Below are 72,089 nucleotides of genomic sequence, written 5' to 3'. Positions count from 1 at the left end.
TTCCTGACTGATACTGCTGCTTGCTGTGCTCCCTGCCCCCTCCTGTTTTTCCCTGTTGATGGAGTTAGGGCTGGTGGCTATCATTCCTTCCAGCAGCATCTTGAAATCAACCTGATGGATATCCTTGTTACCACAGGACTACATACACTTAGAGGTTGTTCCATAGGGCAGTTCTATCTAGACACTGATTCCACAACTGCTTTAATATCTGGCCACACTGCAAATACCTTGCTCCATGGCTTGGGCTGAAACATTTCATGACTTCAGAACAGAGATTCTTCTGCAGTGACATCCCCTTTCTACCTACCTTTAGCTTCTCTTAATTGCTCATGATGAGTGATCACTCAGTTGTGTTTATTTAGGCCACTTTTAAGGAAAATGTCCACTGATTTTGTGTGCCTCAAGGGTTGGTAGACAACTTTCCATCAACACTTTTTTTTCTTAATGGAGAATTGGGGTTTTGACCAAATGAAATTTTCGGCAGAATGTGTCCGTTTCCTCAAAATTTTTATTTTTTTGATCAGGAAGGATGAAATCTGAAAATTGTTGGTTTTCAGAGTTTTTTTTATTGAAAAATCAAAAATTTCTGCTGAAAATTTCAAAGAACGCAATTTTTTTCATGTTTGTTGATATTTTCCATGGGAAAAATGTTTTCCAGCCAGCAGTAGTACTTGCCATAGTCTGATTTTCAGAAGTACAGAAAACACCAGCTTCCCATTGACTTCAGCTGGATTTGTGAATGTTCAACACCTTTAACAATCAGGCCATAGGTACATGAAGTTAGATACCTAAAAATCATGCACCTGAATCAGATGCCACTTTCCAAATCTGGGCCTTTGTTCGTTTTAAAAATGGTTTTTCTCAAATTCCTATTCTCTTCCTGTCTCTGACACCCTCTTTTCCAAACACACAAACCCAGTAAAAGTAGGATATGTGGGTGAGCACTTGTAGTGCAAATATACTAATTCATGCATGTAAATACTTGTTCACAGACAAATAAAGTTTTTTTCAGCAAGCAACTGTGAGAACAAAATCTTGTCACATGACTCTCAGCTGGGTTGCAAGGTATGAAGCCAAAGGCTGAGTGCCATTAAGTGCTAGAGATGTGCAGGCATCCAGTACAGGTGTCTCTGTTACTGCTTTTATAAAACATTATACAAGTTAAAGAAAGACACAGCTGGGTTTTTTTGTAAGTTTTTTAAAGAACACTTTTAAAAATAGTTTCCTTTAAAATATGTTTTCATTTTTTTTTAAACAAAAGGTTAACTAAAGGCCTTTTGCACTTCCAAGTGGGCTCAGGTTGCTTCTCTTTCAACAGCTGATGGTCTCCTACCCACTGAGGTATTATAGGGATGCATTTCTTGTACTTCCAACTATTCCAGACAATGTTAAGAGATACTACCAACTTTAGAGGAGAAACCAATAACTGTACTCTCAGCCCTTGGCAGCTAAGTGAAGGAGGACCTGATTTTTTAACATAGAAAGCCAAATTTTCAGCCAGCGTAAATCTTCATAGTTCCAATGGAGATATACTGATTTATACTAGCTGAATTTCTGGTCTTTTAGTTTTAAGTATATTTAAATTTCATCTCTTCACTTGCAGCTAATTAATCACCAAGAGTTATTTGTTGAAAAGAATTTCCCCAGTCACGTTTTACATTTTTCTCTTTCCCCAGTCCCCCAGTTTAAAGTGAGGTAGGCTGTAAAAATCAATAATTTAAAATTCTTACCTTATTTTCAGCAAGCTGATGGAACAGACCACCTGAAGATTTGTTCAGGGTTGTGAGTATATTTGAATGCTTCTTCTCTGCTTGGCTTTTACATAATGCTCTTCTATTGTCTTCTCTAAAATAAATCTAGGTGTTTTTTGATTTCACTTTTTGTCTCCATGTCACTTGTCTTTCCTGTCAACTACCCATTTCAAATGTGTGTTTGTTATCCTTTCTGTGAAATACCTATCCCTAAATATTCTTATATATTTTCATTCCGTACATTGTTTTAGACTCAGTACCTTAGTTTTTGAACTACATACCAGCGGGCAGGGGAGGCGGAAATGAACTCTGTAAGCCTTGAAATCTCTTATTACATCAACTTCAAGTTTCTCTTTTCCCAAAGAGAACAAGCCCAGTTCCTTTAACCTTTCCTTATAAACCAGTTTCTTCAGGCTTGGCTGTCACTGTCCGCAAGGCAGTGATCTTTCCCTCATTGCTGCACAAGGTATTTCAGATGTGTCTAACAAATAGCTAAAGTGGCATCACCTCTTTTGTTTTGTATTCCATTCCTCTGCTAGTGCCGCATTATAATAGTCTAATGTCTGTCTAGAAACTACGTATGCATGTACATGGGCAATAAACAATAACAAGGTGTGTATTGGACATACGGCTTTGAAGTGTTCCCCAGAATAACCCAAGTGAGCTTCACAGTGTTAGTTACCCATATCAGAGGCATGAGAGCAGCACAGTGTCTGACTTCCCCTGGGAGTTGCAGTAGGGACGCTCACAGTAAGAACAGGTGAAGGAATCAGCAGAGATGGAGAGATTCAAAAGTCACAATAAGAGTCACGGTATGTTGAATTGTATAGTGGTGTGAATAGGCAATGCTGGGACAGCTCACAATCTGATCAATAAATAACACGCTGAGAAGAAGAAAAAAGGGGAAAAAAAAAGAAAAAAAAAGGGAAAAATTCAATTGCAGATGATCCTGACTCAAGAATCTTCTGAGAGAACTGACATTTCCCACTTCCTGTGACAGGTAATGTACCACATGGATTCACTTTTAAGCACGAAAAAAGATTGATGACATTTAAAAAAAAACAAAACCATCCAACACATGAATATTTTATAGGGAAGATGTAGGTTTTAAAAATGTTAAGTCATTTGCTTCTTTAGAATTTATAATCCTCAATAATTCTTTATATATATAAAATAAAAATCCTTTTGCTAGGATTCTAAATCTCTCTCTCTTTCTCTCTCATTCAATTATTAGAATACAGACATTTTGAAAGGGAATAATTGGCCAATGAGTTTTGACCCAAAGGGTCAAATTATCAGATTGTTTTTTTCATTCCAAATTATGTTATAAATATCAGTGAGGAGTTCTGTTTTGAGTTCTCCAGAATTTAGTTCTGGATCTGGGTTCCAATTCTGAGATTCCATATTTTACCCAAAAGCTCAGGGATGTTAAGTCTACTTCTGATTTGATTTTATATATGTTATTTATATAGGCAGCTGTGAAATTTGATGCCACATACAATGAGAGTCAAGCTGGACCATCTTCTATAGTTACCAGTACAAATAAGAGATGGAATTATAGACTTTTTTTTACTGTATAAATTATGTTAGGTAATCTTAATATATGTTCCAGCTCCATATCCTGCACACACACTCAAGCAATACTTCTATCTCCGTCTGCTCACCAGTGCATCCTTTCTCTTTCAAACTCAACAGCTTCTACACCATTTCTGTCTTGGTCACTTGATAGTCTGTTTATTTCTTCCTCAACACCTCTGGCTGTGCATCTGTTCATCCAGCTTCTTTTTTCCTGAACTCCTTGACAGCTTCCCTGTTGCTCCCCCTGTGCTGATTCATTACTGCTTTCAAGGCCACTAAAGTAGCTTTGCCAACCAACACTCAAATGTATTGCTGGATTGGCTGTTCCTGCTACTCTTATCAGCCTGAGTTGAGTTGGGCATATGGGCTGAAATGTATTCAACATTTCATACTGCAATCTGTGTGTGTGTATGTATAAATATTATATAAAGTGCATATGTATTTGTTGGACATTTGGTTGTTAAATAATTTATCTGACAAATTTAACCACTTTTGTTTATAGTATCAGCAAACACATTGGTATATTCTCAAATGTAGTCACTTTGTGAAAGCATTTGACTGATTTTTTTTGAACACTATTTATAACTGTCCATAGATTGATTGTGAACAGTGCTCTGTAAATATTTGGCATTTGTTATTCCTAGATTGTTCATTTGTGATAGGTCAGATAAGTCACATGGTATTGCTTCTGTTCCCTGGTTGGACAGTGTTCAAATACTTCTGGCACAAATCTTTATATGTATACATTTAAAATTTTGATTCTATGCAAACTCACTGATGCAACTTTGAAATTTGCTTTCTGGGAACATTTGTGCCTGCTCAACTCAGACACAAAGTGTAGTGCACTTGGCCAAAGAGAACATTTATGGAATACTTTGCATACCTTTATGCTACAAGGTTATATACACATAGGATATGACAAATGGCAAGATAGCTCTTTAGCTATACAACTCTTTATCTCCTTTAGGGGTAAACTTTAAACTGGACCTATACCACCACCTGTGTGTGTGTGTGTGTGTGTAAAATTTCTTATGCATCTGTACTTCCCACACACAAACACCTGCTACAAAGGGAACACTTGTGCACGAGCTTGTTGTCTAACACCAGCAAGTATTCATATTTTCACTAACAAAATAAACCCAGTTCTTTCTAATGAGTCAAATGCTAACACTTGCACGTCCTTAAATGGTGAGTGCAAATGTTAGCACACAGGAGTTTCTATGTGCACAGGAAATTTACGCCTTGTTTATGTGTGCAAGTTACTGCAATTGCTCATGCAAATCAGGTAATTGCATAAGTGACTAAATATGCTAATCTGTAGTTAAAACTATCTGATTTGCATGCCCTAACATAGGAATTGCACATGAAATGTGGACATGTCATTTTTGCACAACTGCACACCTCACTTATTTAAAAATCAGATCCAATGTGCCTACCTCCTAAAGATATGACTATAGGCAGGAATGTGTGTTTCAGGAATAATATATTAGTACATTTAAAAAAGGTATTATTAGTCAGTTACATGCATGGAGAATTAGTCACACAGCTCTTGGTAACGTCGGGAGATACACATTAGCACTGTACTAAAATTTTGTTCCTTGAGTTCTTGAAAGATGATGTAGCCTCTCTTACATTAGATTAGCAATCAGAAAATCAATGGTTTTTTTTGTTACAGCCAGAATTTATGCTATCGATGCTTAAAAATCTAGATTGTAAAATAATTTGATAAAGAATTATTGAAATGGACTAGAGCAGCAATGGTAACTAAGTTGACAATCTACCTCTGAATTTGACATTTGTCTTCCAGACTCACAATCTCCATTTAAATTAAAGTGTCCAAGAGCAAAACTCCGGCAGTCAAACCCTCTGCAACTCCCAGACTTCCTGCTTCTCATTGTGTCTTAGGCTTGTGTCTGGCTCGTTTGCTCTTTTGAGTGGACATATTTTTCAGCTGATTGCTGCACCCAGATGTGACATAGCAACTGCTGCTAACACACTTGTCACTCAGTGTAATTGTTTACTTCAGTTCTGAAGCAGTCGGTCCAAATGGACCTCAAGGAATGACAATCAGCTCAGGGAAAGCACGGAGGGAAGCTGGCTTCTGGCTTTCCAGTATTGGTGGGAGGCTCTGAGTGGGAAAAGGAGGGAAGGTGAATAAAGGTGGTAATTACTGGGCAGATTTGAAAAAGAACTCAGCGGCTTCCCTGGTCATTTCATCTAGATGTGTAAATGGGAACTGGGCCCTCTGAAAATCTGGCCACATACATTAAATGACAATGCTTTACAAATCAATGACTGGCCTGTGTGTGTGAGAGAGGGAAGAAAGACATGCACAGGAAGAATTCACAGCTGTGAATGGACAGGGATCTGCCTTGATGTCCTCTGTGTTATCAAATGTCAGGAGGAGTGTATCTCTCAGATCTGGGGATGTTGGTAAGGAAGATTTTAAGAGCAGTCTTTTTGGCAATAATGGTGGAACCATTGTTCAGGCCATCAAGATAATGCTGCATTTTGAGCCACTCAAACAAATTGCAGCTATCTCCAGATTTTAATTTTAAATAATTGGTTAAAATCACGGTTGGGCTGGAATTCTGCTGCAGGAATTGGCTAAGGCAAAGGAATAATATTATTGTTTATATTTAAAGGGCTAATCCTATGAACATGGAGGGACCTGCCTGCTGTGGAGTTGTCTTTGTTCCATTGTACCAAGTAATGGGGACCCTGCGTAGAGAGTGAATGTCCCAGTGCTGCTGTTGGGCTATGTGCTGTGGGGGCCTCTTATAGGTAGGGCCTGAAATTCATGGTCCATTTTGGGCAATTTTGTGGTTATAGGATTTTAAAAATAATAAATTTCAGGATTTCAGCTATTTCAATCTGAAATTTCACAGTGTTGTGACTGTAGAGGTCCTGACCCGAAAAGGAGTTGCAGGGGGGGTCACAAGGTTAATTTAGGGGGGTTGCAGTACTGCTACCCTGACTTCTGTGCTGCTGCTGGTGACAGCGCTGCCTTCAGAGATAGGCAGCCGGAGAGCAGCAGCTGCTGGCCAGGAACCCAGCTCTGAAGGCAGCTCAGAAGTAAGGGTGGCAATACCACAACCCCCCTAAATTAACCTTGTGACCCCCCCTTAACTCCCTTTTGGGTCTGAACCCTCAAACTTGAGAAACACTGGTCTCCCCCCATGAAATCTGTATAGTATAGGGTAAAAGCACAGAAAAGGCCAGATTTCTTGGGGGGAGACCAGATTTCATGGCCGTGAATTTGGTAGGGCCCTACTTATAGCATGAAAAGGCCAATGGAGGAAAAGTGTGTGTGTGTGTGTGAGAGAGAGAGAGAGAGAGAGAGAGAGATTTGCTAATTCTGCTGTTAATGTGCAGACTTGTGGGAAGATTCCTTCTCCACCTGGCCCTCGTGGAGAACCTAGTGCACAGCTTTAAGATTTGGCCCGATAAATCAGTTTCTTAATTAGGGGACAGAATATGATTCTGCAGCAGTTTGGGAGCACAGGAAGCAGAGAGCGTGCGCGCGAGAGAGAGACATTTTATTTTAGGCATTGGCTGTACATTGAGATTTGTTATACAATTTTTTCCCTCAATTAATACAAAAATAGTAACCAAAAATCACCTGAAATTTTGCAAGACATTAATTTACCACATGGATTAAGACCTGTGAATATCTTGGAGCTGGAAAATTCAAAATGACCTAGAATTTTTTGTATCTGTTTCCCCCCCCAAACAAATGGTTGTGAAGATTTTTAGAAGGCAGACTATCAGAGACAAATTCAAGTTTAACAAATATGTGCCTCCCAAAAGGCCACACAATATATGCTTGCAAATGAATCATCATTATGCACCCATCCTTTATGTAGCAACAGCTAGAAGCATGACTAAACTATGTAGGGCTATGTGTGTGTGTGCACGCCTAGGTGCCACGGCTGGATAAGGGGGAATATCTGCAAAAATATGTGAGCCATGCCCCGTGATTCAGCGTAAGCAGTCAGGAGCGCCTCTCTGCATCTGCAAGTAGGCAAGGCTTGCCGAGCAGCCTCTACCATGGCTCTAGCAAGGATAGGATCAGAAGAGTTCTGCCCTGCGGTGAATGAATTTCATGGGTGGGTTCCTATACGCAATGCTCTGCCAGAATTTAAACCTAAGGCCCCAATCCTGCTATCCGAGTCAGGAAGGTCGACCCCTGTGCCGGTGCAGTGCCCCAGTGGGACAAGGGTCCATCTGTGTGTGGGTGAATGCAGGATCAGGGCCCATACGTACACCTATGGTAAGTGGATTAGTTGTTTGTTTCCTGCTGATGCTACCAGTCTGCTTCACCAAAGACATATTGGGTAGTCAGTTTTCATGACTGGAATTGAAATGAATAGATACTGTTCCTAATTTAATAACATTCAAAGGTAGATAACTTTATCACTAGAAATATTTATTAGCAAATTTAAGTATTTATAAAAAGAAAAGGGGGAAAAATACATCTTGTTTGGAGATAATAGTATCATTTGATACTTAGTGCATTAAGTATTGATATCTAAGTAATACTATACAGGAAATATTTGGGGACAAATCCTCTCCACTATGCAAAGTCTTGAAAAAAGTGGGGAGTGGGTTTATCGTTGGGGTCCTGCAACAGTCACTAATGCAAGGAGCACAGCTTACACTTTCCCCAGTGTGTACCTCAATCTGGTCTCCAAAATCTATCCACACTAGAATAGCTGTAGCCTTTCCGTTAAGCACAGGGAGCCTGGACTCTTTATCCATGCCCTCTGCTTCCAGTCTCCACATCCCCATGAAGTAGAACTGTATACAAGGCCTACTGTGGGAGGATTTGGCCCATAGTAATTTTATCTACTTTCAAACTTTAAGAAACAGGAAACCATGTATCTGTTAACATTTGAAAGCTAGAAATAACTAGAGTGTTTCCTTTTGTAGAACTCAGCCTTAACAGAGGGCTTTGCTTCTCTATTGTTTAAGGATGTGGGCATCATTCTTAACACGGACTATCAGGTTGTGACATTGCTTTAACTTTTATTTTTTTTAAACGAATGAAATCAAATTTTTGGTTGGGGTAGGATGTGGCAACTGGCAGGAAGGAGAAGACTGAATCCAGAACAGCATTTAAAAAGACAAACAGTCACTTTACAGCCTGCCACTTCTTCATCCATTTTGTCTGAATTCAGCCCTGGATCAGGAAGGCTCTCAGATCTGAAGAAAATGCTGGTATGTTTCATAGACATATCAAGCTGCTTCAGTGATGCACTCTCCCTTTAGGCTCATAAAACTGACCTCACTGAGCTTCTTTGTTTTTGGAAAAGGAGCTGTTCCTTGCCAGATAGGTTTTTCTCAGCTTTCACAGTTCTAATTTTAATCCAACTAGAAAATTCTCTGATAAAGCTTTGGGCAGAAAATTCTGCCATGGCCAATTTCTGTTTACAGTGAAGTTATTCCAGATTTTCCAGTTTTTCTCTCTCAGTGTTTTCGCAGAATGGAATACTTGTAAACTGAAAATGAACTCATGTTAAGCCACCATAGGGAATAATCTTGCAAGAAAGACTAGACTGAACTTGATGGTCATATGCATTTTGGTTTTTCTTTTCTTTTCTTTCTTTTTTTTTTAAGATGCTTGTCCATTATTAGAAATTTGCTCTGAACAATAAGGTATTAAATGGAAATTTTAATGTTTGTAATTTATGTTCTGAATAGAAGGGTAATCATATTTATACCTGTTTAAAATAAAAAGTCAGAATAATAGCTTTATCTGAGGATAATAAAATATCTCATTTAACTTTCAGTCAGTGCCTGACAGAAACCCAGTATTAGACACTGACTGAACCTTTTTTTTTTTTTTTTCCCCCAGAAAAGGGATCTTCTGTACTGCAGTTAAAAACACAGTGAAACCCATGGCAAGGGATCACTCAGGGGTGTGACAAAAACTGGTTGCCTAAACTAAGATGGCCTTCTAAAACAGGGTGATACCACTTTGCCTCAACATCCTCCCTCCAGCAGATTTTGGGACAAAAGAGTAGGTGTTCTAACTCTTTTTTGCCTTCTTTCTTGGAGATATCAAAATGTCCCACTTTACTCAGATTTAATGAGAGACCTATGAAGCTACAAGCATCTCTTCCCTCAGGAGCACTTAAAGACAGTCCCAGCTATTCATTTAACTTAAATGTAAAGAAGTTTATAATAGTGTGTGTTGGTAAATCTACTGATAGTTACACTAGCTTTTAAACTTCAATAAATAGGTATTTATCTATCTGTTGAACAGTTCTAATGCAGGGTAATTAAGTGTTGTTTGAATGACAATAATGACTGTCACATAAAATTTGAAATAAATATTCATCTGGGGACCTAATTTAAAGACTTACTCACATCAAGCTCAGAAACAGATATGAAACATTGGACCTTTCAAAGGACTCTCAAAGTTCAGCTCACAAAAAGCAACAGTGTGCTTAGAGTTCTGTGGAAAAAAATGACAGTGGAAGTGAAACAGGTAGACAAGAATCACACTTTAGAGTAGACAATGACAGGAAAACTCTTGAATTTTTACCAAAACAAAGCTGATTTTCTGTGTTCCCAAATCTCTTCCCATCCCCCATCTGGCTGGAAACTATAGACCAAGGCTTGAGCCTAAAGAACATATCAAAAACAAACAAAACAAAAACCTCAAACAACAGGTCCTTAAGGAGGCTATCAAGCGCGCCTCAAAGTACCTTTCCACCCATCCCCAGGTTCTGTTGTCTTTCTACAGGTCTGACAACGTCTGACAGTTTTTCTGCCGAGAATGAAGTTGCATTAGAGCTTCCAGTTGCTCTTAGATAGTCATCAAACTTTGCTTCATGGTAAAAGGTCTGAATTTTTGGCTAAGCAAAAAGTTGTAAGAAATATCTCTTTGAAAATTAAAATTCACAAAATGGAAACTGAGGATTTCATACAGGTCTAATGGGAGCCATTTTGAATTCGTGCTAAAGCATGGTACTAGGCAGTGATGGGCAAACCACCAATTCATTACAATGGATGCACTAATCATTGTGTAACACATGCAGCCTCCTGAAACTAAAGCACCCTGGTTAGCCCAAGCCACACAGCACCTGAAAACATCAGTTTGAGTTCCACAACCCATGATTTAAGTGAACAATTTCCCAGTTATTGAAATACTTTCAAGTACTTTTACTTTCTGGACAGATGTTAACAGAGAATAGTCACTCAAACATCTCACACAAAAGCCAGCTGCATGTTACTGGTTTTAGTTGACTAATTTAGACTGCTCTAGCAAAACCAAGTCAGTTGATCTATGTTCCCAGAAGGGGGTCTGACTGGTTGGTATAAAACCGCACAACAGTGTCCTGTGGTTCTTAAGTGGGGGTGGGGATGAGGATGCTTCTTTATCCACATTACTCCACATCACGGATGCTGACATAATTATTAATTTAGAACAGAATGCTCCAAAAAGATTCAGATATGTAAAAAAAAAAAAAATGTGGTGTTTTCAATAGGCCCCTTTGATACAGGTTCTTTGGGGAGACAGTTAAACATGATACCGTTAGTGTGGTCCTACCTTTGAACTGTAATATATAACTCTCATTGTGGTCTGCTGTCTCCTGGAAGAGCCCATAACTGTAAAGGCTATTGCTTTACAGCTACTCTAGGAAGATTGAGGGATTAAGTTATACATTATGTAAAACTATCCATTAATCCTCTTAGTGTGCATTACGAGTGAATGGCCTGAAAGAGACTCTTATTAAAGGAGCCCTAACATTCACTTTTCCTTGGTGACATTAGGTATTTGAGGCTTGTTTCATGGATTTTGGTGCTGAAGTATTCAGTACACCATCTTTTATCTGCTGTTAGAGCCAGTGGCATATGTTAGTACAGTACTAACAAAACTACAGTTGGTAAAGCAGATCCCTTGTTTAACTAGTAGCAAGTCATTCATAAAATAGAATTGTACATCTTCTACCATACCAGAGTCACTGACATTTTTTGTTTTTGTTTTTTTAAAAAGGAACAGCTACAAAAACCATGACTTTAAAAATGTTCTTGGGGATGAATTACATTTTAAAATAACTGTATTTTTAGAAAAGAAAATGATTTGTAACACAAATTTGTTCTGAAAGTGTCTGGTTGCTGCATACAGCCTTCTTCCCTAGTTAAATTTGCTTTCTGTTATACAAACTTGCACGACTGTTTTCATTCGAGGAAAAGAGAAAAGAAAAGTTCAATGTGATGGCTAAGACCTATCAGAGCTGACTCATTGAGCTGAATTATTGCTGTGCAGAAAGTTTGTAAAGCCTTTACCTCCGGATGAACACTGAGCGTTACTTCAGCCTTGACAGTTGACCTTTCAATTTGATTGGGCTCAGCAATAATAATAGCTGTATCTGCAGTATAGAGATGGCAGAACAGTTCTTAGTAACCGATCTTCCCTTATTAGATCTTACGTCAAGGGACTAAAATTCACACTCTTTGTGTGTGTGTATAAATTCTTTCACTAATAATACCTTTGTTATGGAGGCCAATTAATGTACAATTTCCCTTCCCCCCCCACCATTTTGGCTATTCTTGGTTTTAGTTTAGGAAAAGAAAAATCAAAAATCCAATATTTAGTCAATAATGATCTCTTTTCTCTCAATAAGACCTACTGTGAAAAGACAACAAACAAGCAAGTCAAACTGTTGTAATTTGGTCAACCACTCGGGTACTATCCATATCCACCATTTCGACACACTCTATTTCCTCACGGTTTTCAGGATTCTTCTTCTCTTTCCTTTTTTTCTTGGATGGTGGCACAAAAGTCAGTATCACAGGTAAAATGGCAAAGCAGTGAAAGAAGGTGACTAATGCTATTAAAAACAAGCACCTGAACAGTGTACGGGTCAGATTTGAAGGCACAGCTGCAAGAGGAATCAGACCAACAATATAGCAGAGGTAGCTCTGTAAAATAGCTACCCCGTGCACTTCTAGGGCATTTTTTACCCATTTAGTTCTTGTGAAATCTTTGCCCAGGATAAAGGTTGATAACAGTGGTGCACAGTTGTCAATTGTATAATTAATCCCATAAATTAAGCACAACACAGAAATACAGTCCAGTTCCACTTTCCACAAGGTCATGAAACCTATGACTCCAAATTCGACTGAGGCAACAGTTAGAGTGAGCCAGACATTGATTAGAGAGTCTGCCACCAGGAATGCCGAGAAGAAGAGCAGAAATAAAGCACTGATGCAGGAGTTTTGTAAGGGGGCTCCCACTGAGGAGGCATAACGATCCATGTACACAAATGATGGATTGAAAACGATGAATTTCACCTTGGATGTGAGAGAGAGTTTCCTCAAGGTTTCCAGGAGATCATAAAGTTCTTCTCTCTTGGTTTCCATTGTCTTAGCCACCAAGAACATCCTAGAAGCCACTACATCAACTTCATTGTTGTACTTCTTTGAAAAGATGATATCCTCTGAAAAATGGGCATACTGGGGGGCTTTCAGGAATGAGTTCCTCAACATGTCAGTAAAATTCTTTTTGGGCAATCCAGTAGATATGTTGAGTTTCCTTAGATAATTTAAATAGCTCTCAAACCAAGATATCCTCACAAACCCTTTCGTATACTCTAGCACATCTTCTTGAACGCTTGTGTTCCAATATTCTATTGACTCATAGATATAAAACCCAATGACTGGGCTGTAGTTACTGAAATACTTTTGCTGGGCAGTAGTGTATTCAATGGTTCGTGTCGCGGTTGCTACGATGTTACTAAGGTCTGACCCTTCATTGACCTGCAGGTAGCCCATTAAGGCAAAGGAAATATAAACAAGGTAAAAGAGAACTACAAAAGGCTTGACATAAGTGTTTGTTATCCAGTCACAGTAATAGCGTTTGAGGAAACACACCAAAAGATGACTTTCGTAAGTATTTGGTTCCTCTGAATCGGTTGTGTCCTCGCTGAATTTGGCTGTCAGAAGAAACCTATACCACGCAGGCTTCTCTTGCAACACCTCTGGCTTTGGTACCTTTCTGCAGAAGATACTATGCTGGTAGTTGTTTTCTATGTAGCCAGTAAACACCAGGCTGGAACCATAAAAGGAGAGTACGTAGAGGTAGTTGAAGAAAATTGCAATACAGGAATTGCAGCAGAAAATCCTAGCTGCTTCAATGTTAGTGAAGGGACTGGCACCTATTCCAAAAGTGACCAGGTACATGGCAGTGGTGAGAGAAAAGGAGAGCATGGAGTCTGCAAACACAGCTGCAGTTCTCTCTTTAACATGTTGGTCTTCTCTAGTTTTCCTCCAGGAGGACAACATTTCAAAAGTCCCATATAACCCATGACCTAGAATAAAGAACAAAGCAAGTGTTTAAGGTCTGTATCTTTTTAGTCAGGAAGGGCAAAACAGCATGGAAAAATTTTAACATGGACATGCTAAAAGGCACAAAGGAGTTATAATTGGCCCCCAGTTATAATTTAAGTAGCAAAGGTCTTGTGGAATAAAAAATATTAAGATTTTGTAAATTGCAGAAGCACATTAATCATGAAAAAAGCCGTTAGCAAACCCAAGTATTTTCATCATGTATTTTTGGTAAGGATCAACATGTGGAAGCCTAATGTCTTTGTAAAGAATTCACTAGAGTTTCCACACATCTGTGTTACTGGGTTGGTGGTAACCAGGTAAAATACTTGTTTTTCTCAGACATTGGTTTTAGTTTTCAAGAGCGCCTGAGATGGAGGATGCTTTGAAATTCAATAAGTTTGTAATGTTTTAAGGTGGTGAGATCTGACTAGTGATTAGAACAAGTGATTAGGAACCGGATGAGCTTGGGCATTATTTGGTCTTCTTGCTGAAAAACTAGGAAAAAATAAAGTGAAGGAATGCTGTATCTGAGTTGAGTTTTGCTGGGTGAATCAATCACAGACTTTCCCAGTCCCTTGCCACATCCTCTGGCTAAAAAAAAGATAAATCATAGAAATGTAGCAAACAAAAAAGCATGAATAAATTTTACAAAAGCAGAATTAATGAGGATTATAACAAGCTTATATGTACAAAACTACATAATGCTTTATTTTCCTTACTTTAATGTGTATACTTACACAGTTTGCAAAACTAAATGCAGATCCATTTAATTTTTCAACAAACCCTAAATGTTGTAATTTATTTAATTACCTCTTAAAATAAATATAGTGTTCATGAAAGAGCTGAACTGAAAGACCTGGAGACTGAAATCCTCTGTTTAACCACAGAACAAATATAGGATTGGCAAAATGCATGGCTTTCCCTGTGTCTCTGGTTCTTTTGTCCTATATGCCCATTAAATCCTTGGTCTCTCTATTGTGACCTGCCAACAAAGGTACCAATTGTGATGATGGTTTTGGTGATGTGGACATCTACTCATTTGCAGCAGAACTAAACTGTGAACACAGATTCAGTTTACATACATCACCAAAGAGCTATCAGATGGGAACAGTTATGAGACACAACTAGACGTATTTTAGAGGAGAAAAGTTCTGTAAAAATAATGTTTAGAAATAAGTTGAAGTTTGTAAAATGCCAGCTGATGGATACCTAATCAACTCTAAAAATACACTCCTGGGAAGTATGTAAGTACTAAACTGATTTGATCTAGGAAAACTGAGATAGAGTGACTCCTGAAGGGGCGTCAGTGTTTAGACTCAGGATTTCTGGGATACTAGTTCTAGGCTTGGATGATTTGACAGTGTCTCTGCACCCCTTTAACAATTCATTGAGCCCTCCCCCAGGCTAAATTCTAAGCTAATTATGGGCCTGGGTGCATATTCTGGACTGTATACTTCTCGTAGTGGAATGCCCATTGGTTTCAGTTTGAAGTTTGCACAGAGATCAAATGAAAATATGGTTTTTATGTGGGAACTAAGGGTGGGATTTATTGTAGCAGTGGGACTGGGTCTCCCACTCCCCGGTGAGTCCTCTGACCACTAACCTGAAGAATCATGCTCACACTCTCTCACCCAATGACTCTTTAAGTGTTTATCCACAGTGGAACAGCTTCAACAGGAGAGATTCCCACATCAGAATATCCCATAGCTCAGTGGTTAGAGCCCCACCCTGAAAGGGTTAAGAGACCCCTGTTCAAATCATTTCTCCCCCTCAGCAGAGGGATGAACTGAACATGGGTCTCCCACATCACTGGTGAGTGCTCTAACCACTGAGCTAGAGGTTATAAGATGGGGTGGTGGTGACACCACCTTCTCTGGCTCTTTTGTGTGGCGTGGGGCAGGATCTAACTCATTCTCTCAGAAACTGACTTCGGTGCTAAGTCCAGACTGCAGAGAAGTGACTGTCTCACTGGTGAGCCACAAACTGGGATCCTCCTTCCTAGAGTCAGGAAACTTAGGTGCCTGACTCTGAGCGGGGTGGGGTTTAGTATACTCCCCTCTTGTCAGCATCTCCCACTGGCTAGCTTAGGTGACTCGTGCCTAACTCCCTTTGTGAATTTGGGCCTAAAAATTTAGTTAGTTATGATTTCTTCTTCTTGTTGCATTTGTCATTCAGTGATAAGACTTCCCCTTTGGGCCAGCCACTGTATCTCCCTTTTGTTTTTCTTCCTTTCCCTTCCTGCTTTCTTTGTGTTTCTCCCCCTCCCTGCCTTTGTGAGTCTACTCTGCTTTTTTCTCTGCATTTCCTTCTCTTCAGCAACGCCCAATTCCCAACCCAGTAGGCTTGCTTTGCTCTCATCTTCATCCTCATTCCTTCCCCTACCAATGTTCAGTGATTAAAACGTATTTAATGAGGGCATCGAAGTGTAAATTGGATTGTAATAATTGATTCAGGGTCCGAGGCATTCCATCTCTGCACTACTGTTTCATACTGTCTGCAAACTTGGGCAGACATCTTTGCATTGATTACATTTGGTTTACATTTGGAAGGTTATCTCTGCCACCATTAGCGCTGAAAATTTTCTTAAAAAATAAATCGATGCTTGAGCATGTGTGTGTCATGAAGGCCACATACATACATACCATTGGCTAGATCTGGCCTGTGGGCTGTATGTTTGACACCCCTGCCTAAGTAGTTCTTATAGTCAGCCCCCTTTACATAATCAGATTATCCACAAAACTGATAATAACAACCCTGGCCTTGTTGCAGGAATTAGCATATCTAAGTTTTGAGCTGATGGCATGGCTGTCCATTCTGGTAATAACGGAAAACAATGAAATCACTATTCACAGATACTTTTAAACAACAGAGAAATTTGAAATATGGAACTAAAATGAGTTAATGTAACTAGTGTCTTTTCTCTCCAGCGTCTCTTATTTACAGTAAGAGTGCTTGCCCTCATGCATATCAGATTAAAAAAAATCTACATCATGGCATAAAACATGAATATCCATTTTGTAACATTAGTCATATTTCCAATGAGGCATTTATCTTAATTTGTCCAAATATTGTTTTACAGCTGCTTCTGGAGGGCAGGTCAAGACTGTCAATTTGATAGCTAGTACAGTGCCCCCTATTAAAACTAATTGGGGATGCCAAAACTTCCCAGACATAGAAAAAGGAAAAAGTACAATCAGCGACTGACACCCCGTTGTTAATTATGTTTTAAATAGTTATGTTCTAGGTTCAGTAGGGAAAACTATTAAACTTGCTTTCACTGTGTTCTTTGTAAAGACAGATTGACCTTTATTTAAAAGTCACGGATCACTTGCCAAAGCAAGGAATGAGAGGTTTAATCTCTTTATGGTTCCCATAAGTCCTGCAGACAGGCATGTCTGACTATTCCACGCAGCATCGTATTACAAATTACTTTCACCATGAGCTTTAGTTTGAACACATTTTAAAAAAAAATGCTCCAGCAATAATAAGGTCTTGCATAACAATTTCAAACAGAAGCATTAATTTGGAAGGCTTTAGTCCTTACAATACACCAAAATTTAGATATAGTTAAAAATGATGCAAGGTCTGATTTTTGTTTGTATGTTTTGGATAATAGTAATGTCTGATGACTGACTTCTGATCAGTGGCGCTGGAACATTTTTAGTAGAGGGGGTGCTGAAAGCCAGCCCCCTTACTCCTGTCCGTGCTGCCACCCCCCCCGAGTTGAGGCTGGGAAGGACTGTGTCTCTGGGGGGACCAAGAGGATTAAGGGATTAAGGTGGCCGAGGCCACAGCTGGGGGCGAGTGTGGGGGCAGGAGTGGATCCCCAGGCAGGGGCCAGCAGCAGGGACCCCACGTGCAGGGCCAAGAGCAGAGCCCCGGCTGTGCGGGGCCCCAGGAATGGAGCCAGGTGCGTGGGGCCCCAGGAGCAGAGGCCTGAGAGTGGGGGGTGCGACCAGGCAGGCACAGGGCCAGTGGCCAGGGAGTGGGGCTGGTGGGTGGGGCCCTGGGCATGGGCCCCAGGTACAGGACCAGCAGCTGGGGAGTGGGGCCGGAGGCCAGGACCCGAGCCCAGATGAGGGGTTGGGGAGCGGAGTGCAGACAGAGGGCTGGGAGGAGGGCATAGGCATGGCAAGCACCCCCAGGTTTTATGTGTGGAGCCAGTGGCTGGGGAGCGGGGCATGGGGCTGAACCCAGGGACACAAGCCGGGGAGTGGAGCCCTGGGCATGGGGCCCGTGGCCACTCATAAAACCTGGGGATGCTGCAGCAACCCACATACCCCTCATTTCTGCGCCTATGCTTCTGATTGCCATTTACAACAAGGACAAATTTTAATAATAGAATACTTTAGGATACTTTTTCTACTTTGCTTTTACATAATTGTGGAGGATAACTTGAAAAGGAACTGGATTAATAAAATGATTAAAGTAAATGAGTGAGGCTCAAATGCGTAAAATCTAGAAAGCTAACTGAAAAAAATGATTGCCTCGCATATCATCCTATTTTATGGGTTACTTTTTTTGTCTTATATACATTCCGTACATTATGGATTGGTATTTTCGGTTTGAATTTTGTGTATTTCTCAACCATGCTCTGTAACATACAATATTTGTGAAGGGTAGTGAAGGCCTAATTTTCAAAATGGGAAGTCTGCGAAGTGTCCTTAATTGTCTAACCCAAAGTCACAGTTTTTACATGCAGTCACACGCAGGGCCTGATGCAGTGCCCACAGAAGTCCATGGAAAGGAGCAGGCCTTAATTTCATATGGTAATTAGGCACAGCATGTTAAAGATCAGCTCTTGTTGTCCAGTGTATGGAGGCATTTTGTACGAATTTGGCTTTCCTTCTATGGTTATGCTGATTTCATGTTCTCCATTTTTACCACCATCTGCCCATCTATTTTTGACTTCTATTGCTCCTCTCTCTCTCAATGTTATGATGTCTGTCCTATAAGCCATCAGCTAGAGGTGATCAAATCATTCCTTGCAAATAAATAATCCTGTTATTTTAAATCTTTTCCTGCTAATTAGTTATCCAATACATTATTTGTACTGATTTGTTTTTCACAATTGTGCAGTAAATAATGTGCGAACACATTTAGCCAATGGGTTATTAGCAAACTGTTCACTACAAACATTTACTTACTATTCATAGTTCACTGTGTGTACCCTCCACTTGGTCACCTAGATCAAAAGGTATTGATTTTGTTGCTTGGCTGGGTGACTTTAACTGTATCATCAGGCAGAGTCCCCTTTTCTGTTTATACCAGTTTGTTCACTATTCACAACTCTTTTTAACCAATCTTTTGTGTAAATAGCAATAATAAATGAGCCGTGAATACGCTCTCAAATATTTATTCACTCTGGGTGGAGAGGAAAAGTGAGACATGATGGTGCAGGACCTGGTGGCATTAGCTGGCACCAGTAATAGGAAGATGAGTAGAGATAGAGCCAAGACAGGGCTGTGGAGGCTGGAGAGTGTGATCTGAAGGGGAAAATGAGGTTGTTGGAGGAATGACAATGAGGTATTGGAAAAATGAGAGCGAGGGACTGTCTGTTCTGTGTTTCTACAAAACCTAGCACAATGGGGTCCTGGTCTGTGATTGGCGCTCTTAGGCACCACAATAATACAAATAACTAATAATAGCACTGGAGAAAGTCAGGCAAAAATCCTCTTGTTGCACTAAAGAGCCAGTCCTTTGGGACACAGGATTCCCCTTGTCATGTTTGCTGTTGCTCGAGATCCATCACAGCAATACTGATTAAAGCAGCTCAGAGAGTAGGCCCAGAGTCACAGAGAGTCACCCCTGATTTAGGTGCTACTGCAATCCACAAAACCCCTACACAGCTGCTGCCTAAACCTGTAGGTGCCTAAACTCACTCGGTGCGTAAATGTCTGCAGTATTTCTGCCTCAGGCAGGAATCCCAGAATACGTATCTCACACCTAAACTCCAGTTTGATCCTCAAATCAGGTTAAGACAGGTGTTGCCCCACCTTTCTCACCGAATGGGACGCCATCCAGTAGGTGTGGTCCAAGTATACCTAACTCCACACAAAATGGCTGAGGGAGGGAGCGTGTATGCATGTCTGTGTTGCAGTGCTTAAGCCCTTCTGTGAATTCAGGCTGTACACATTTCGACTGTACTTTCTGCAGCAGCCTGGGGTTTTTATCTCACTCATCTTTGTCTTTAGAAAATAAGGTAATAAATAATACCTCGCTCTTACACAGCACTTTTCATCAGGGTCTCAAAGTACTTTATCAAGGAGGTCAGTATCATTATCCTTATTTTACAACACGGAGACTGAGGCACAGGGAAGTGAAATGAATTGCCCCGTGGCAGGTCTCCTGAGTCCCAGTCCAGTGCTCTCTCCACTAGGCAACACTGCCAGCCTAAAATAACAGCTGCTGTTAGATTGTCTTTGTTTAAAGAATGCAATGTGCTCTCTTTAATTTTATACAAAAATTATGTGGGTTTTCTCACAGCCCCCATAAAAAGATTCAATGTATGTATTTAAAGGAAAGGAAAACAGGGAGAGAGACTGGGAATCAAATATTAGTTCCCTTTCACAAGGCTATGTCTGCACTACGAGCCTTACAGCGGCACAGCTGTACCCCTGCTCCTGTGCTTCTGCAAGGTCTCCCGTGTAGCCGCTCTATGCCAGCAGCAGAGAGCTCTCCTGCCGGCATAATTAAACCACCCCTAATGAGGAGTGGTAGCCATGTTGGTGGGAGAGTGTCTCCCGCTGACATAGCGCTGTCCACACCAGTGCTTTTGTCAGTAAAACATTTGTCAGGCGGGGGGTGCATGTGTTTTTTCACACCCCTGCCCGACAAAAGTTTTACCGACAAAAACGCGAGTATAGACATAACTTTAGTTTTACAGGCACATAGATAGAATATAGCAGTACGTTGTGGTGTGGAACTGCCCTGTGTTGGTTTCAAGTGTTTGTTTACTATCCTTGGAAAGTGCGACACCCGCTAAAGATGGAGGAGGATGTTCTACTCTTCCATGGCTGTCTGTTACACATGGTAGCATTTTATGCTTAGGTGTAGTTTGACTTCTATATTTTGGAGGGTGGCTCCAGTCAAGCCAACAGGGACGTGCATGGGTGGGGCGGGGCAGGGGGAGGGAAAAAAATTCTGTGCCACCACACAGGGACACCATTTCAGATTTTTTTGGGGGGAGGGCGGGAACTTTAACTGTGATTCCAGGGGCTACTTAGGCAACTGAAAACTCTCTCTCTCTCTCTTTTTTTTTTTTTGCAGATAATAACTTAGAAATTATCTGACAGGAGCACTATATTTAATTCCTATATCAAGAAAGAAAATTAAATAAATATTAGACCTACTCAGTTCTAATACTTACATGTTCTGACATCTTGTGGCAAGTCACTTATGGGACACTGGTTAGGTTTAAAATTGTAATGTATATTCTTTTTCAGATACTCTTACTAAAGTCAGAAGGGACCATCATGGTTATCTAGTCTGACCTCCTGCATGTTGCAGGCCACAGAACCTCACCCACCCATTCCTGTAATAGACCCCTAACCTCTGGCTGAGTTACTGAAGTCCTCACCTCCTTATTTAAAGACTTCAAGTTACAGAGAATTCACCATTTACACTAATTTAAACCTGCAAGTGACTCATGCCCCATGCTGCAGAGGAAGCGAAAAACCATCAGGGTTTCTGCCAGTCTGACCCAGGGGAATATTCCTTCCCAACCCCAAATATGGTGATCAGTTAGACCCTGAGCATGTGGGCAAGATCCACCAAGAAGATACCTGGAAAAGAATTATCTGTAGTAACTCAGAAACCACCCCATCTAGTGTCCCATCTACAGACATTGGGCTTTTTGCTACAGGATTTTTGCTACAGTTGCTGATGGGCCACACACCATTGTAGGCAGTCCTGTCATACCACCCCCTCCATAAACTTATCAAGCTCAGTCTTGAAGCCAGTTAGGTTTTTTGCCCCCACTGCTCCCCTTGGGAGGCTGCTCCAGAATTTCACTCCTTTGATGGTTAGAAACCTTCACCTAATTTCAAGGCTAAAACTTGTTGATGGCCAGTTTATATCCATTTGTTTTGAGGTCCACATTGGTGCTTAACTTAAATAATGCCTCTCCCTCCCTGGTATTTATCACTTTGATGTATTTATAGAGAGCAATCATATCTCTCCTCAGCCTTCTATTGGGTAGGCTAAACAAGCCAAGCTCTTTGAGTCTCTTCTCATGAGGTAGGTTTTCGATTCCTCAGATCATCTTAGTAGCCCTTCTCTGCACCTGTTCCAGTTTGAATTAATCTTTCTTAAACATGGGAGATGAGAATTGTACACAGTGCTCCAGATGAGGTCTCACCAGTGCCTTACACAATGGTACTAACACTTTCCTGTCTCTACTGGATATACCTGGCCTGATGCACCCCAGACCATGTTAGCCTTTTTCACGGCTGCATCACATTCACAGCTCATAGTCATCCTGTGATCAACAAGTACACCCACGTCTTTCTCCTCCTCTGTCACTTCAAACTGATAAGTCCCCAGCTTACAGCAAAAATTCTTGTTGTTAGTCCCTAAATGCATGACCTTGCCCTTTGCACTATTAAGAATCATCCCATTTCTACTACTCCAGTTTACAAGGTCATCCAGATCTTCTTCTATGATATTCTGGTCCTCCTCCACATTGGCAATACCTCCCAACTTTGTGTCATTCGCAAATTTTATTAGCACACTTCCACTTTTTGTGCCAAGGTCAGTAATAAAAATGTTAAATAAGATTGGTCCCAAGACTGATGAAGAACTCCACTAGTAACCTTCCTTTAGCCTGACAGTTCACCTTTCAGTATGACCCATTGGAGTCTCCCCTTCAACCAGTTCCTTATCCACCTTTCAGTTCTCATATTAGTCCCCATCTTCTCCAATTTAACTAATAAATTCTCACGTGGAACTGTATCAAATGCCTTACTAACTTCCAGGTAGATTATATCTACTGCATTTCCTTTGTCTAAAAAATCAGTTATCATCTAAAAAAAAATTAGTAACTTTGTTACTTGAATCCAACAACTGAAATAATTGTAGAAAAATCTACAATTACTTTCTATCATGTAGGCTACTTTCTTTTTGCAGTTCATCAAGCTTGGAACAGATCATTTAACTTTAGGAAACACCCTAACAGCCCTTTCTTATCTTAATTACCTGTTAATCACTCTGTTTATAAACAAGAAGGAGTCTGGTGGCACCTTAAAGACTAAGCTTTTGTGGGTAAAAAACCCACTTCTTCAGATGCATGGAGTGAAAATTACAGATACAGGTATAAATATATTGGTACATGAAGAGAAAGGAGTTACCTTACAAGTGGAGACCCAGTGTTGACAAGGCCAATTCAGTCAGGGTGGATGTGGTGCACTCCCAATAATTGATGAGGAGGTGTCAATACCAAGAGAGGGAAAACTGCTTCTGTAGTGAGCCAGCCACTCCCAGCCCCTATTCAAGCCCAAATTAATGGTGTTAAATTTGCAAATGAATTGTAGCTCTGTAGTTTCTCTCTGCAGTCTGTTTTTTAGTTTTGTTGTTGTTCAAGGATGTTTACTTTTAAATCTGTTATTGAATGTCCAGGGAGATTGAAGTGTTCTCCTACTGGCTATACCAGAAACCTACTGACCCTATACTGGAAACCAACTGACCACTATACTTACCTACATGCCTCCAGCTTCCACCCAGGACACATCACACAATCCATTGTCTACAGCCAATAAGATACAACTGTATTTGCTCCCATCCCTCAGATAGAGACAAACACCTACAAGATCTTTATCAAGCATTCTTAAACTACAATACCCACCTGGGAAAGTGAGGAAACAGATTGACAGAGCGAGAGGGGTACCCAGAAGTCACCTACTACGGGACAGGCCCAACAAGGAAAACAACAGAACACCCCTGGTCATCATGTACAGCCCCCAGCTAAAACCTCTCCAGCACATTATCAACGACCTACAACCTATCCTGGAAAACGATCTCTCACTCTCCCAGACCTTGAGAGGCAGGCCAGTCCTCGCTTACAGACAGCCCCCCAACCTGAAGCAAATACTCACCAGCAAACACACACCACACCGCAGAAACACTAACCCAGGAACCAATCCCTATAACAAACCCCGTTGCCTACTCTGTCCCCATATCTACTCTAGCAACACCACCATAGGACCCAACCACATCAGCCACACCATCAGAGGCTCATTCACCTGCACATCTACCAATGTGCTATAAGCCATCATGTGCCAGCAATGCCCCTCTGCCATGTACATAGGCCAAACCGGACAGTCTCTACATAAAAGAATAAATGGACACAAATCGGACATCAGGAATGGCAACATACAAAAGCCAGTAGGAGAACACTTCAATTTCCCTGGACACTCAATAACAGATTTAAAAGTACACATCCTTCAACAAAAAAAATTAAAAGCAGACTGCAAAGAGAAACTGCTGAGCTACAATTCATTTGCAAACTTTACACCGTTAATTTGGGCTTGAATAGGGACTGGGAGTGGCTGGCTCACTACAAGGGCAATTTTCCCTCTCTTGGTATTGACACCTCCTCATCAATTATTGGGAGTGGACCACATCCACCCTGACTGAATTGGCCCTGTCAACACTGGGTCTCCACTTGTAAGGTAACTCCCTTCTCTTCTTGTGCTAATATATTTATGCCTGTATCTGTAATTTTCACTCCCTGCACCTGAAGAAGTGGGGTTTTTACCCATGAAAGATTATGTCCAAATAAATCTGTTAGCCTTTAAGGGGCCACCAGACTCCTCATTGTTTTTGTGGATACAGACTAACACAGCTACCCCTCTGATACTGTTTATAAACAAAATTCTGACTCCCTGCCTCACAGGGGCCCAAGCTGGGAGAAGTCTCCTGTCTCCTCTGCAGAACTCATTGCACACTCAGGCTGCCTGCCTGATGCTTGCAGTTTTGGGGGTGCAATGCCCCACCCTGCCCCCCAAACTCCACCCATGATTTTATGAATAATTAGTTTTATTTGCCCCATCTTAGCACACTTGTACACAAAACATTAATAATGATTGACCTCTGCATTAAAGACTAAGAATAATAATGAGCTAATCTGGGCTACTGTCTTCCTGGGATAATCAGTCACAGGGACTAGATATGGATGTTGATGCAAGGTTTATGCATGTGTGGGAAACTGCTGCACATGGATTCAGGTGGCCTGATTCTGATCTCACTTACATCCGTGTAAATCCAAAATAATTCCACTGAAGTCAAAAGAGCTAACCTAGGTAAGGGATATCAGAATCAGGCCCAGGGAATTTTCTTTTACAAAACTAGAAAGGTAATAGTATATGATATAATGAAGACACACTAGATTCCACTAGCTGATAGAATAAAAAATAAAACTGTGCTCTGCTCAGCTACGTGACTGCATTCCAGAATTAGACAAAGAGCCTGGGATGATTCGCTCCATAATTTTTCCAGCAGGATCAGACAGCTCACCTAAAACCCAGCTCCACCGTCTGTGAAGCTAAGTGAAAAGGCCACTGCTGGCCTTCCTGATCACCAGGGTTAAGAACAGCCAATCAAAGACAAAGTAAAAATCTTATCTGACTTGCCAGGTGTGACCTCTCCCTTCAAATATGGTTGGAACTTAAAACACACCAGTGAATAGCAGTCTCAAAATGTTCATGAACATGCACATAGAGCAAAAGAGTGAGCACACAGTTTAGATAAAATCTTCCTGACGAGAAAAATAAAATTCAAAGAAGCTGATTGAACTAGAACCACAGTTAATTTACACTATCATTTTTTACTGAGTTTGTAACTGTTTACTGGCCTGGGTAGCACTCTACAACATTTATGTCCACACTGCAGATGGCAGCAAACCATATACTACCTTATCTGCTGTCCAAGTCTGAAACATGGCTGCCTTCCTGACAGAAGCTCATAACTCTACTCTTTTATCATTATCATAGTCACAAACCCAGGTATGCCCATATCCATCCCAGTTTAGGGTTCATTCATTGGTTTATTCTATGGATCAAAAATTAGAGTGCATTGGCCAGATTTTCATTTACATGAACTAAGAATCTGGCTCCTTGTTTCCAGATACATTGTCTGTCTGAGTCCTATATGGGATCCATTTGGGAGAAAAGGAATAGAGATTGAAATGTTTAACAATGTCCACCTGTGTAGCGATTGTGTTGACTATGTTGCAGCATTTACACACAGTTAATTAGTTGCACTGAGAGAGGAACACTGGTGAGAGGTAAAAGTTGTCATGTACAAACATGATCAATGCATGCTGATAAGGAAAACTATAGCAAATGTACAATAGCTTGCTCTTCTTAGAGGACAACATTCTTCTGGGTCTGTGGACCTCAAGGAAGAATATAATAAAATCATAGACATGTAGGGCTGGCAGGGACCAAAAGAAGGCATCAAGTCCAGCACTGAGGCAGGATCAAATAAATCTAGACCATCCCTGACAGGTGTTTGTCTAATCTGTTCTTAAAAACCTCCAATGATGGGGATTCCACAACCTACTTTGGAAGCTTATTCCAGAGGTTAATTACCCTTATAGTTAGAAAGTTTGTCCTAATACCTAACCTAAATCTCCTTACTGCAGATTAAGCCCATTACTTCTTGTCCTACCTTCAGTGGACAAGGAGAACAACTGACCACTCTTCTTTTTATATCAGCCTTTAACATATTGGAGACTGTTATCAGGTCCCCCCTCAGTTGTCTTTTCTCAGGACTAAACTGTCCAGTTTTTTGTAGCCTTTGCTCTAGCTCAGGTTTTCTGAACCTTTTAATCATTTTTGTTGCTCTCCTCAGAACTCTCTCCAGTTTGTCCACATGTTTCCTAAAGTGTGCACACAGAACCGGACACAGTACTCCAGCTGAGGCTTCACTGGTACTGAGTAGAGTGGGATAACTCCTGTTAATGCACCCCAGAATATTAGCCTTTTTCGCAATTGCATCACACTGTTGACTCATATTCAGTTTTGCTCCATTATAGCCCCCCCTCCCTTTTAGCAGTACTACCGCTATCCAGTTATTCTCCATTTTGTAGTTGTGCATTTGATTTTTTTCCTTCCTAAGTGCAGTACTTTGCACTTATCTTTATCTTGTTGATTTCAGACCAATTCTCCAGTTTAAGGTCATTTTTAATTCTAATCCTGTCCTCCAAAGTGCTTGCAACCCCTGCAAGCTTGGCATCATCTACAATTTTTTATAAACCTACTCTCCATTCCATTATCCAAGTCATAAATGAAAATATTGAATAGTACCGGACCCAGGACTGAGCCATGTGCAGCCCCACTAGATATACCCTCCCAGTATGACAGTGAGAGATAACTACTCTTTGAGAATGGTCTTTCAACCAGTTGTGCACTCACCTTATAGTATTTGGATCTTTGGAACAGACATGCATGTGCCATTAGTCAAACTGCTTGATACACTACTTTATCTTGCACATTCACGGTGAAATTCACTAGCACAAGCCTTATGTATCACTTAGGACCCACACAAGCCCTCAAAATACTTGATATGGCATTTAGGTGGTGAATAGGACTTGTGTGGGCCCTCTGCCCGGGGTGAATTTCATCCTCGGTCATTTGGGTGTTCCACAGTAGACACAGAATATTTCACCCATCCTACGTTGCTGAAGAATGCACCTTTTTGGAAAGGCGGCATAGGGCCAACTATCTGTTCTGGGATGGAACACTTAATATTGGTCAGGCCATACCCTTTTTGATTTCTACTCTCCCAAACTTGCACAAAGAGGGCTCTAGCAAATGCAACTCTTCCCCAATATTTCCTATCACAGAATAATAAACCAGGGTGAGTGGTGTCAGTTTTCTAAAGCTAAAAATGAAAATATTTATATAAATTACTATAATATAAATAATAGTATTTTATCATGACAGACAAATAACAATGGACATACACTTTAGGAATGGCTATAAAAAGAACAAACTATGTTATCTGTAGTACCATTCAAACCAGAATTACTGTCTAGATGTAAGTCCTTAGTATGTACAAACACATGCACATAAGATATGTATACTTCATCTCCATTGTCTCTCTACCCTGATCTATATAACAGATAGAGGAATATGGAAAAGGAGAAGTACGTGTAAAGTACTGGAGTGAAATAAGAATAGCCATCCTGGGTCAGACCGTTGGTCCATCTAGCTCAGTATCCAGTCTCCAGCGGCCAGTACCACAGCTTCAGGGGGAGAGTAGAAAACTGGGCAACTTTGGCGAGACTCACCCTATCTTCCCCTCCTGGTTTCTGGCAGTCAGAGGTGTAGGGTCATCTGAGCGTGGGATTACATCCCTGACCATCTTGGCTAATAGCCATCGATGGAACAATCCTCCATGAATTTAACTAGTTCTTTTTTTTTCAATGATCTAGTCACAATCTCTCTTCCTAGTTTTAATATGATCATGAGCAATAACACTAGAAACCTATAATCTGATAGATTCTATTTTATGTTTTAATCATTAAACTTTGAACACAACATATTTTAATCATGTCCACTTTCAAAAAAATCTCTATCCATATATTATGTTTCCCAATCAGCGTATGATGCAGCATACCAAATCCAATTAAAATAAATGGACAAAAGCTCTACATGTGGAGCTTGTATAGGAATTATGACCCGATCCAGCAAAGACATTTGCACATGGCTAACTTTATGCCCTTTGTGTAGTCCCATTGACTTTAATGGAGTCAAGAGACCTGGTTGGGTAGACTGGGAGTTCAGAGGATGATATTTTTAATGTGGGTTGGAACTGTTTCTTTTGCAGCGTTCATTTTTGGATACTGATCCAATGCAATGTTTGTGTTTGTTATTGTGACAGCAAAATGTCAGCACATTTTATAAATAGAAAAACATCTAAGAGACAAGTTTATTTTGAGAAGCAGAGATAAGCAAGGCAAAATATGGTTCAAAATCTGTTTTTATTTAAATTGAATATTTAATCTGGTAGCAGAAAACCGTTTGAGAAAACCACTTTTTCCTACAGTTCAAATATTTGTCTTAAGAAAATAATCCAATACGCTTCCATGTCAAAGGCTTGTTTTGGTGTTTAAACGTCAGAATGTCAATTCTATTTCAACTTGTGGATTACTCCACTCACTCTGAGAGAGAACTGGCTGAGGCTGAAATGTCAGATCATATGTTTCTTTTAGCACATTGAAAAAGATTTGTGCTGCTCTTTAGCTATGTGCTTTTAGCTGGCTGGTTATTTATTTATGTATGACGATCCAAACTTTTTATATGCTTCTCTGAACTGAATCTGTTCTTAAAGTTTTTTGGAGATTTGCTGATCACTAATAAATACTGGTCTACACTTCAAAACAAACTTTTGGATTGTTAAAGGGGAGATCTTCAAGGACACAAAAGACAGCCAGGGGTCTAACTCATGTTGATATTCAATGGGAGCTGGGGGCCTAACTGCCATTTGTGCCCTCAAAAATCTGCCACTGGGTGGTCTTTCACATTGAAATGTGTGAAAAATGCGCAAACCCCCTCCAACACACAGTACTGTGGCTGAGTTCTTAGCTGTGGAGAGAGCATGAAAGGAACAGAAAGAGAAACATTCTGTTTGGTTAACCACACACCTGTTATGGATACAGAGAAGAAGAGGGGAGTATACTGTGGCTGCAGAGGATGGAGGATGGTGCAGAGGTTTGGACCACAGAATATCTAGGGATACTTTACCTTGCATGAGGAATGGGGTGAGTTGCATAGAATGTGAGAGACTTCAATCATGCTGCTAGGAAACATAAGGGGACACTGGTACTGCAGACACACAGCAAAAGCAAACAGAGAAAGTTTCCCTAGCATTCAGGTGCGCCAAACCACGTTTAATCAAGAGAGAAGAGCTTTCAGCATGAATGCCAGCAGCTGGCGTAGGGCAGCAGGCACAAAGTAAGACAGACCTCCCAGACAGATTCCCATTGCTGTCATGTCACCATATGCAAAGTACTACCGATTCGTCCTTTTATTCTATCCACTGATATTCAAAGTACTTGAGATTAGCAAATGAAAGTTAAATAAAATAACTGTTAGGCAAGAGCAGAAGGTACTGTGAGCTGACCTTCTCAACAGAGAATAAAATGAGTTTTCTTGACAGACCTTACATGAAATATATAAAATTGAAGCAACAGCAATCAAAAAGAAAACTGAGGCCGTGTCAACCTGCCCATGTAAAAATAATTTTTGTGTGTAACACAACAGCCAAATACCACTGTTTGGGTATGGTACACAGGAATACTACCAAAGGATGGAATGAGGCTGGGTGTATTTTAGTTTGGGCAAAATCTTAGGTTTTGGATCTGAATTCAGAAGCCAAAGCATCTTTGATTCTGGGTTATGTTTTTTCTTTTTTGCATCCATGGTCTACTGGAATATGGAGTAGTTTAAACGCTTCCAATTTCCCCATCTGCCTAATAAAACTGAAACCAATATAATTCAATAATGCACTAATTTTATCCCTTTAAATACTTTTTGCCCTGCATCCAGGATAATGAATAGAACAGATTAACATAGAAAACCATACAGTAAACTGCCCATAACATTGAAAAACTTCATAAAAATAGGAGACAGAGTAAATTTAGTGATGGGGAAATCTCAGGTTTAGAGATTATCTTGGATACTTAGTTGAAATGTCCAAATTTATAGGCAACTCCCCGAACCTGCCATGGACCTCTGTCCCTACACTGTCACCCTTGCCCCAACAGGCCTAGTCACAGATTCTCTTCCTTTGTCCCTCCCAGCACCCTGTCCGATTGCCCAAAGATGACAGGCCTACACATACCTCACAGTTGTCTCTCATTTTGAGAAATGTCATTCACTTTAGGTCCAAAATGAGTTATATTCCATACAAATTTGGTGTCTCATTTTATTTTTGAAAAAAGAAAAGGAGTACTTGTGGCATCTTAGAGACTAACCAATTTATTTGAGCATAAGCTTTCGTGAGCTACAGTGTACACTAAGTGAGCTGTAGCTCACGAAAGCTTATGCTCAAATAAATTGGTTAGTCTCTAAGGTGCCACAAGTACTCCTTTTCTTTTTGCAAATACAGACTAACACGGCTGTTATGCTGAAAACTGACATTTTATTTTTGAAAATTATTTACAACAGGATCATGAAACTGATGTTATGACTGAAGTTATTTACACTAAAGGAAGGAACCCCACAGCATTTATGCATGTTTCCTAAATAAATAATTTTCTATGCTTCTCCTTTTGGGCCTTTGTCATATACTGCATCCTTGGACTACATCAGGTTGAGAGAGAGATGGGCCTGCTCCCCGCTCTGGTATTTCAGGGATACATCCGCTGTCCTCCACAAGACTGTTATGACACATGGGATTCTCTCTCTCACACACACACACACACCCTCCCCCCCCCCCCGAGAAAAAGAGTCAAATTGGTTTCTGCTCACCCTCTTGAGTATCTGAGACAGGCTCAGCCAATCAGCAAACATAAATATATGCCATGTAACTTCCCTTTCTGCCCAGGGACCAGCCCAGCTCAAAATTCAAAATGCATCACAAAACTTCCTCAAAATGTTCAGATTCTAGAAAGTTATTTTTAAAACAAAGTTTCATGCCCAAATTTGATTAAATTTTTTCATGGTCATGGAACATTTTTTCATGAAACATGGGAAAAACACCAGGAGATCAAAACCAGGTAGATTCTGACAATGTTTAATTTTGCTTCAAAGGTTGTATTCCTAAATTGATGCCTATACCCGTGCTAAAATTTCACATGTTCTAGACCTTTAACTGCCATGTGAACTACCTTCTCCTCTGAGCCTAAGGAAGTTTGAGAAGTTGCATATTTTGAAGATTGCTGCTGGCTCAGCAGAGATTCCTCAATTTGCTGAGACTGCAAAGAATGTTTTGACAAAGGAAAGAGGCTTGTAGAGGACTGTGAGTGTTGGCACTGCACATATCTGTATTTTATCAAACTTAGCAAAATGTTTGATCAGTTTATGGATGGCTGAAAGTTTAGGCCATTTTTATTTCTGATGAACTGTTTTTTCCATGCCTATTTTAATGCATTACATGCACTTTTAAATCAGAAGCTAAATATAAGCCAGTGGAACATTTACTGCATCTTTCCCCATATTTGGCAGTCTGACATCCCACAATTATTTTACATGGATGCTTCTTTCAGTGAATGTGGCTAGTTAAAAGAGCTGAATCTTCTTGAACAAACTGTACAGTTTTTCTAAAGGAATAACAGACTGCCTTTTTAAAATGGAAAGATTAACACTGAAATTTTCATTTCAGTTGTCTAAGATCAATGTGTAATTATAGCTATATGAAATAACATGTAGACTGTCTCATGAGCACAGCTTATTTTTAAATGGTTTGATATGTAACACACAGTGCTTTTGAGGAAGTGGATATACTTTTAAGGATCAGGAATCATTAAATGACACTTACTAGATATGGTGATCCATGGTATTTTGATACATCACTTTGGCCTGGGCCCAGATAACAAACACCCCAAAACTTTGGTTGGGGAGGCTATGGTAAATCAAAATCTGGATCTCTGCTTTGCAGTTCATGCCCACCTATATAATTTGTTTAATATAATTATGAAGAATTTGATTTGTCATTACATACTTCTGGAGGCTAAAAGTATATAGGCCCTGATTTAGCAAAGTATTATTCAAGTATCTAACTTCAAGCATTTAAATAATTATATTCCTGTTTATCAAAGCATTTATGCCCATGCTTAAGTGTGCTGATGATTTGGGGCCATAATGTTTAAATTATTCAGCCATATTCTGCTCCCACTTACATTCAGGCAAGTCATAGAAGCTGCTGGGGTTGCACAGATGTAACAGATCAGAATTTGGTTCATTGATTTTTTTAAAAAGAATTTTTTTTTGCAAGGAACACCTTTAAGAACATAAGAATGGCCACACTGGGTCAGACCAAAGGTCCATCTAGCCCAGTATCCTGTCTCCCAACAGTGGCCAATGCCAGGTGCCCCAGAGGGAATGAACAGAACAGGTAATCATCAAGTGATCCATCCCCTGTGACTCATTCCCAGCTTCTGGCAAACGGAGGTTGTATTCCTAAATTGATTCCTATACCCATGCTGAACCATCTCTGATATGTTTCACTTGGGACAAGGATATGTATCTGAGTACAACATACTTTTGCTTCCTGACCTTTTATAGGGGAAAACACAGTTCTTGCTGCACTAATATTTGCCGTGGATCTCACCCCAGTTTGTAAGCTATGTATTTTCTTTGCACTTGAAGAGAGCTGGGAGAACATGGCATAAAATGTTTGGGAACTATTTGTATTTTTAAATACATTTTTTTCAAATGTTAATGCCTCCTTTGCTTTCCTCAATGGACTGGAGGCAGAATGGAGGGAGGGAGAGCAGCAGTTGTTTGGGGAAGAAGGGTGATCAATTGCCAGTGGGTTTGGGGGTAGAGGATGAATTTGTTTGGAGATCTGTGGGGACAAAGTATAGGTTGAGATCGGGGGAACGGGGGGACAGGCATGGCTGTGGGGGGGATTTATGCTCATATAATCAAAGGACTAGAAACATTGCTCCAGGACTGATGGGGTGGGACTGCGGAAGATGGATTGGAAGTCTGAAAATTTGTTAAAGTGAGTGAGGGGAAAAGGATGGATTGGGAAGAGGAATATGATTGGGGTAGGTAGGGAATCAATTGATTAGGGAGCAGGGAGATGAGAGAAGCAGAAAAATCAATTGGAGACAGAATGCAGTTGGATCAGATTGGATTGGAAGAGCAAAGGAGGGACTGAGGGGTTCAGAGGATGGATTGATGAAGAACAGAATGGACTTTTGTGGGCAGAAAATGCATTGGGGATAAGCAGGGGTGGGATGGGCGGAGGACAGGCTGGGGAACTGATCAGGGGTCTGAGGAGGCAGATATTGTATTCAGAGATGAAGTGGGGGCAGAAGATGGATCAGGGCAAAGAACTGTTCAGGGCCAGAGCGTTCACTGGAGAGACGAGGGGAAAGGGTACGGATTGTGGGCAAAGTAGCAATTTTAGAAGTTTAGGAGGCAGAGGATGGATTGTTTAGGCTGGGGTTTGTTGAAGTTAGACTGGGGGCAGATGACTGAGCTGGTGGAGAATGGGAAAGAAATGGAAGATGAAGTCAAGAAAGAGATGGGAGCCTAAGCAAAGGCAGAGAAAAATAGCAAAAATGATGAGGGAAGCTTAGGGAGAGAAATCAGAATATAGGGTTGAAGTGGGAGCTGGAAGACACAACATGGAGAGACAGTAAACAGGATACAGAGAGCAGAGTGGAAGCAAGGGAAAACAAACCTCGGCAGGGTAAAGGGATGTGGGAGTGAAGACTGTGGGAAAGTGAGAACAGGAATGAATGAGATGGAAGGGGAAGAGGTGGAGGGACAGAAACTTGGGGAGACACACATTTAGAGGGGAGATAAAGTTCTCCTTAGGAGAAAAAGACATGGAAGAGAGACAGGCTGATAGAGAAGGAAAGAAAGCTGAGTGAAAAGAATAAAAACAAGGGAGACACATAAGCTTCTCATTTTTATTAATTTATGACAAAGATTGGTGGCAAAATACTCTACAAAGTCAAACATTTGTGTGTATTGTACCTTTAAATGTGGAATGAAGGAAATTTGGGAGCGCTGTTCAGGAACTTAGTATGGGACACTAATGTTTCTGTATGTGAAATTAATGTTGACACAGGGTTTTAAAAGAATATATGAATATTTTTTGTGTCTGATGAAGAATATGATGAGTGCTTTTAGAGCCCGGGATATTTTTGAGCATGGTTACATTTTAACAGAATGCAGTTCACCACTAGTAGTTTACTTCAGAGTTCCAGAGAAATGGCAGGTAGACTACCTGTTTGTTCAAATCTTGGTCTAAAATCTTCCAAAGTGCAGGAAATTGCACTTGGTATTTCAAACTATGCTAGGAAGGGCCACCTGAACCTCCACTGCTCTTCACATTTTCATGGTTTTGTTTAGTTACACACAAGCTTGAACATCTTTAGACCTTTAGAGTTCCTTTCATTTCCATTTTTCACTTTCACATTCTGCCCTTGTCCCTCTCTCCCTCAAACACAGCCAATTCCTACCCTGCTTTTTTAATTTCCCTTCTCCTGCTCACAATGCTCACGTCAATCTGGTCATCAACTTAATTCCCCATTTTCCTTCTCTTGACTTCATATAGCCCCTTGTCCCATCTCGATCTGCTTCTTCCAGATGTCAGTGAGCCCACAGACTTTCCAACTCCCTCTCTTCTAGTCCAAACCTTACCTGGCTGATATTCAAGAAAAGGGTCTCTGGTCTGACATTTTGTTTTATGGGTTCTGTCTGGTCACTCTGCTAGGGACACCGTCTCTGCCCATCCTGGCTAATATCCACTGATAGATCTATCCTCCATGAATTTATCTAGTTCTTTTTGAACCCCTGTTATAGTCTTGGCCTTCACAACATCCTCTGGCAAGGAGTTCCACAGGTTGACTGTGCGTTGTGTGCAAAAATATTTCATTTTATTTGTTTTAAACCTGCTGCCTATTAATTTCATTTGGTGGGCCCCAGTTCTTGTGTTATGAGAAGAGTAAGTAACACTTCCTGATTTACTTTCTCCATACCAGTCATGATTTTATAGACCTCTTATCTATACCCACTTAGTCGTCTCTTTTCCAAGCTAAAAAGTCCCAATTTTATTAATCTCTCCTCATAGAGTGGCCATTCCATACCTCTAATAATTTTTTTGCCCTTTTTTGAACCTTTTCTAATTCTAATATATCTTTTTTGAGATGGGGCGACCACATTTGCACGCAGTATTTAAGATGTGGGCATACCATGGGTTTATATAGAAGCAATATGACATTTTGTGTCTTATTATCTATCCCTTTCTTAATGATTCCCAACATTCTGTTCGCTTTTTTGACTGCTGCTGCACATTGAGTGGATGTTTTCAGAGAACTATCCACAGTGACTCCAAGATCTCTTTCTTGAATAGTAACAGCTAATTTAGACCCCATCATTTTATATGTATAGTTGGGATTATATTTTCCAATGTGCATTACTTTCCATTTATCAACATTGAATTTCATTTGCCATTTTGTTGTCCAGTCACCCAGTTTTGAGATCCTCTTGTAACTCTTCGCAGCCTGCCTGGGACTTAACTATCTTGAGTAGTTTTGTATCATCTGCAAATTTTGCCACCTCACTGTTTACCCCTTTTTCCAGATCATTCGTGAATATGTTAAATAGGACGGGGCACAGTACAGACCCCTGGGGGATACCACTATTTACCTCTCTCCATTTTGAAAACTGACTATTTATTTGTACCCTTTGTTTCCTATCTTTTAACCAGTTACCAATCAACGAGAGGACCATCCCTCTTATCCCATGACAGCTTACTTTGCTTAAGAGCCTTTGGAGAGGGACGGTATCAAAGGCTTTCTGAAATTCTAAGTATACTATATCCAGTGGATCCCCCTTGTCCACATGCTTGTGGACCCCCTCAAAGAATTCTAGTAGATTGGTGAGGCATGATTTCCCTTTACAAAAAACATGTTGACTCTTCCCCAACAAATTATGTTCATCTACGTGTCTGACAATTTTGTTCTTTACTATAGTTTCAACCAAACAGTTTGCCCGGTACTGAAGTCAGGTTACTGACCTGTAATTGCCAGGATCACCTCTGGAGCTCTTTTTAAAAATTAGCATTACATTAGCTATCCTCCAGTCATTTGGTACAGAAGCTGGGTTACAGACCACAGTTAGTAGTTCTGCAATTTCACATTTGAGTTCCTTCAGAACTCTTGGGTGAATACCATCTGGTCCTGGTGACTTATTACTGTTTAGTTTATCAATTTGTTCCAAAACCTCCTCTAATGACACCTCAATCTGGGACAGTTCCTCAGATTTGTCACCTAAAAAAAATGGCTCAGGTTTGGGAATCTCCCTCACATACTCAGCTGTGAAGACTGATGTAAAGAATTCATTTAGTTTCTCTGCAATGGCCTTATCGTCCTTGAGTGTTCCTTTAGCATCTCGATCGTCCAGTGGCTCCACTGGTTGTTTAGCAGGCTTCCTGCTTCTGGTGTACTTAAAAAATTTTTCCTATTACTTTTTGAGTCTTTGGCTAGCTGTACTTCAAATTCTTTTTTGTCCTTCCTAATTGTATTTTTACACCTCATTTGCCAGAGTTTATGCTCCTTTCTATTTTCCTCACTAGGATTTAACTTCCACATTTTAAAGGATGCCTCTGTGCCTCTCAGTACTTCTTTTACTTTGTTGTTTAGCCACAGTGGCTCTTTTTTGATTCTCTTACTATGTTTTTTAATTTAGGGTGTACATTTAAATTGAGCCTCTATTATGGTGTCTTTAAAAAGTTTCCATGCAGCTTGCAGGGATTTCACTTTTGACGCTGTACCTTTTAATTTCTGTTTAACTAACCTTCTCATTTTTGTGTAGTTCCCCTTTCTGAAATTAAATGCTACAGTGTTGAGCTACCGTGGTGTTTTCCCCACCACAGGGATGTTAAATTTAATTATATTATGGTCACTATTACCAAGCAGTCCAGCTATACTCACCTCTTGGACCTGATCCTGTGCTCCACTTAGGACTAAATCAAGAACTGCCTCTCCTCTTGTGGGTTCCAGGACTAGCTGCTCCAAGAAGCAGTTATTTAACCGAGAGCTGTGCAAAATGTTCACAGTGAAAACAAGATTGTTGCAAAAATTCCCATATTTAGCTCAATGGCTGAGACAGCACTTGTCAGAGCCATATAAGATTCCAATCTTTGCAGCTCTTCCTGTCCTCCCTGTGCCTAAAACCTCATTCGTATATGGTGAGAGTAGAATCTTGCCCTTTTGGGACCAGGTGGAGAGGCTCCTGTTGCACTTCTGACTAGTGCTGAAGCTCACTGAATAGCATATCTCAGAAGCCTGTTTGTTTCAACGACTTCATTTGATTTCTGCTTTGTTTTAATAAGCATTGATGAATCCTAATTGTGGTACAGAAGCCTGTCCACAACATAAAAGCCACCACAATCAAGACTTAGTGAGGCAAAGAATTCAATAAATACAGAAACTGAAGCTACCTTTTCTGCACTACAGATTGTTCACTGTTGGAGGGGTTGAGGCAGACACAAGGTAAATAATAGAAGGATTTGTCAATAAGCTATTAAAAATAGTACAAAATTAACTGAATACTTTGTTTTGCAAATATATTGCCTGAATTATCAGTAAAAACAATGAGGAATCCTTGTGGCACCTTAGAAGGCAACTCCCATCTTTTCATGTGCTGTATTTTTATACCTGCCTACTGTATTTTCCACTCCGTGCATCTGATGAAGTGAGCTGTAGCCCATGAAAGCTTATGCCCAAATAAATTTGTTAGTCTCTAAGGTGCCACAAGGATTCCTCATTGTTTTTTCTGATCCAGACTAACACGGCTACCCCTCTGAAACCTGAATTATCAGTCTGGCTGTATGTAACTGGGCAAATCATCTAAAAACATTCAGTGAATAACTGGACAAATATTGTGAAATGTTATGAATAAATTATTTGAGAAATATTATTTGACCAGCTGTAGTTGATCACAGTGGTGGCATAGTGGCATCTGTGTAAGGTCAGGATTTGTATCAGGAATAAGTTTTTTTTTTCGGTCAACTTTTTGCTTGTAGTCATGAGATCATGGATTCATAGATTCCAAGGCCAGAAGGGACCACTGTGATCATCTAGTCTGACCTCCTATATATGATGGGCCACAGAACTTCCCCAAAATAATTCTTAGGGTAGATCTTTTAGAAAAATATCCAATCTTGATTTAAAAACTGTCAGTGATGGAGAATATACCATGACCCATGGTAAATTGTTCCAATGGTTAATTCCCTCACTTTTAAAAAATTGCACCTTATTTCCAGTCTGAATTTCTCTAGCTTCAATTTCCAGTCATTGGATCATGTTACACCTTTCTCTCCTAGACTAAAGAGCCCATTATTAAATATTTGCTCTCCATGTAGCTACTTAGAGACTGTAATCAAGTCACCCCTTAGCCTTCTTTCTCTTTGTTAAACTAAATTGATTGAGCTCTATCACTGTAAGGCATGTTTTCTAATCCTTGAATCATTCTCGTGGCTCTCCAAAACCCTCTCTAATTTCCCAACATCTTTCTTGAATTGTGGGTACCAGGACTAGACACAGTATTCCACCAGTGCCAAATACAGAGGTAAAATAACTTCTCTGCTCCTATTTGAGATTCCCCTGTTTATGCATCCCAGGATCGCACTCACTCTTTAGGCCACTGTGTTACTCTGGGAGCCCATGTTCAGCTAGGAAAACATGGGTAAGTAGTAGCTACCACACTAAACCACAGATCAGAAATCTATATTCTCTGAAGGTTAGTAAATCTAGGGTCTGATCTAGTCCTTGCTGAAGTTAACTGAGAGTATCTCCACTGACTACAATCAATGTTAGATTGAACCTCTAGCCTTCAGTTACCTAAAGGGAGACTTTATATTTTAAATGTATATATGTGAAATATTTGTTGAAATCTGTTCAGAATCATTCTATGTCCTGCTTCACTTTGCTGTCAGAAGAAAAAAAATTGTGTTTCCAATTGTCCCCTTGATTAAACCAGTTCTCATTAAAAAAATGTATATCTGTCCTTCATGTCCATGTCTGATTTTTAGGAGTTTATATTAATCCATGCAAAGCATATGGAGGATTCAAGTGAAATGGGCTATTAGGTTCTGACAGTTATTTAGAGTTTAATTACTTGCTAGAAACTCACTCCTAAAAAAAGAGTAATACAATTGAATTAAAAAATAATGTTGGTCTATAGTGTTTGGCAATCAGAGGAGATCCGGAGTAAAACTGTATTAGCTCACCCACCTTATCTCTCAAATATCCTGTGACCAACGTGGCTAGAACAACACTGCATGCAAATTTACCATAGTTAACTTTTCACCCCTTCTACCCCCCCCAAGAAGTGCATATTGCAGCATATTCATTGCCAATGAATTAAAAATGTGAAAGGTTGTCTTCAAGCAGAGTGAGATTTGATCCCTTAATCTAGCTAACATTTCATATTTCAAAGTCACTCCATGCAAAATACTTTCATTTCTATGGATGGACTTTTAGATTTAATTTTTGCAGTGAATATTCTCTTTATAACACACACAGAAAAACAGGATATTTTGCATAATCTCCTTAGTTTGATCAAGGCGGTTTTACATTACATAAAGTCAAATATATGAAAACAGGGCAGATGGCTAGCCTCCCTGTGACTGAAAATTCCTGCAAGATATTTCTTTTTGATCATGTTACATTTTATTTTAATTTTTTGGATGTGATTTGAAAATCAGAATTACATGCTGCCTCTGATGTGACATTTGAGGGTCTGCTTTCTGTTTTTCACTACGTATATTCTGCACCTAAATGGCTGCTTTATAAAATGTAACATCCTTTCAATTAAACATGTCAGGAGCACAAGTATATTATATGAACATCATAGTAGGCCTAGTTTTGAATATAAAACAATCCTACTGAAACATGTAACATCACTACATGATGTGTCTTAATAATTGGAGATTCACTTGTGCTGAAAATGTGTAGTACTGCACACTGATTTTCAGCTGGGAAAACTATCAAATCAATGCATGAGGTATTCTTCACAAATTAATAATGTGGCGAACAAGGACACATCAGACACCTGCAGTGTACAAAGTGTTTACCATTCATGGACTAAATGCAAAAGCAAACAGAATGAGCTTTCCAGCTATCTTTTTTATGTCCACTAGTGAAGTCCTCTGCCTGCTCTGATTTAGTGCCAAGTTTCCTCAAAATGTGCCTAATCAAAAGACACTTGAAGTCAATAAAAGTCTTTCCACTGACTTCAGATCAGGTACAATCTGACTCTCCTAGTCTTGATACCCAAAAAATTATGGTGGGTGAGTGGAGTATAAAAATAGAGACAGACAGAAATCTCTGTTTTAACGCCTCCAGCCACCAGGTCTGCACAGGACAATCTTCATTGTCTGTCAATACTTTAATCATTTGCAGGGCTTGATGCTGAATGGTGTGAGCTGGCCTGGTCAGCAAGAGACAGTGCATATTGCTACTTAAAGTGCCTTGGCAAATTCACTTTTTTCAAGTGAAATGCCACAAAAAACTGCCTACTACTGCATTTATTCCCTAAACAGACTGATTAAAACATAAGCCCATGATAAAACAACAGTGTGTACTCAAGGGGATACAGTTATTGTTCTGTAAATGAAAAGTGCCCCTTTTATTTACCAAGGCAGCTGATATTTTAATTTCACAAAAGGGTCCTGTGCAAAGGTTTCCTTATAAAGCTGAGTACCAAAAAACATAATCAAATTTCCACAGAGAAGCTGCTGTTGGTTCCCCTCTCTTGCATAATATACTTCACTAGCACAAACTTGTCTCTATCTGCCACATGAGCAGAATGTCACACCAAATGGTGCTACAGAACAACCGAGTCCCTGTGGAGCCTTTTTTTTTAATGTCCATAAGCATTATTATTGCAAATACCAGATGAATTCATGATGAGGAGGAGTACACTGCAGTGTCACAGTGAATGGGTACTGGGATTCATGCAGTGATACTTGGCTTCTTTTCTGCTGCCCATGAAATATGTCAAAGAACCAGAAACCCCCACCAAAAAATAGAATGAGATAATTACCTAACATGATGAAGGGAATTCCCAGGAAGGTGGAATTGTATTTCCCACCAGTCAGATTGATGATTCCAGCTGCAGTCAGTGTGGCTAAGCTCACCGTTAACAATCCTAAAAGGCCAAGCCAAGGTTTGCTGCGGACACAATCCTGCATGGAACAGCAGAGTATGGCCAAAGTGACCACAAGGACCAGGCTTGTGGTCAGGTAACGTTCTGACACCCTGCTCGTCTTTTGGAAATCCTCCCTCAGCGAAGACGAAGTGAAGGGATACATTTTGACTTTCCTGTTGGATTTCTGGAAAAGTTCGACAGTGTCACGAAAGATGGATTCCCACTTTTCTGCTACCATGTCATTCAGAGAGTTGATCGCCTGCAAGTAGTAGGTGAGCTGGATGGCTTCTGCAGACTTCACCCGATCTTTGCTGTGCACGGTAACCCCGCCAAGCTGGTGCCCGTTATACACTTCCCTGCCATCCTTTAAGCGAGTGATTGGATATGTGATAACAAAATTAGTTCGATTAGAAGATCGAGCAGACTTTAGCTCCTCCAGTACATGCACTATGTCGTCCACTATGCAAGTCTTGTCATTATTCAGGATACATATATGGGCAAATGTGTAATTGAAACCAGGTCTTTGTACTTGGATCCTGGTCACAGCTGAGTGCAACTGTAAGGAGGAGAAAAATCACACACATTATTCATCAGTTAATTGTGCACCATAGCAGGCAGAATGACAGCAGCTTTGTCATCTCGGTCCATTTCCTATTTACTCTAGGCAAAAAAAATTTCTAATTGCTACAATATTAATAGTAAGCACATTATAAAAATGCAAAACATGCACTAAAGTACTGATATTTTCCCCCAATTTCCTTTACTCATAACTCAATTATGTTTTGACTTCTATAAATGCTAGGTGCATCTGCTGTTCACCCTCTCCCAAAACAAAACATCATTCCAATAAACTAGAATGCTTCATTTCCAAGTGAAGCAAAAGACACAGCTACAGACCAGCTACATTATGGCAATGTAATAATAATCAGGATTGCTAAATGACCACTGCATCAGACAACTATCAGGAATGCAGTACAGAAAAGCAACATGACAGGTCATTTCAATGTGCCACTAGGGTGAGTGTAGTAGACCCTGTTGACTGGTAGTGGGAGAGTTAACCCTCTCTCAGGACAAAGGAAAGATCACAGCTGCATGTCCTATGTGCCAGGATTGTCAGGATAGCAGGACCAAACTATCCGGCATTAATTAAATTGTAGTCCTATCCACCCAAACTACAGCAAAGAGTTGAGATGATGAGGGAGGCTAAAGTTAGACGTTAGAGCCTCCTGGAAGAACATATTAGCTGGCAAAACCTTTTATTTTAGGAGTTGCTGGTTGGGGCCTGCTACATTACAGTTGTATCCCAGCTCCTTTTCAGAGGTGCTTGTATTCTTCTGAAGCATACTGTTTAGGCTGAAATTTTCCATGGTTAATCTCTGACCAAAAGTGAATTGTTCTGGAAAATGTGAGCAAAAAAGGCTGTTATTTTTGAAAGAGGAAAAGAGTGGGAAAATTGCACTGTCCCCATGGGAAAAATAAAATAAAATCTTGTGACTTCTTTTGAATCAGCTTCCAGCTAAATCAGGTGGAGTTAGAAGGTTGAAATTTGGCAGGGGAATAGCCTTAAGTATAGTGAAGGCCCATTCAGTATTCTGGTGAAAAAATGTTTTAACTTGGCAGTGTTAGGAATCTTTGCAAACTATATTGTTTATTTTGCATATGGTACCCTGATAAACTTATAGAGGCAGATCCTCAGGACGAGTTAAGTCCTCTTTGTGCTCCTGTAGTGGTGCAAAGGGTACTTAAACCTGCCATAAGGAGGCAAGATTCCATGAAAAGCCACCCGTATGATAGCCACTCTTTACACAGGGTATGGGAGTGGCTTGGGCTAGAATGTCATGTACTCCGACCATCCTGGCTGATGGAGCAACCGCTTGAGGGCCATCATCAGCTGGTGCAAGTTAGAAAAGTGCTGAGGTTGCTCTAACTTGCACCAGGAGCTGGCTTGGTCTTTGGCAGCTCTCAAAATCAGGAAGGTAGGAAGGTGTCCTTCCCTTCCTCTCCTGGTGCACTGCTCTGGCTCACCTGGGGATCTAGCTCAAAGTGCTACACTCCATAGGCCCCTGAATTACTCTGAAATGATCAAGACTGCTGTGAAAATGCTTCAGGGAAACATGGAATCTGGTCAAAGGGACCCCTTGCCTTCTCAAAGTGTAGGGGAGTAAACATGGGGCTGGGAGCCAGAATATCCCAAATTCAATTTCCATCCCTTTATCTGACTGGTTTTAATAATTCAATGTACTCCCCAATCCCTTTTTTGTGAAGGCTCACAACACTCCTTGCAGAAGACCAACAATATCTTTGACATTTTTCAGATGGGTTAACTGAGGCACAAAGCTGACTTAACTTGCCCAGGATCACTTGGTGTGTGGCAGAGCTGTGAACAGAATCAGATTATAGACTCATGTCTCATTCACTTGAGCACAGTTCCTCTTAGAAAAAAAGGATCCAGTCTAAGTGCTTGTGTGTGTATAGCCTATAAAAGCTGTCTACTCATGTTTGCTTGACCACATTTGCTGTTTTTGAGATCTATAGATGGAAAAGCCCTCTGTAGGTGCAAAGTGTTCTCATTAGGTCAACTTTAAAGACAGGAAAACTGACATATGGAAAAGCTCAATGACTTGCTTGTAAAGTGCAGGGGTTTGCCAGTAAATCAAAAGATCTTGGTTCTCCTGATTCTTTGGTGTCAGGAAAGTCTCTTGTTTCCTCATCTGTAAAGCAGGGATATTAACACACATTTACTGATGAGTTGGGAGATTGAATTAGAAATGTCTCTAATTTTTTTTAAATGATGAGTAATTATAATCTGACCTGCTGCCTGGCAGGACAGAGAGCACTGTCCTAGGGAAGAAAAAAATCCTTTCCTCTTTATATTACATTTGCTGCCATCCACAGAATCCCGGGGGATTCTCAGTTTATACAGACAGTGAAGGGACTGAATTCAAGCAATATTTAGCACACATGTTTTCTGTAGAAGAAAACTGTGATTGAAAAAGAAAATGAGAGAAGGTACCCACAATAACAATGGAGCTTGCAGGCTCTGTTGGTGGAGATGGATTAGCTGTCTAAACACAGTGGGTTCAGTGTAGCCAGAATTTCACCATATTTGTAGAAAAACGTGCATACCATGTATTATTTATTTTACCAGTGATTCGATTATCTTGTAATTATCTTACATAGTCCACTATTGGGATAAATCTAGTTGAAATTGTCTCCAATTCTTATGATATAAACAATATGTGTAAGAAGAAACAAAATTCCTGCCCGTTGAACTTGTTTGTCTTGCAATTATGTGGCTTGTTTCACTTGTATTTGAGTAACTTTTATTTTCTGTAAAATTATAGCGCAATACTGACAACGTGAAGCTAGGTTGGGAAAAGGAAATGAAACAACAAACCTCTCCAGAGGATTGGAAGGATATAATGTTAACCAGAGTATGCAGGCTAAGTTCTCCCTCATGGAGAGATTACAAATAGGAATTTGTGATTAAAGATTTTTGCACAACAGTCCTGCAAAACAAAATAGAAGACTTCACAGGAAAATGCTGGAGGTAATGGGTCATCTTCCTGTCTTCTGAGACTGTCCCAAGTTGAAAGGCTTCTGTTCTGTTTGAAAACTAATGCAACAGTTATTTCAGAATATATCCTTCAACTTCATGGTGTTATGGAAGTGTCCTGAAATCAAATGTAGATATCTGTTTAGAGTTTTTGTGGTAGCAGCCAATAAATATATTTCATCAACTATATTTGTAAAAACAAATGCCATTTATAGAAGTGTAGCTGACAAGAATAAAATACTTTTTAAAATGGAATTATTTGCTGCCTGAATTAGATTAGCAACTGATCTCTTTGAGGAAGGATGCACAGAGTAGGATGCTGCAATTTAACCCCCCCCAAACAATGATATAACTTTTAAAAATAATATATATTATTTTAAAATCTATATTAAAATAATATATATTATATATAATTTAAAATATATATTATTTACTCTACTTACCTATTTTGCCTCAACTCTCTTGTATTTCCTTTTCTTGTGTGTCCGAAACCTTTTCTTATTTAGGTTAGAAAATAATTTGTATTGCCAACAATTCTGTTTATCTTTACTAAAAAGCTAGTAGCTAAACATGGTATTTGAAATACTCATTCTCCCTGGAGGCCATCATTTCTGATTCAGAGACCAGATCATATCATGTAGTGTGGTCTTTTTTCTGCGTACTGGCAGAGCAAATGGGCTATAATACTGGCTTAGCCAGACAGACGGGATATCTTCTGACCTAGGAGAAGACTCAAGTAACCTGGAGATGGCTATTGGGCTTCCCCACTCTGCCAGCATAGGGAACATTCCAGGGATGCATCAGGGAAGGAAGGGGAGCAACCAGAATGCACTGTGCTCTGCCAATCCCTGGATAGTATAACGGCCCTTGAAGGTTATTACAAGATGGTGCAATTTAGAGCAGCGCTGAGGCTGCTCTAAATTGTGCCGAGAGCCAAATTGACCCCTGGCCAAGAATCAGAGATGGGTGGAAAAGTGGTGTAAAACCACCTTTCCCTTCATATCCTCCCCACCCACTACATGCACTGAGCACTGTTTCAGCCATAAAGAAGGTTGACTCACACCTTCATCCTGGAAGCAGATACATTCAGTACCCTCCAGTTTACTATGTGCTGTTTTCAGACCAGATCTTAGAAACTAAACCACTCTTGCTTGTGTGTGAATACTAAGGAACACTCAGGAAGAATTTGGTTTGGTGCAACAGCATCATAGAATATCTACCTCTCCACGCTGATCCATCAGCCTGTGTGTCAGTTGGCTACTTCCCTCTTTCCCAGAGACAGCTGCAGTTCCATGGCTCTCCTTATATGAAGGCATTTTAGGAACTTGATTGTTAGATTGGCATTGAATTTTTCATTTAGAGCAGAAATCCAAACTCTTTGTTTTGTAGGATACAGAATATGTAAAATGCTTTGTGCTGAAAGGTGCTATGAAGTTAAATGATTACACTATATGCAACTTCATTTGAACAAGGTATATTATGACATCCCTTCGGGAAAGTGTTTAGTTTAGTGAATAGTTGTGACTACTGTTTAATTGGGACAGCATGAGGATACATTTAGACATTGCAAAGTAGTTTAATGGTGAGTAATAAGGATTTAAAAAGATGTGACATTCGAAGCTTGGAGTAAGGACGGGTCAGACAGTCTTATTTATTCCTAATCAGTTTTCCCATCCCTCATAGTCTTATACCTAGAAAGGGAGAATTGAAGTAATATGAATATAATCTGCACAAATATTTTTTATCCGAGATCCTCAAAGGGCAAGTGGTGCTGGTTCATCATGGCGTACAGGTTTCTCAGTTCACTAACGGTGTAACTTTAGAACCCAGCATATCGCTGGTGCAGCAAAGCACTGCACATGAGAATTCTGTAATATCACTTCAGCCATGATAGCATGCTGGTTTTGCTCTTGTACCTGAAAGTGCATCTGTCATGAATTAAATAATAATTGACAACCTTCAAGTTTTCTTGCTTAGAGGGGCATTGTCAACTAAAATTCACATTCCCAGTCCCCCCACTTTTCTGCTTCCCAAGACCTATAGGAGGTCAAAGGGAAATAGAATGTAAGGCTGCTATAACTTACATTAGGGCAGGGGTTGGGTTGGGCAGGGCACGAATTCATAGATTCCAAGGCCAGAAGGGACCACTGTGATCATCTAGATCCCTGCATAGCTCCAAATATGGGAAATGCAAAGGTAGTTTAAAGTAACGTTTGGCTCCCAGTCCCCCCATATCTGCCTCAAGTGCAGGAATGGAGAAACTGAGAATAAGGACCTTTCTCTACAGTCAGTTTCACTGTTCTGATGATGGTGAAGTCCTTCTCCAGGAACTGCTAGAGGGCATTAACCAGTAGCATCAGTAACAGCAACTCTGGAACTGAAAGCAAAGAGGCAGCAGTCAGGGGCATGCTCAGGACAAAGGAGACAGTTTGTTTTTGCCCTTATGCCTATTCAGAAGGCCCTTTTAAACTCAGAAAGGGGAAAAATCCTCCTCCCCTTTTAAAAAAGGAACTTTCTGATTTAGAAGTCTGCACATACTATGTAAATGGGGCTCTATCAAAAGACATATTATAAAAATTCAAGTTAGCAATGTCCCTTTAAAGTAAACAAATTATATTCCAGATGAAAGGGTTGAAACTGCTGATTCATTTGCAAAATGATGCATTCCAAGAAATCCTGTAAAACCATGCTATACAACATGGTACTGTGATCAAAGTCATGGCTGAACAGCACAGAGAAAGCAGCTGAAGAACCACATATAGTCCCATGTCTGTTACAGGTTTTAAGGCTCTGTGGTTAATGGTATAAATTTACTTCCAGGCAAATGAGTTACCAAAAATCAACTGGAATCTTATGGCCTAATTCAACTCCCATTAAAGAGACTCTGACTTTAATGGAGTCAGATTATTAAAACTAAGCATGTGTAAAACTAGCCAGACATAATTTGGATAGTGGTAATGCGTGAACTGTGCTTTACCTGATTCACACAATGTTTGCAGCTTGCTGTCTGGGTTTCAAAAATGTACTTGTTTTTGGTTTTGTTTTCAAATGATGTGGTATAATATTTTATGGGTGACAATACATAGCGTCACACTGGATTATGCTGTGTCACTTGACCTATCGTAGAGAAATAGCTAGCTAAATAAAATTAGTTAGATGGAAATATTTTCCTCCTAAAATGAGTAATTTGACAAAAATAGGGACATACGTTGTTATGAGAGTCTGAGCTTTGTGATGCCATATCATAAATATATTTTTACTGTAATTTGTTTAGTCTCTAAATTGCAGGATCAATGGGCATCTGATGGGTCAGTATTGGAGATGACTTTACATGTTGCCAACTCTTGCAATTGTATTGTGATTCTCACAGTATTTGGTGTTTCTTTTAAAGCCCCAGCTCCTGAAGTCATGTAGGTTATTTGATCATCTCAACTTTCATTAAAAGAAACAAAACCAAAAAACGTATACCTTCCTGGCTATCGAGCAAAGCTTAAAACCCAGAAGGCAAACAAAGAACTCCAAATGTATTATTGTTTACAATCTCATGATTTTCTGAATGCTTGCGGCTGGCAATGCTACTTAAGCCTATGGTTTCATTTTAAGTTAAAGTTGCCTTTGTCTAGTTTATTTTGTTGGTAATTTTTACGGGTAACTTGTGCCAATGGAAAGGAAAAAGAGGAAAAAACCTCTATTGAACTACTGTAAAGTTCTTCTGTTTTTCTATGATCTCCATCTATTTTTGCATAGTGCTTTTTGATTGAATATTTTCAGAAAATTGTCCCAGTAAAGAGGAATGCATCCATCTGAATTAAGTGAGAGAACATATTTACACAGCTCTCTTAATTTACAGGGGGAAATACTTTGCATATTGTACAAATGTGGACAGAAATGAGCCCTGAATCTTTAGCAATGTTTTAAATAAGGGTTCTTCATTATAAAAACATGAACACATGAAGGATGAAGGGGAAAGATGTGTAACTGTGCCATAAACATTTCATAATGGGCCAGATTCTACTCTCAGCCTCACTTTTGTGTGTCTACAGTAACAGTGTACACCAATGCGATGGAAAGCACTGTCTTGCACAAGAAGTTCCAGTATGCGTTTGTAACCTGCATGCAAAGCAGATGGATGAAACCAACAGACCATAACAGTTCATAAGTAAATATTAAAGACTAACGGCAATTCACCTGTAACTTGAGAATATGCAATAAACAAACAGTATGGGATACTGGACTTTTATATATATGTGTGTGTGTATATATATATATATGTTCACCCAGACTGTAAAGTCTGAATGAGACATTACAATTAATTAAATAAGTCATGTTTTCACCAGCACTATTTGTAATCTGCACAAAACATGAGGGGAACAGAACTACTAAACAATTTTCAATGTAATTAAAATCCTTCAGTGATTTTCAAAATACAGAAAGTTACTTAAGTTACTATATTATTTGCATTAACAATTGAGTATTACAGGAATGTGTGCTTTTCCAGTATACATATTTCCATCCATTTTCCTAGTGGCTCCAAATCCAAGGTTTCAGAGTAACAGCCGTGTCAGTCTGTATTCGCAAAAAGAAAAGGAGTACTTGTGGCACCTTAGAGACTAACCAATTTATTTGAGCATGAGCTTTCGTGAGCTACAGCTCACTTCATCGGATGCATCCGATGAAGTGAGCTGTAGCTCACGAAAGCTCATGCTCAAATAAATTGGTTAGTCTCTAAGGTGCCACAAGTACTCCTTTTCTTTTTCCAAATTCAAGGAGACTGTATGAATAATTTTCTTTTCTAATCTAGGGAAAAAAGCTTTTGTACCCAATATGATCTTCATTTCAACCAATGTCATGACAATTCAGGCTGAATGTGTGCTACATTGAGCTGAACACGATTCATTTGGCTACCCTGTTTCAGATGCTGTTGCTCCAACAGGCACATGGTGCACAGCCAAGGTAGATCCCTGTTTGGAGCATCTGAAAGAAGAACATTTGTGCTACAGCTAAGATAAAATGCTGCAGCTTTAACACTCAGATGGGAAGATTTAGGTCACCCCCCAATTTTTGTTCTAATTCTTGAGTCATTATTAAGGTAGGCTGGCAACTTGGTACGTGTCTTTATAGAGGGCAAATGTCCCAAATAAAACTCTCTTTCTGTTTGGGAAAGGAGTCTGTCACAAGCTGTAAAGTCATCAATGATCATTTTAGTTCAAACTTTGGTCCGTGTCATCTCCTCCACTGGAAGAGGAGCATTACTCAAAGTTCTGTGCCTTTGAAGCCACTCAGTTCCTGAGGCATCATGCTGTTGAGGTTGTGCCATGATCTTTGCCATCCCAGGGAAGGGATAGTGGCTGCTGTTGAAAATCATCAAAGGGCCAAAGGAGAAGTGCAGAGGGGACCTCTTTAAGGCAAAGAATAGCTGGAGGAGCTATTGTTAAATGGTGGCAGAAGGGGATACATGTGTGGGAGTAAATTAGAGGTCTTTGTGAATTAAAGGCAGCAGGGAACTTTATGGGTCCTGGTACAGACAGATCTGCTCCTGACAGCCTGTATCATCTCACACACAGAAGTCACTGTAACTTAATGCTGACATTGATGTTTCTGCACTTGTATTTCCTTGCTGTTCTTGCACCATGTTCCTATGTATTTTTCTTTCTCACCTGGCTGTACCCAGATCTTAACTGCATATCTTAATTCCACTTGGTTTTTGCATAAGGCACATTTTAGCCTCATGACATTGTGCTGTTAGGACAAATGTCTTGCACTTCCACTGCTTTCATACACTTTCCTCTTACATGAGGATTCTTTCCTTCTTTCTGCAGCCTTTTCCTAAAGGCATGATTTGGCCCTTTATTTTCAGCTCACTTCACAGTTTGGCCACAGTTAGAACTGTTTTTCAACTTTTGAGCAAAATAGTTAAAATTTGCTATATACATACCTATGCAGTGTCACGTAGCTATATTTCTTGTACATTTGTATGTGTGTTTGTATTAGTAAAACTAACTATAGCTAAGAGGTGGCCAAGATGTCAAAAATGGGTACCTAAAATTAGGCTCCAAAATCTTAGGTGTCCTTATTTTCAGAAGTGCTGAGCAGCCAGCAGCCCCCATTGACTTTTGAAAATGATTTTCTATACTTGCAGCATATCTATAAGATAATGATTATAGATAACGCAAACATTGGAGCGTAACTGAATTATTTTCCCCATGAGTTTCACCATCTGTAGAAACTATCCATCCGGAATATGAACGAGAAAATCGTAGAAAATATTATCTACCATATGCAGATGTGATATTTACTGACATATGAAATAATTAAATAACAACCTATTAAAGAAACAACAACCAAATAACAAGGGGGAGTACAATGGTACAAAACCCCTACAATTAACCTGTTTATTAATAAGTAGGAGCTATGAATTTCAGAAATAAATATTTTATCCTAATTTTTACCTCCACATATATCTAGATATTTACTTAAATATCTATCTCTCACTATGGCAGGCTATGTGAAAGAAGGGGCAAATAAACATTGCTGCTGAAAATGTGAGGTTAGTGTAGTTCTCAAAAACTCAGCATCTCTATATCTGTATATACACAACTGTGAATATAAAAATCCTTTTTTGCTCTCAGGCATATTACTCTTTTACCTTAACTTTAAGCCACTTTAAATTTAACAAAAATATTCTTATAGTGTTTCTTATCAATATAATAACAGAGGTAGAGTAGAAAAAAAGATTAATTTAAAATTAATGTGCAATACAGTGGGCTCACTGTGACTAGGGCTGAGCAAAGAGGCTCAAACAAAAGACCCAGATATTGACATCAAACTCCAGCTGAATCTAAATCAAACTTTTTTTTTAAAGTGCCTGACTAGTGTTTTTTGCAGATTTTGTGTGCCTTTAATTTTCCTGGTTTCCTCTGAAAGTGGAAATACCATACTAAAATAGAAGAAGCCCTTGCAGTATTGTCAGCTTCATTTCTAGATGAAAGAGAATGGGAGAAGTTTTGCATAAGATCTCTGAACGTTTTTGGATGATGACCTGGACCAAATATCCAAATATTTTTTTCTTCTTGCAGGTCTGTGTTGAGGTGCAGATGTGAAAACAATATATTTGGTTATATTTTTATTACATTTCTCTCTCCTCTCTACAAAATAGTGAATTTTGGACAGAAAAGGGGTCTGGATTGACAATGCAGGATGTCAGTGCCCTGTATTTAACTACTGAACAGGCACAGCATAGGCAATGGAATTATAAAATTCCTGTGCTGCCCTACTACCTTTATCTCTCTATCTCAATGTGATGTGAGAGGGATTAGACATTTCATGAATGTCACAGGCCCATAAAGCTATTTTGTTGCTACTTTGTAATTTCTGTGCTAGTTCGGGGAGGCAACAAGCAGTGTGTTTAGAACTGGTTTGTGGTGGTAGTTAGGAGAACAGTGGATGGAGGCTTCCTCTTAAATAGGAAAAGGGTAATCAGCATTGTGTCCATGCCAGGCTGTTATACAGGGCAAGATGGCCTGATTCTCTAGAATGCACTAGTTATCATCACAAAACTGCTAGGACATGTGTAGTAGCTTCTATACTCATCAGTACTTGGCTCTGAGGCGTGAGCACCTACACCACACTAACACTCAGTATGCCCACTGGGGGGAGAGGGCTGTGTCTCTAGGTTTGGCAGCATTGTCTGAACTGGTCCAGTGATAGGGTGATTCAGACTCCATTCTATTCTCCATTTCATACCTCATTTCCCAGACTGCCAACAAGGTGTCCTTCAGCGCCTGTTGTGAAGATAGTTTCTCCCTCCCCGCTTCACTGTGGACATCTGTCCATTGGGAACTGGACACAGACCACCAAACCATTTTAGATAGGCCACCAAAAAGCTGTTAGATGGTAAGTATTAGTGCTATCAACCTTATTCTGATTCCAACCAGACTAAATGTTTCATATCATTACCAGGGTGACTGTGTGGAAGCACACATTCTTCTGCTAAAAGCAGGGGGAGAGCTCTCCTTCTTCTCCTTCTGTGAGTGGGGGAATGCGAGCACTCCAAAGCTCTCCCCTTTCTCCTTGGCTGGTGAGGTGAAGGAGAAAGCAGGTAGGGGAATCTGGAGGAGATGCAGCAAAAGCAGCTGGTGCCTGGCTGGGGAGTTTCTGTGACTCCCAGTGCTTCAGCTAGTAGCTGGAACAGCAGCAACTGATGTGAGAAGACAGGGTGTCCCATCCTGAAGTCTCCCATCTGCCTCTTCTAAAGCAGTGGTTCTCAAACTTTCCAGAGTACTGTAACACTTTCAGGAGTCTGATGTGTTTTGCGGTACCCAAGTTTCATCTCACTTAAAAACTACTTGCTTACAAAATTAGACATAAAAATACAAAAGTGTCACAGCACACTATTACTGAAAAATTGCTTACTTTCTCATTTTGTCTGTATGAAAATTCTAGTTTGTGCTGACTTTACTATGGTTTTTTTATGTAATCTGTTATAAAACCAGGAAAATATCTAAATAAGTTGATGTACCCCCTGGAAGACCTCTGTGTACCCCTAGAGGTATGCGTACACCTGCTTGAGAACCACTGCTCTAAAGCTTGTTGTCCCTAGGCCAACTTCCCCTCCACTACAGAAGAAAAGACAAACAATGCACAATGATTTGTTCAAATTCTCTCTTTGAAATGTCTTAACCTTTTAAAATGCAGGATATTATTAAACACATTTTCTATCCTGATCATGTCTATGTGGCAGCGGTTATAAAACAGGTGGGGTAAGCACCTCGCCATCACCCACACTATATGTAGTCACAGTACTTTGTTTGGCTGGCTTTTGGACTGCATGGAAACATGAACTCCCCTCAGATTACATTTGTGCTCTTGTTCTTTTTGGTGCTCAGATATAGTGGTGATAGGTACAGCATAAAAACCTACATCTAGTTCTCATTCTCTTTCACTTGCTGCGCCCTGTCACCACAAGACGATGCAATGCCGCATGACCACATAAGAGCAAGAGCTGTGAGCTCCGCCTCCTATTTTGATCTGTTTAGACCCACTGCTCATAACCAATCTCCTGAGCCATCTACAGGGTTCTTTAGGCTGCTATCTGTGCCTGGGTCTGCCCACAAACAGACCAATAATTAGAACAAATGTATTTTGTATTTTCTGTAAAAATGTATTTTATATGCTTGATGATGTCAGATTAACAATAAGTAAATGGAGTCAAATGACAATAGCGTGGTTAATCATGATCTCAGTAAGTGAAAAATAATCATTTTGTGGGAACATTTCAGCTATAAAAAAAGAGGCAGCATTTAAAACTGATAGAACTTTCTAAATTATAGCTTTCTCCCTGATATGATAAATCGAATGCAGAAGTTTGCTTGTGGAAAGATTCAAAGTAACATTTATTTGTGTGTCACTATTCTATTGATTAAACTACAGATTTCTAGAGATAGCACTACAGAGGAAAAATCCATTATAACTTTTAATCTGTGACTGAATGAATATGCACATCCTGGATGCAAATGCAGTTCAGAAAAACTGGAAAATGAAGGAATGAAAATTGTCCTCTCTGGAGTTTTCTTATTTACCACTGAAATGTTACTAGACTTACTGAGACTACATTCATTAAGTCTATTTGCTGATTGCTGTTTGTTGATATGTCACCAACAAAAAGGAAAAATATTAAATACTTGGGTGGATCAGTGCAATAGTACTATAGCTGAAATAAGAAAAATTAATCCACTGAAACTCATTTAGTTTAGTGAAAAGAGTGAAATCTCCCAGAACTCTGTCAGAATATATTTTTTTTACTTCCCTTCTCATTTTAGGAGAGACACTCTCTACTGTTCACATTAACATTATCTTTTGCGTGTTTTGATGGTTTGACATTCAGCAAAGAGAAAAGTGTTGACAGTCTTTATACTTTCCACAGGGGAACAATGTTAACATGTACTCGTACAGTTTAATGCTAAAGTGTGTAGATTCTAAGAGCCACACCTTGAATATTTCCAAATGTTCCAGAGATTCTTCTTTCTTTCTGGAACTCGACCCTCTTGCAGCTCAATGTTTACATCCATCCCACTTTCCCTCCCTGCCCCCCAAAACCTACTCAACTATTGCAGTCTAGACCAGATAATGAAATTAAAGAAATTCATATTTCTGACACGTTAGGCTAAATTGTATTATGAAATGTCACATTACATCAGATTACATATTCCATGCAACATAAATTATATGACAAGATGCAACCTGATGTAACTTGATCCTCTACATCACAAACTGTACAATGCCTCAAATTTACAACCAGGCTGTTTTTTCTATAAAAAAAAAACAAAAACGCAAAAAAGGCTTGTGAGAATGAGTGTAGGAGGAAATACTACCAGTTAAAAATGATCAATCTGGTATGTAATTTGGTTCCAAGAGAAATGGAGGTTTCAAGCTATTCTGTACCCGAAAGTCACAGGCAGTCCATACCTGGCAATCCATACAGAGCAACCCCCCTCTCCCCCAAGCAGTTTACAGATTTGTACTCAAACTTCAAAAACAGTTACTGAATTCAGAGTGAACTTAACTCACAGGCATGACTGTAAGAATAATAAAGAATGCTGGAAGAATTGTTTAACAAACTGCCCTGACCTCCTTATTCACCAAAATACACAGTGTTGTCTAGGTTATTTCATCCACAAATAAGGGAGATTTCTGATTTTTAAAATAAGTAGTCATCCCAACTGTTGCTGGGATGTGACTTAGTAGCTGTGTTCACAAGACACACATTGTCTATGGAAGGTAGGGCATACCCCAAGAGGCATAAATGTGTATCTGGACAGTGTCTGTGTTATTATAACACACATTGGGAAGGTGGGGAAGGTTGGCTCAAAGAAGAGGGATGGGATGGAGAGAGAGATGAGGTGTGGAGGAGGCGAATAACTCGGAATACAGCAGAGGTTTACCTTTAAGATCAGATCAGTATGATGTTGGTCCAGCATGTTCGCCTTCCTGAAGGATGTGATGATGACCCTGCCGTACCTCCCAGGGGTCTGCAGGTCAGAGTAGAGCCGGTGTTTGGAGCGGTTCACCGGGAAAAGGCTGTTCACCAGGTTCCTCTCGATCTTGGCCAGGCTGTGTTTGGGGGCCAGGAGATACTCCACGCTCTCCTCGATCTGGTACCTGCTGAAGCTGGCGCCCAGCAAAATCGAGATCAGCACAGGTGCGGAGGCGAAGAACACCGGGTGACTGGCAATGAAGTGGCCGAGTCTGGAAAAAGACGTCCTCAGCCCCCTGTGCAAAACCTGCCGCAACATCCTAGTGCAGAGGGAGCTCAGGAGGGCGAGGTGCGATCTGAAGCTCTCCCGGAGCCGAGGCAAAATCATCGGGGGAGCCCAGGCAGACGGGAGCTGCCCCTCCGGCCTGAAATACACCCGGGCAAAAAAAAAAAAAAAAAAAAAATCCGGCCGAGCCGAGGCGCTCGGTGGGTGTGTGCGCTGGGGGGGGGCTGCTAAGGCTCGTTGCCTCCCGGAACGCGGCTGTGCCCTAGAGGAGTTTCCCAGCGCCTCATTGTCTGACTTCCACCCGCCAGCCGGCCCCAGGGAGCAGGCACCCAAGGGCAGCGGGGCTGGGGCGGCGAAGGGAAGCCCGGGCGAGCGCCAGAAGCCCCGAGCCCACCGCGGCTGTCGCCAGCGCACAGCCGAGTTTGTCGGGGAGGCGGGGGCTGGCCGCTGGTTGCCGCCTGGTCTCCAAGCCCGCGCAGGCAGCGAGGAGAGCGGAGCGCCCACTCCCCCTCATGGAGCGGCTAGGGGAGGCGTGCTCGCCACAACAACAACAACAACAACAACAATCCCCCTCATACACACACACGCACACACACACACAGACCCACACAGCACACAGCGGGGGGGGGGGAGGAGGGGGGCTGCGGCTGCTCGGTTGTAGATCCCCCGTGTGAGCCGGGCTGGGCTGAATGGATTGCGGGCGGCCAGTCCCCCGCCCCCTGCCACACACTCCGCGCCGTCTGGCTTTAAAGCAGCGCGCCGGTCGGAGGGGAATCGCCGCTTGCGAGGGAATCACACCAGCGCCCCGTGGCACCGAGGGGCTGGAGGTGGCCGCGCGTGGAGCGCAGGGCCAGTTGCCTTCCTGGCTTTTCCAGCACGAGTTGCTCAGCAGGCGGCCCCCACCCCCCGCCCCCTTCTGCCTCCCCACCTGCCGCCGCCCAGAAAACGATTAGTCAGTCCTCAGGGCAGCCGGCGGCTCGCCGCGGTGCCTCCTCGCCCCATCTTCAGCCGCGGCTCCTAGTGTCCTGCCCGCCGGAGCTGGCCGCCGGGGGAGCGGGTGGGTTGCGTTGCTGACCGCCTCCCGCAGCTGTCGGGCGGGGAACTTGGCTGGAAGAAGTCACAGCGGATCGGTTGCAAAGCAAAATGACTAAGAACGGAGTCGATCGAGGCAGAGGACTCTCGTCCCCCCCCCCCCCACCACACACACTTTGAAATAAGAGGACCTGATGATACCGCTTTATGTCAGCCCCATGACAGCGCCGCCGTGAGCCTCCAAGGGACAAGCTGCCAATCAGAAAATCACCAGGCGCTCAGGGAAGGAGGGAGCCAGGCATGTCACTGGTACATTCACGCTCCTCCGGAAAGTTTCCAGCCTCACCTCGCCAAAAATCCTCTTAGCAGCACGTTTTGGGGGCTGGGCCCCACGCCGGCGGCCGCGGGTCCCATTGTTCCCGGCACAGGATCAGCACAGAGATACAGTTTTGTGTATTTCATTGGGATCACGCGATCCTTTAGCTTGGCCAACACATGCAGCGGGGGAGTCGCTCGCTGGAGAAAGCAGGAGCCAGAAACGTCTAGGCGATTCCTCCGCCCGCCCTGTCTGGCCGCGTGTGAGTGCGAGCGTGGGTCTCCCCCTGTCTGGCTCTGCCGCTCTCTCAGGATGCGGCTTGTGCGAGGGCTTTGCCGGTGGAACAGCAGAATCCGCCCGGCCTCATGCGGCCCTAATGGGCATGTGCACAGTGTCTGCACATGCCCATTGCCAAAGTGAAGCCCCGCTGAAGCTGGTGCCCTTCCCCTGGCCTCTGCCCTGAGCGGCAGCAAAACCCCCCTTCCCCAAACGCACCCTTGGCGAGCCGCCGGCCGCGGGAAAGGGTCCGCGAGCGGCGTGTGAGAGGGCGAGCTGAGCAGCTGATCGGGAGGGGGGAGGAGGTTGGGTGTAGGCGATGCAGAGCCGAAGGAATGTTTAAATCGGAGCAGGGTATCGAATTCCCGTCGGGGTTTGCCATCGTGGGAGGGTGGGGCATACAAAGGCTGCAGGAGTGCCATAAAAAGTTGAAGCGGCACTGACACAGGCATCCCCATGTGCCTGGACATTCCCCCCACCCCTCTGATTAATTGGTAGGTGTGTAGTGATGTCACAGTGGGGTTCTCCCTTGGAGATGACATAGCGTGAGGTATGGGTAGTGAGCAGATGAGTCATTTAAGATTTATACTAGCGTCTCTCTTGAGTGACTCAAATTTTGGTTTTGATTCAGGTTTCCTTTCAGTATTTTTATGGCTGGATTTTAACTTGAGTTGGGTGTTTAAGGCTTATTTTTTCCCTTCTTTCACTAACAGATTTTCTGTTGCTTCTGTCAAAAATCTGCTGCCTGTTATAAATGTTAATGATTTTGTTGATGGGGCACCTTACCAATGCTTCTTTCTTTCTTTCTTTCTTTCTTTCTTTCTTTCTTTCTTTCTTTCTTTCTTTCTTTCTTTCTTTCTTTCTTTCTTTCTTTCTTTCTTTCTCTTCAAAAAAACAAAACAACTTTTTTCTAGTAATGTATAATATTATAACCTATTACATTTGTATACCTAGCTCCACCTACAGTCTAATCTGAATAAATGGTGTAACTATACCCATATAAAATCATTTTTAAAAAAATCAGAAATACATTAGCAGCTAGTTTAAAGCTTTCATATTTGGATACCCAGATATCCACATATGTGTATTTCTGTTACAGTTAAACCATCTTTCTTAGCTTCACCCCAGCCATCACTGCCCAAATCATAGAGACTTTATTGTTAATAAACCAATTACTATCTATCCCTGAAATATTAAAATGAGTGAAAAAGGAAACTTTTGGTGACTATTTAGTTTTGCACATATTGTTGAATCAAATAGTGGCACTTTCATGTCTTGGTTATTGTACAATAAGCTGGTATTCATGGCAATATCAGCTTTCAGTAGTGTGTGATCTACAATGATGATTAATGGTCTGTTGATGGACAGCTGGCATATGAAAAGTTTCATATCATCTCCATACAAACTTGAGTGCAGAGTTGGTTTCTGTGTTTCATGTGGATTAGACCTTGTCCCTGATGATTTCCAATGTGAAAACCATGGAAATGAGAGCTTGATTGAGCAGTATGGCACTACTAAGTTATTGCATGCCATGCTTTCATTAATTGTAATGCTTCACCAGAATTCATACTTTTTTTGTCTGTAGGTGTTTTTCAGTTGCAACAAATGTGATATCCAGTACCCTGCCATAATACAATTTCATATATGTTGTTGAATCTACTGATATGTTATTATTATTTGTTTGATGGTAGTGCCTAGAGGCCCCATTGTGCTAGACACTGTATAAACACATAGTAAGAGACAGTCCATGTACCAAAGAACTTAATCTAAAAGAGACAAGACAAACAAAGGGTCTGAAGGGAAACAGAAGAAGTGATTTGCTCAAGGTCACATAGCAGGTCAGTGGCAAAGATAGGGATAAAACTCACGCCTACTGACTCCTAGTCCAGTGCCTTATCAACTAGACTATGCCACCTCTCTGTAGCTATAGATGGCTTACAGTGTAGAATTGATTTGCATTACACGCCTTATGCTTTGCATGGTAATTTGTCATCAGCGTGGAACAGTGATCTTTGCTATTTTAACTGGGAATGTCACACACACACACACACACAGCTGGCCTTAGGGACCCTGGGTGAACTTGCATTTTGGTGCCCCTGGCCCCCATGGACATGGTGCTCCCCATTGCCCCTGGTCCCCCGTGGGCTCCTCACCCTCCCTCCCTTCCCCCCAACCCCTGCACTGTTCCCCCTTCAGCCCAACCCCTGTACCTCTCTTCTGCGCCCCTAACCTTCACTGTGCCCCCTTCACTCCTACCCCTGCACCTCCCTCCTGAGCCCCTAACCTCTGTATCCCCCTTCTGCATGCACGTGGGGAAACTGACACATCTGGCTGCACAAACCAGCTAGCATTGCTGCTTGCTCCCCCCTGGACTGCTGCTCCTCTGCCCTATGCACCCCCGGGGCTGCCTAAGGAGAGGGCAGGAGAGCAGCAGTTGCTGATGCCTCAGCACAGCCCAGGTGGGGAAGTGACCTGAATGCAAGGACCCCTGCTGTTGAGTGTGTTGCGGAGGGGGGGGAGGGGGAGAGAGAGAGAGAGAATGTGTGGGTGTGTGACAGAGTATGTGTGTTGTGTTGAGGGGAATGTGTGTGAGCCTGAGTGTATGAGTGTGCTGGCTCTTTAAGAAAGCACTCGGGGTCAGTAACCTGAAGGCTTGTGTTCAGACACAAGCAGCGGCCACAGCTCGGAACCCAGTGGGGCAGCAGCACACACACTGATCCCCCATGTCCCATCACCCCAGCTCAGTGGAAATCGGCTGCATGGGTGAGGGGACACCCCGACATCAGCCCCTCCTCCCCCAACAGACAGGAGGATGCTCCCAGTCCCAGTGGCCGGGCAGCTCTGGGCAGGAACATCAGCGGCTGCATATGTGGAGCAGGAGGAGTCATCTGTTCACCTGGCTTGGACGGCTGGTCGTCCAACTGTCCCCTGCAGCTTTGGTCTCTCCCCGCTCCCCCACTCCCAGTACTGCTGCTCGCCTGCCTGCCGCGTCCATCAGCCTAGCTGGCCCTCAGCCGGTCAGGTGGGACTCCAAACCCTGAGCACTTGGCCCTCTTTGGCGGCCCACCCCAAAGGCTGGCCCTGCACAGACACATAACAATGTTTTGGTATTAGCCTTTGTCAGGTTTTTTAATTAGTAGAGTAACAAAGTAATGTTGTGACTATGTGCTTCTGTATGATGTGGCTACATAATTGTATTGCTTATTAATATCAAACCGCTGATTCACAAATCTGGGTTTTACTTTGGGTAAGTAAATCTGGGGTCTTCCAGTAATGTGACTTTAAGGTCCAAATCCTCAACCCATTCCCAATCTAATTAGTTCCAGGGTCACTAATCCAGTCCCAAACTACAGCAGCCCCCCTCTGTTGCGGTTCAAATATAAGACAGAACAAGGCTTTAAGCAAGCAAACAGGCTGGTCTGCAGATGGGCTGGTCTGCCTGTCAGCTTTCCACCCTCTCTTTTATTTCTCTCCCTCTTCCTGCACATTACATATTCCAACAGATAAAAGGAATACACTGGCTTTGTTTAATATTGTTATTTACCAATTTCTATCTACCGCATTCCTTGCTCTCGGGCCTTGAGCCCAGTCCTGGGAGGCTTCCCACGGTTCATGTCATCTGGGCGAGTTTCCAAGGTTCATGCCCTTGAGAGGAGCCGGGTGTGCACTGCTCCTACACAACACTCAGGGTGTGCCCTGAATGTTGCCAAGCGCATGAACCCTGTAAGAATCCTACATCCCCTCCTTTTTTATTTGTGCTCGGCCAACTCATGGTAGCCATCAATTTGCTTTTGCAAGCCATTAACTCCCAGACAGACAAGGTCATAACTCGTGGAGCCTGCCAGGGCGGTTCTCGACAAAGCCTTAACAAAAAAGGAAATACATTGCACACAGCAACAGCAAGAAATAAGCCCAAGAAGGTAAAGTGTAGTTGGCTGGGCCCCAATTAGCCATGCTAGAGTACTGGGAAGAGAGGTTCGCATAAGCAGCGAGCATCATCTCATTCCCAATTTCCTCAGGGTGACAACATACTGGAATAAGGCACGTACCTAACAATTCTTCTGCTGCTACAAAATCAAATAAACAAAAGTGGGTAACATTTGCTATTGAGGCCAATCTTTCCCATAGGTTATATGTCATTCGGGCCCGTAACGGAGGAGGCGCTCCCGAGTCAACCTCTACAGGAAATAGCAGGCACATAAGGCACACAATCAATACAGAATTAGCAGTGATTTGGGTGAGAATGGCCACAGACAGAGTCTCAGGAGTCTCTGGCTGTTGGTTTGCTGCCAGTCTTTGTTGAGCCGTGGTGACCAATGCTTTCACTGCTCCTCATGTCACGGGCTGGCTTGGGACGCTACGTCTCCTCCTTCTCCGTCCCGCCATTGTCGACCCGGGAGGCACCGCGTTCTCCTCCAAGGTCAGCTAAAACTCCGGAATGGGGTTCGATAGTCCCTGGTGCCACGCCATGCTGTATCAGTGCCAGTCGCACACACCGGGCCGGAACCCACAACGGTCCTGCAGGGAGAGACACAGCAGCATATCCCCGACCCCAAGTGATTAAAGGTACTGGGCCCAACCATTGCGGATCAGGCAGCTGACGGTAATAGACACGCGGTCTTTCCAGTACCTTGGACTTATGAAAATGCCAATCCGCGGGGGTCTGCTGATCTGTATTCAGGGTTAAATTATTTAAAATAAACAAAAGGACATGCAATTGTTGCTGAATGTCTCCTAAGGTTCGGAGACGTAGCTCCCCTTGTTTTAATTGTTTGTCAAGCAAGGTTTTTAGCGTGCGATTTGCACGTTCAACAATAGCTTGGCCTGTGGAATTATAAGGGATCCCATGTTTGAGACGGACGTCCCATTGGGCACAAAAGGTGGAGAGGGCTGTGGAGCAATAGGCTGGGGCATTATCCGTTTTTATCTGGGTCGGGCGACCCCCCCACAGCAAAACAGGCTAGCAAATGGTGAATAACTTTGGGAGTGGCTTCCCCACGCTGTGGGGTCGCCCAGAGGAATCCCGAATAGGTATCAATGGAAACATGTAAAAACGAATAGGGGCGGAATTGTGGCACGTGAGTGACATCCATTTGCCACAGCTGATTCGCCGTGGTACCTCTGGGGTTAACGGCATAAGAAAAGGTAGGCGCAGCAGCGGCACAGTGGGGGCAGGAACGAACAATAGAACGTGCATGATCAGCAGGAATGTGAAACTGTCGGGCCAAAGCAGAGGCAGACTGATGAAAAAAGGAATGGCTTTCGATGGGGTCAGAAAAAAGGGAATTTACCTGACCATGTAATGCGCGATCAGTGCGCGCATTGCCCTCAGTGAGTAGCCCAGGCAGAGGGGTATGACTGCGAATATGAGCAACAAAATAAGGGAAATTACGAGTGGTGATAAGATACTGTAAGGACAAAAACAGGCGAAGAAGGTCCGCATCGACCTGAGGGGTAATGAGGGCAAGGGGTAAATGATCAATTACCTGATAAACATAATGGGTGTCCACAATTAAATTAAAGGGACAATCAGCAAAAAGTTGAAAGGCCAAAATTACAACAGCCAGTTCTGAGCGCTGCGCGGAATGCTGAGGCAGCGTAAAACGAGAATGCCAACGAGGGGGGGTCACCTAATTGATAGGTGACAACACCACGATGTGGAGAGCCATCAGTAAAAAGAGTGATAGCTGAAACAATAGGTCGAGAGCGGCTAAGACGATGTACGATTAGTGGCACCTTTTGTGTGATCACCAACTGAGGATCTTTTGGGGGGTTATAAGAAATCTCTCCCACATAATCACAAAGAGCAACCTGCCAGGCCAAGGAGGTGTGGTACAAGGAATCAAATTCACTACGTGATAAGGGGAAAACAATGGCAACTAAATCAGTGCCCGTGAGTTGCACTGCACGGTGGCGGGCTTTACGAACAAGGTCGGAGAGGGCGTCTAAATAAGGATAAATGTTCCGAGGAAGAGTGGATGACAAATATATCCACTCTATAATAGAGACGGCTGTGTCTGTACGAGGTACAAACAGAGCTGCAGTAGGCGTATGAGGGGTGGCAAGGAGAACTAACCGCAGGGGACGAACCTCATTGAGTCTATCCACAAACTGCTGACTCAACACTGCATTGATCTGTCGAATGCAGGCAATGTGCTCCTCAGTGATGGCAATAACTGTGCCCGGTGCCCGAGCTCCACATAGGAGCTCGAACAACGGCTGCAGCATCGATGTGGGGAGACAGAAGTAGGGTTGAATCCAATTTAAATAACCCAAAATTTGTTGTAATTTAACGAGGGTTAGGGGTTGGGGTAGGACCACTTCCGGGCGAACAGGGGCAGCATAGGTTTGTAAAACCTTATGCCTGAGATATTGGTAGGGATAAGAGCTTTGAATTTTTTCTGGTGCCACTAACAGGCCATTTTGGCCAAGAATCTGAGACAAATATTCAAGCTGTTGTGCCGTGACCTGGGGACCACTAAGCAAAATATCATCCATATAATGGTAGACCTTTAGTGTGGGGTATCAGGCACGAAAAGGGGCAAGGACCCGATCCACAAAAAATTGATACAAGGTTGGACTATTTTGCATTCCCTGGGGCAAGACCTTCCACTGATACCTTTGAGAGGGTCACTGATTATTATATTCTGGCACCGTAAACGTGAATTTTTTGCGATCTTGTGGGCAAAGGGGGATTATGAAAAAACAATCTTTTAAATCTAACACACAAAGCTGATCGGTTTGAGGAATTAAATTCGGGTTTGGCAACCCAAACTGCAAGGGGCCCATGGGTTGGATGCGTTTATTTATTTCCCTTAAATCTTGTAACAGCCGCCATGCACCCGATTTTTTCTTAATAACGAACACCGGGGTGTTCCAAGGACTAGTGGAGCTCTCCAAGCGCTGTGCATGCAAATGTTGCTGCACAAGTGAATGAAGCGCTTTTAGCTTCTCTAGAGGGAGGGGCCACTGGTCAATCCATACGGGCTCTAAGGATTGCCATACCAATGGTAATGTGGAAGGCAAGGTGGGTGGGGGAGGGTTTGGGGCCATTAGATATTAATATCGAGGGTGGTGTCCAGCTTTACAAATAAGTCACGGCCCCGAGATATTGAGGTGGACAGGGAGCACAAAAGGGCAGATTGTAGCAAGGGCATGGCCTCCCGGTTTAGAGACCGTGACCCAAGACAAACTTTGGCGCCCGGGTTTGCTACCCCCGATCCCCCACAACTCTTTAGAAGGAATTGTTGGCCAACTGACCGGCCAGTCCTGATCATGAATCACCGTAACGTCAGCTCCAGTGTCCACCAGCCCTGTAAAAGGAACATTATTTAAGAGAAGTGTTAAATGAGGTTTCGAGGGGCGGACCGACATTGTTAGAGCAACAAGTGGAGAGGACGTGTTGTGAGGCGGCGACTGAGACAGCGTCGATCCAAAGCCGCCTCCGCCCCGGGCTCGATCCTCTGTGGCTGGCACCTGATAGGGGACTAAAATCAATTGTGCAATTGACCGTCCACGTGGGAGCGACTGTGGAAGATGGGTCCACACCTGAACCTTAATAACACCGGTGTAATCAGCGTCAATGACCCCTGGGATGACAAAAAAACCCTGTTTCCCAGCGTGTGAGCGAGGGAGAACCAGACCCACAAATCCGGCAGGTAGAGGTCCCGTCACCTGTGTAGGTATGGCACAAACCTCCCCCGGCAACTGAAAATCAGCATCCTCCTGCATAATCAAATCAAGCCCTGCACTTCCGGCAGTCGCCACCCTCATAGAGTCTATGGATTTTAAGGCAGAGGAACAGTTGTCTGTGTGGGGAACACCCCCGTTTGGCCCTGAGTTCGGGGGGGACCCGTCGTGTGGTTTCCCGACCCACTACGACACTGATTAGCCCAGTGATAGCCCTTCCAACAATTGGGGCACTTCTTTGAGGGGCGGGCGGGGCGCTGTCGATGAGCGGCACTCCCGTTGAAAGTGACCCTCCTTACCACAGCGATAACAACGCTTCCCCTCCTTCCCGCTTTTCCGCAGGGCGGCGGCCAGAACCCCAGCATTATGTGCTTGTGTGCCGATGTTTTGGCAAGCCCGCAGCATGTCCGACAGCTCTAGAACGCCAGCGGCTTGTGTCGCCTGGAGAGCACGGTGGCAATCCTCGTTCGCATTTTCAACCGCCATTTTTAAAAGAATCTCCTGAGCTGCCGCAGGGTTATCTACCTGTCGGAGGATAGCCTCCTGCAATCTGTTGGTAAAATCCATAAAGGACTCAGATGCATCCTGACGAATACTGGCAAAGCTTTTGGTAGGCTTGCCAGAATCCGGGACCTTCCGGAAAGCATGCTGGGCGCAGGCAGAAATAATGGGGAAGACGGCCTGAGGGAGTTGAGACTGCATCTGAACGGTAGCAAACGGGCCCTCCCCTGCTAACTGCTCATAAGTGACACCTTGCGCTATATATACCTGGGCTTGGCGTTCCGCCATCTGCTGATACTCACTAAGCCAAATAACATACTGACTGGGCGTCAGCATCATGCGCAACAGCGCCTTCCAATCTTCAGGGATCAGGGTGTACACAGTACCTAGCCCTTCAAGGAGACCACGTACATATGTGCTAGTGAGGCCGAACTCGCGAATCGCTTTCTTTACCTCTCAGATCACCGAGTAAGGCAAACTGACCCAGTTTGCAAGCTGATTGCCCTGGCCATCATCCTGCTAGGTCACCGGGCAAACTGAGACCAGATCAGCTAATTCCTCTGTTGTAAGATCTGGGCGAGTCTTCGCTGCGTGAACCATTTGTTGCACCAGCGAAAGCCCCTGAGCAGATGTGGATGACCCCCCGGGGGGCCCCGGAGCATGGAGCCCCACGGGGGGATGGTGACCACTCACTGGCTCCAGAGGGGAAGACAAAGGAGGCAGCAGTAATTGAGGCACTGGGGGCAAAGCAGGAGGAGGGATGGCTGCAGGAGCGGACGGGGGTGGCGAGATCGGCAGCCCCTCTATTGGCGTGGGAGAGGGTCTTTCCGAGGCGACACGCTGTGTCGCATCGCCAGGCGGGGGGATGGCTGCAGGAGCGGACGGGAGTGGCGAGATCATCAGCGTCTCTATTGGCGCGACGGAGGGCCTGTCCGAGGCGACACGCTGTATCATGTCGCGGCAGAGGTGCCAGGCATGTAAAGCCCGCCCGAGGCTCTTTGTGCAATGTCTGGCCCAACCGCTCCCAGTCCGCTAGCTTAAGGGTTCTGGCTTCAGGGTACCATGGGCATTGGGCACTCACCTCCTGTAGCAGAAGAGTGAGTTCTCGAGTGGGGCAGTCATGCTGAGCCTTACGCAGCAAATACTGTAGCTCATTGCAGTGTTGCACTTGCAAAGCAGAGAGGGAGCTTCCCATACTTACCACGACGAAAAATACTCACCGGGATCTGCGAAGCGGATGAGTGACGTGTCTGAAACCCTGGCCGGGGGAGGTGAGTGCTGAGGGCCCCACGTTTGGGCGCCAGTTGTTGCGGTTCAAATACAAGACAGCACAAAGCTTTAAGCAAGCAAGCAGGCTGGTCTGCCGACGGGCTGGTCTGCCTGTCAGCTTTCCACCCTTTCTTTTATTTCTCTCCCTCCTCCTGCGCATTACATACTCCAACAGATAAAAGGAATACACTGGCTTTGTTTAATATTGTTATTTAACAATTTCTATCTACCGCATTCCTTGCTCTCGGGCCTTGAGCCCAGTCCTGGGAGGCTTCCTACGGTTCATGTCATCTGGGCGAGTTTCCAAGGTTCATGCCCTTGAGAGGAGCCGTGTGTGCACTGCTCCTACACAACACTCAGGGTGTGCCCTGAATGTTGCCAAGCGCATGAACCCTGTAAGAATCCTACAGCCCCCCATCCTAAAACAATCACTTTACTCGGACAGAGAGGTTAGAAGGATTCAGATCTGGAGCCTTTCTCACTCCTCCCACTCTTGCCTCAGTCCTACCACCTCACGTCTTTTGCACAATGTCATCCCGAGAGCCATCCTGGAGAAGAGATTTGCATGATGTTGGTGTCATGCCCCTTCCCCATCAAATTCCACCTCTCCCCAGTGCAGGGAAATTACACCATATTCTGCCGCCAGGGGACACATAGTGGACACATGGACATGCACATACATTGGTGTCAGACATAATGTAGCTTGAAAAATGCTGCTGAGCAGACACAACTCAATCATCATTGTTGTAAGTGGGTCAGAAGAGAGTCTGACAAAATCACAATTTTACTTTCGACACAGTCTTAATGTTGGCAATTGAATTCTGCTGGCATGCTTTAGACCACACAAGAAATGAGACCCCATCAAAACGGGCTGCCCCTTGCTCTGCTTGTCTGTAGCGAGGGGATGTGACCTCCCTCGGGGATGGATGGAGGGACAGCTGTGAGCCCCCCCTGGTGGGAAGAGCTGGGACACCCACACCTGCCCCACCAGAAGCAGAGGGGCGGGACAGAAACCGGAAGTATAAAAGGCTGGCCCTCCAGGTCAATTGGAAAGGGGGAGAAGGACATTTTTCATCTGTTGCTGGAGTTCAGCCCTGACAGCAACTACTGCAGTACCTGAGCTATGGAGGGACTGCCAGGGCTACTGTTTGCTGGAGACATTGAGGAGTTGCTGTTAGTTGTTTACCCCAGTGAGATGGATGAAGACCCTGGGACCCAGGTACCCCCCTTGAATGGGAGTGTAGGATGTAGCCCAGGGGAACTGAATACCATTTGGTTGTGTTGCTGACTGACAGATGGCCAGTGTATTGTGGTCAGATTTCCCTGCTGACCCAGTGGCAGACCAGTCTGCCACTGTAGGGCCCTGGGCTGGGATGCAGTGGAGTTGGGTGGGCCTGCATCCCCCTGCCATGCCACCCCTGGGGGGAGCAGACTCCCCACCCCAGGCCAAGAGACTGTAGTTTGTTGGTGGCCTCTGAGAGCCAGGACCCCCAATGATTTGCTGACCTGTGCTGTTTGGGTGCCTGGGCTTAGACTCGTTGTTTCTCTGTTATGAGTACAGGCCTGACTTTGCTGCCCTGCCCTGTTTGAGGGCCAGGCTAATAGATTTGTTACTGTGCTGTCCTGACTGCAGGCCAGAACTCCCTGGTTTTGCTGCCCTGCTCTGCTTGAGGGCCCAGCATCTAGACTACTGCTCTGTCCTGACTATGGGCCAGAGTCTCCTGATTTTGTGGCCCTGCCCTGCCTGAGGGCCTGGGCTGATGGACTCATTATTGCTCTGTCCTGAATACCGGCCAGAGCTGCCTATCTGCTTGCTGCCTTGGCCTACCAGTGGGCTGGGGCTTATGGCAGCAGTGGGCAAACTGTGGGCCGCATCCAGCCTGCCAGCAATATTAATTTGGCCCTCAAGCTCCTGCTGCGGAGCGGGGTTTGGGGCTTGCCCTGCTCTGGTGCTCCAACTTGGGAGCAGGGTCAGGGGCAACTGCATATGGCTCCCAGAAGCAGCAGCATGTCCCCTGCCTGGCTCCTACACATAGGGGCATGCAGGGGGCTCTGCTCCACAGGCTGCCTGAGTGCTGCTCCCGCAGCTCCGATTGGCCAGGGAACCGTGATCAATGGGCTCTGTGGGGTGGCGCCTGTGGACGGGGCAGCGTGCAGCAGTACTGCCTGGCTGCACCTCCGCACAGGAGCCAGAGTGGGGCATGCTGCTGCTTCCAGGAGCAGCTTGAGGTAAGTGCTGCCTGGAGCCTGCACCCCTGAGTCAGCTCCCTGTGCCCCAGCCCTGATCCCCCCGCCCCTGCTCCGATCCCCTCAGTCCCAGCCCGGAGCACCCTCCTACACCCCAAACCTTTTATCCCCACCTCAGAGCCTGCACCCCCTTGTGCCCCAGCCCAGAGCCCCCTCCCGCACCCTGAACTCCTCATTTCTGGCCCCACCCTGGAGCCTGCATCCACAGCCAGAGCGCTCATCCCCCTTCCACACCCCAACCCTAATTTTGTGAGCATTCATGGCCTGCCATACAATTTCCATACTCAGATGTAGCCCTTAGGCTAAAAAGTTTGCCCACCCCTGGCTTATGGACACTACTGCTCTACCCTGACTGTAGGGTACAGCCCCCTAAGTGTTTAGTGCCCTGTCTGGTTGGAGGACTGGGGTTCCTAGACTCAATACTGGGTTACCCTGCCAAGTGGCGGAGACCCTGATGCTAATTCCCCCTGAATTGTGCTCTTCCAGAGGACTTGTATTAAGGGGGCATGGCCTCCCTCTCAGATGGACAGAGGCCTTACACACTCTCCAACTGAGGTGTGCTATGGCCTAAAGGAGAAGAGCAGTTCACAAGCAGCTGCAGGCCCTCCAATGTCCTTTCCTAGATAGTGAAGCTGAGCTGAGGCCTAGCACTTATCTCTGCAAGAAGATAATTGATAAACAGTAGTCAGCAACATGTCTGTGGTTAAAAAAAAAAAAATTCTGAGCTCCATGGGGAGCGCTCAAGGTCACCTCTAGCAGCTCCCCGCAAGTGGCTCCCCATCCCTGCTGTTGCTGGCAGAGGCATGTCCAGGGGGCTCTGCAGGCATGCTGCCTCTATCCCCCGTCCCTGAGCACTGACTCTGCGGCTCCCAGCTCATTGGCCAGGAACCGTGGCCGATGGGAGCTGCAGGGGTGTCGCCTGCAGACGGGAAGCATGCAGAACTGCCTGGCTGCGCCTCTGCATAGGAGCTGGAGAGTGGACATGCTGCTGCCAGGAACTGCTTGAGGTAAGCGCTGCCTGGCACGTGCACCCCTGAACCCCCTCCTGTGCCCCAACCCCCCACCCCAGCCCTGATCCTCCTCACGCCCTCCAAATCTCTCTATCCCAGCCTAGAGTACTCTCTTGTACCCCAAGTGTCTCATCTCCAGCCCCACCCCAGAGTCTGCACCCCCAGCTGGGGCCCTCCCCCACAACTCCCTACTCCAGCCCAGAGGGCTCCCCCACCAATGTCTGTCACTAAGTCCAGTAATTTTGTCAAGTGTCTGTTGTGCAACATGGTGCTGACCCCAGTTTATAAACTAAATAGTAAGTTACCAGGACCAGATGGTATTCACCCAAGAGTTCTGAAGGAACTTAAATGTGAAATTGCAGTACTACTAACTGTAGTCTGTAACCTATCCTTTAAACCAGCTTCTGTACCAAATGATTGGAGGATAACTAATGTAATTTTTTTAAAAGGGCTCCAGAGGTGATTCTGGCAATTAGAGGTTGGTAAGCCTGACTTCAGAACAGGGCAAACTGGTTGAAACTATAGTAAAGAACAAAATTGTCAGACACGTAGATGAACATAATTTGTTGGGGAAGAGTCAACATGGTTTTTGTAAAGGGAAATCATGCCTCACCAATCTATTAGAATTCTTTGAGGGGGTCCACAAGCATGTGTACAAGAGAATCAGTGGATATAGTGTACAGTACTTGGATTTTCAGAAAGCCTTTGACAAGGTCCCTCACCAAAGTCTCTTAAGCAATGTAAGCTGTTATGTTTCAGAGTAACAGCCGTGTTAGTCTGTATTCGCAAAAAGAAAAGGAGTACTTGTGGCACCTTAGAGACTAACCAATTTACTTGAGCATGAGCTTTCATGAGCTACAGCTCACTTAATCACTGATGAAGTGAGCTGTAGCTCACGAAAGCTCATACTCAAATAAATTGGTTAGTCTCTAAGGTGCCACAAGTACTCCTTTTCTGTAAGCTGTTATGGGATAAGAAGGATGGTCCTCGCATGGATTGGTAACTGGTTAAAAGATAGGAAACAACAGTAGGAATAAATGGTCAGATCTCAGAATGGAGAGAGATAAATAATGGTGTCCCCCAGGGGTCTGTACTGGGACCAGTCCTGCTCAACATATTCATAAATGATCTGGAAAAAGGGATAAAATGTGAGGTGGTAAAATTTGCAGATGATGCAAAACTACTCAATATACTTAAGTCCCAGGCAGACTGCAAAGAGCTACAAAAGGATGTCACAACACTGGGTGACTGGATAACAAAATGGCAGATGAAATTCAATGTTGATAAATGCCAAGTAATGCACATTGGAAAACATAGTTCCAACTATATGTATAAAATGATACCATTCAAGAAAGATCTTGGAGTCATTGTGGATAGTCCTCTGAAAACATCCACTCAATGTGCAGCAGCAGTTAAAGCGAAA

The 72,089-nt window shown here is 42.7% G+C and overlaps 1 protein-coding gene across 4 annotated transcripts; it reads right to left on the bottom strand.

Moving 5' to 3' along the window:
• Nucleotides 1-11,931: 11,931 nt before the first annotated feature.
• Nucleotides 11,932-58,628, bottom strand: PTCHD1 (patched domain containing 1). Of its 4 annotated transcripts, none has more exons than XM_084617417.1 (4): nt 57,705-58,628; nt 56,009-56,312; nt 41,408-42,068; nt 11,932-13,651 (listed from the first exon to the last, which is right to left on the bottom strand). In XM_084617417.1, the coding sequence occupies exons 1-4, from the start codon at nt 58,490-58,492 to the stop codon at nt 11,997-11,999; spliced, it is 3,408 nt and encodes a 1,135-aa protein (XP_084473543.1). In that variant the 5' UTR covers nt 58,493-58,628; the 3' UTR covers nt 11,932-11,996. The 4 variants fall into 4 exon arrangements, with proteins under 4 accessions (XP_084473543.1, XP_084473544.1, XP_084473546.1 ...); XM_084617418.1 differs by having other exon boundaries at nt 56,009-56,234; XM_084617420.1 differs by having other exon boundaries at nt 56,009-56,234; nt 57,255-57,844.
• Between the last annotated feature and the right edge of the window lie 13,461 nt (nt 58,629-72,089).

This window comes from Lepidochelys olivacea (genome assembly GCF_965140295.1).
Source record: "Lepidochelys olivacea isolate rLepOli2 genome assembly, chromosome: 1".
NCBI lineage: Eukaryota > Metazoa > Chordata > Testudines > Cheloniidae > Lepidochelys > Lepidochelys olivacea.
The sequence above is the reverse complement of the archived record's forward strand: the minus strand, read 5'-3'. Positions and strand labels throughout refer to the sequence as shown.

Excerpts from the sequence above, each read along its gene's own strand:
- PTCHD1 (XM_084617417.1), bottom strand. The coding sequence starts at position 58,492 with ATGTCATCTCCAAGGGAGAACCCCACTGTGACATCACTACACACCTAC. Across the intron at positions 56,313-57,704 it reads CTAAGAGGATTTTTGGCGAG|ACTCGGCCACTTCATTGCCA; the intron begins GTGAGGCTGGAA and ends GTCTTTTTCCAG. Across the intron at positions 42,069-56,008 it reads ATACTGATCTGATCTTAAAG|TTGCACTCAGCTGTGACCAG; the intron begins GTAAACCTCTGC and ends TCCTCCTTACAG.